This window comes from Pagrus major, chromosome 2 (assembly GCF_040436345.1).
Source record: "Pagrus major chromosome 2, Pma_NU_1.0".
Lineage (NCBI taxonomy): Eukaryota > Metazoa > Chordata > Actinopteri > Spariformes > Sparidae > Pagrus > Pagrus major.
Window position 1 is genome coordinate 16,239,137 of NC_133216.1, and position 72,089 is coordinate 16,311,225.

General features: G+C 41.0%; 4 protein-coding genes across 5 annotated transcripts in view; all 4 read left to right on the plus strand.

Annotated features, from left to right (window-relative positions):
• The first annotated feature begins 10,423 nt into the window (after positions 1–10,423).
• Positions 10,424–20,506, plus strand: nrgnb (neurogranin (protein kinase C substrate, RC3) b). Of its 2 annotated transcripts, none has more exons than XM_073490752.1 (6): positions 10,424–10,579; positions 10,673–10,752; positions 10,855–10,898; positions 11,707–13,426; positions 18,156–18,314; positions 19,714–20,506. In XM_073490752.1, exons 1-6 carry the CDS (start codon positions 10,426–10,428, stop codon positions 19,735–19,737), a joined length of 2,181 nt encoding a protein of 726 aa, XP_073346853.1. In that variant the 5' UTR covers positions 10,424–10,425; the 3' UTR covers positions 19,738–20,506. The 2 variants fall into 2 exon arrangements, with proteins under 2 accessions (XP_073346853.1, XP_073346863.1); XM_073490762.1 differs by having other exon boundaries at positions 18,159–18,314.
• Positions 20,507–24,210: 3,704 nt separating this feature from the next.
• On the plus strand, positions 24,211–32,392 carry hepacama (hepatic and glial cell adhesion molecule a). The gene is made up of 7 exons (XM_073493929.1): positions 24,211–24,313; positions 27,024–27,371; positions 27,679–27,960; positions 30,317–30,407; positions 30,661–30,728; positions 30,860–30,930; positions 32,027–32,392. Exons 1-7 carry the CDS (start codon positions 24,211–24,213, stop codon positions 32,390–32,392), a joined length of 1,329 nt encoding a protein of 442 aa, XP_073350030.1.
• Positions 32,393–37,461: 5,069 nt separating this feature from the next.
• On the plus strand, positions 37,462–47,267 carry pde9ac (phosphodiesterase 9ac). Its single transcript, XM_073489505.1, has 18 exons — positions 37,462–37,530; positions 39,451–39,521; positions 40,656–40,733; positions 40,939–40,982; positions 41,094–41,148; positions 41,389–41,459; positions 41,573–41,660; positions 41,749–41,830; positions 42,130–42,204; positions 42,294–42,380; positions 42,547–42,651; positions 42,782–42,864; positions 43,129–43,285; positions 44,330–44,443; positions 44,704–44,808; positions 44,959–45,087; positions 45,176–45,271; positions 47,217–47,267. Exons 1-18 carry the CDS (start codon positions 37,462–37,464, stop codon positions 47,265–47,267), a joined length of 1,560 nt encoding a protein of 519 aa, XP_073345606.1.
• Positions 47,268–65,915: 18,648 nt separating this feature from the next.
• oafa (OAF homolog a (Drosophila)) overlaps positions 65,916–72,089 on the plus strand; it is a 17,828-nt gene continuing 11,654 nt past the window's right edge. The window contains exon 1 of the mRNA XM_073480094.1: positions 65,916–66,646. Within this exon, the coding sequence (XP_073336195.1) occupies positions 66,413–66,646 (234 nt within the window). The 5' untranslated portion in view covers positions 65,916–66,412. The remainder of the gene's footprint in view (positions 66,647–72,089) is intronic.

Here is a 72,089-nt window from a genome sequence, read left to right on the forward strand (position 1 = left end):
CAAGATGCTGGAAGAACACTGATATTGCTTACATATTGAGAGCAAGAGATGAACTATTATAAATTTGAGTTTAGCAACTCATTTTGCTGACATTTACAGATGTACATACATGGTGAGTAATGTAAGACGATATGTGGGCTGAAAATGCTAATCTAAAAATAGGACAATCAGAAGGACGAGACTTATACGCTGGCTCTGGTTTCCACTGGTTCAGTCAGTTGACCAGTCACAGTGGACTGTGTTATAGATGGGGCCTTACAGAGTAGCTGCCAGCTCCACACACTCTGGGGTTGACAGTGGCTGAGTGGGGACAAAAATAGCCGGCAGGACAGGCAGAGCAGTCCTCCAGCCTTCGACCTCCTTTCAGGCGGCGAAATGTGGAGCTGGAAGACAGGACAGAGTGAATATACTAAATCATACTTATAACACCAGCTTTATCCTTCATGTTATTCTATATGGCACATTCATGCATCCTCCTCCTTATCATCATCCTCACATCTTCCCTCTGACATTCAGCACACAATTATGGCTTACGGTGGGCAGGGTGACGGTTTGGAGGTTCCCTGTTGACAGAATGAGCCTTCAGGACAAATCAGACAGTCTTCTCTGTGTCTGTTCCCCATTTGGATGCTGTAGGTGCCTGCAGGGCAGGGAAACTGGGTGCCATATGCAGTCCCTGGTGATGCAACATCGAAAAAGTTATATCCACATGAATGACTCATGATATCAGCTCTAGGAGAGAGAAAAAAAATCTTATCTCATGAAATCGATTTCACACGGAGAGCTGTGTTTAGGCCTGAACAGTTTGCAAAGAAAACATTTAAATACTTTAAAGATACTTTTGTATGTACGATTTTTGACATCTTAAAGCAACATTATGTAACTTTTAAAGTAATTCTGGAGAACGATAGCTGATTGTTGAGTCTTCTCCCAGATCATCATATACCAATGCTTTGAGTTAATGGTTTGTGTCCGCCAAAGACCAAATTCGGTATTTGACTTTGATTGGTATTTGATGGCCATGAGACTGGTGTACCCCGCCACTCGCCATATGTTAGCTTGGGTCGACTTCAGCCCCCTGCGACCCTGCAAAGGATAAGTGGGTTATGGCTGATGGATGGATGGATGGATGGATGGATGGATGGATGGATGGATGGACTGAAAGAGACTCAACAATCATTCATCTTTCTACAAAAAGATACATAGTGTTGCTTTAATTACAAGACTACATATTAATTTAGTTTGGAAACTAGCCACAGTATTTTAACATTCATGTCACACTCATGTACCTTCAGGACAGTAGTGTCCAGAGCTGCAACGACCTGACGGAGCTCCAGACCCAGCCAAACAGTACCAGCCCTGTGGGCACGGACGACACTCTCTTTCAGCTTCCAATCCACTTTGACCACTCCATGTCCCCACAGGACACTTGTACTGGGTGGGGAACATAGTTCCAGGTGGACAATAATGCCCTGCAAAGCAGGAGAGTGGTGGTCTCTGGATACCACCAGTTCCTGATAAAAGATAAAAGATGTAGGCATTAAGGTGGGAAAACAAGCCGCAAGCTAATGATTTTATTGGTGATGTTGACACAATCAAATATGACTATATGTTTAACCAGATACCTCATAGTGATCATTTATTCTAATCATTGTTCATTTTATTTCTCTACAGCAGTCAAGTAAGTACAAAAATGTGTATAATATACAATAATGCACCCTTTAAGTCTAGGAAAACACACATTGAAGCTATATCAATATGTTAACTCATATCAAAAAATATATATTATACTGATAAATCACCAGGCTCTATTTCACATGAACAACTTGAATAATTCTGTCTTATATTACGAAATGTCAAACAGAGTCTTTTGAAGGTTGACTAAATGTGTCTATGTGAGAAAGATAAATGTCACCTCGAAGACAGGCATATCGTGCGGGGCACTGCTGACACTGTGAGCGGTCAGTGAGGTCAGTACGATTGCTCAGTGTCCCCGGTGGGCAGGCATTGGTCGGCGCGTTGGGTTTGGAGGAACCAGGGGGACACACAAACCTGTTAAGATTCAGGCAGATTGGTCAAAATGTGAGATTAACTGGACAGGCAGGATTAAAACACAAGTTTACAGTATCAACAAAGCATGTGGCTGAGGAGAATCTGAAGAGGTCACTCACCCTTGCATGCAGTCCACATCGGGGGCTCTCAGAGCTACCTGTGTGCAGGCCTTCCCTGCATAGCACTCCCTGCAATCAGCCAACTCGTCCTGACCCTCTAAGGGGTTAAAGGAGCCTGGTGGACAAGGGACAGGGTCGCTTGTCCCCTCAGGACAGTAAAAACCTGCCGGGCATTTGAGACAGTCCTTCACACCTGGAGGGAACAGTTACAAATGAACGTATGTTTAGAATATTATTAGGTTTGTCTTTTAGATTCATTTTAATGCAATATATTGGAGTTTTATGATCCACCTGTGTTTTATAGTCCATGCTCATGTAGCACATAGTCAGGTTTCCTTTGACAGACAGTCATTTTTTTTTTCAGACTGCATGCACAGCTCCAGCTTACCATCGACGGTTGTTCTTTCTTGCTAAAAACCTGTCCTTGCCCTCTTGGCATCCATCTGTTGCAATTTCTCATCCATATATTCCAGTTCTTCATGGGAACAGCACTCATATCTTTATATAACCATTGCATTTTGCCATGATAGACTGCTATAGAGCCATAATACTTCAAGCTGAGCTGCGGAGGGACTGTGGGGCTGTTCACAAATAACAATTCCACTTAGAAATAAATGGCAAGCCTGAGCTGTATGCTTGGTATGCTGGGGAAAAAAAATCAATGACTGTGAATATGAAATATGACTGAATAAATGGGGAACATAAAAAAGTAATAATACGGCATATAAGCTCACTTATTGCTCCTTGATGAGGGGTGAAGGTGCCTCTAGGACAGATCACTTCTTCCAAGCCAGCAGGACAGTATCTCCCCCGAGCACAGGGCAAGCCAGGCCCAGATGAGCCTGACACACACACACACACACACACACACACACACATATGCATTACATAGAAAAATGAAAAAAGAGTGGGCACAGTGCAGTGACATTTCACCATAAAATCTATCTTCTGCTGTGACACACAGTATTGAATTCAGCGTATTAGTGCTAAGACTTACCTGCAGGACAGAAGCGTCCTTCTCTACATCTCTTACAGGCTGCCCTACTTGTCTGACCCAGTTGTTCCCCCGCTGTACCAGCAGGGCAAGGTGACCCATGAGGGGTGGCGGTGCCCTCCTCACAGTAATAGCCCTGTGGGCAAAGGAACTGGGAGGTGGGTCTCTGTGAGCTTCCTTCCAGACAGTAAAACCCTTGAGAGAAGAATTTATAGATAAGTTCAAAAAGACGTTTTTATTTCCACAGGATAAAGTATTTATAGTATAGACATCAGTAACATTAGCCTGTAACCGAGATAATGTAATGCGTATACAGTACATACTGATATGAATATAAATATTATAGTCTTTCGACATGAAACTGAAAGGAGGTTTTCAAAACTCTACCAGCAGGACAGATTGTGCAGTCTCTCAGCCTCTGCAGACCTTCCTTCGAGCCATAGGTCCCTGCAGGGCAGGGTACAGCTACACCTCCCACACAGTAATGACCTGAGGTGAACAAAAACATGTACAGATACACATTAGGCGTCTTACAGAAGGAAAGGCAATATAAATGGCAGTATGCAGTGATAAATACTAACCTATTGGACAGACCACACATGCTAACTCCTCCCTCGTGTCTCTGTATGTTCCTGGTCGACAGGTGATCATTTGACTGGACCTGTGGACCGGCTGGCTCCAGCGGGGGACCACAGCTCCCTCACACAGCAAAGACGTATCGTTACAGCTACGGCAGGAAGTCTGTCCTGGTGTGGAAGAGCGACCGGGAGGACAGGGGAGAGGCTGTGACATCCCACTGTCTGGACAGTAACTTCCTATGGCAGACAAAGGACACATTAACAGATTTACTTCAAGTCTTCTCACTTATCAAACACAATTGAGAGGAGATTAGATATGTTAATGGTCTTTTTTTACTGAACTACCTGCTGGACACTGAAGACACTTGATAGTACACACAGTGGAGTAGAAGCCCGGGAGGCAGTCATTACACACAGTGTGATCTACGTTGGGCTCCTGGCCAGGCCCACACTATGAGGCATATATAAGAGATGAACAAAGGAGCAAGGAGAAAAAGCATATGATTTAATTCCAATGTTTAGGCAGACTCAACCAGCAATTTATGTGTTTTTATGCATACTTTCATTTCCTTATGTAACCCTGTGATGTATAATGAAAAAAGGAATCACCTTGGCACCGTAATTACCTTGATTTTTCTCTCTCGGATACAACACATTTTGGAGGAAGGACATTGAAATAGTCTACTGTGACAGACCCTTTTCACGGCAGGAAAAGGGACTAATAACATTAATTATGTCTGCATTCTGTTTAGGTGAGCTCGCTCTAGGGCTCTGGTATCACTGACATGGCTTACTGGGACACTGGAACAGAGCTAAGTTTTTGGTCAAGCATGTGCTTTTCCTGCTTTTACAAATTATAATATATTTGTAGTAAAAAGGGTCCCTGGTTACCTTAAAAGGAAATCCAGAGGTGCAGACAGAATCTGCAGGGCAGGTCAGACACTGTAGGACCCCCTCAGGAGAATGTTGTCCTGGAGGGCACAAAGATAGGGTCCCATTGGCTGGATCACACGTGATTCCTGCAGGACACAGCCTGCAGTCCACTCTGTCCTCTGAATTGATCAGACCTGGAAAACAAGGCTGCAATGAACAGTAATGAGTAAAAAAAAAGACAGTAACATGACAACAATATTTTCTGCCACACAGCATCAAGCAGAATTGAGTAAAGCTTCTTCACGTTATGACTTGTCGGACACAGGTGTAACTAATCATTAATCGCTGCACTGTGATGCAATAATAGCTGGAGCAGTGTGCTAATTATTGTCATTAGTTCCACATGTGCTTTTTCTACTGTGGCAAGTCAAATGTTTGTTGTGACGAAGGTCTTGATCCTGATTCATTGCTAAAAAGACTATAAAGTCTTAAGTTCAGGAGCCACTGTGTTGTATATTGATTGTTTGTTACACACAGCTGTCTCTTACCTTGCAGTCACGGCTACTGCTTTTCCCGGTGTAGAGGTTAAATGTTCCTGCTGGACATCTATGAGGTGCAGAATCATTGCCAGGGCAACTATATAACAGAAATGCATCAGTTTAACATCTGTAACCAATTTTTATTTTTTTAAGTTTATATAAAATTCTTACATGCAATGTCCCAAAGAAAAAATCTATGTATTCAGTTCATAGTAAAAGTTTACAGATGAGTCATTTTGAAGATAGTTGATGACTTACAAATGACCGGACGGACACTCTAAACAAAGCTGGTGGGAGAAGTATTTTCCTCCTGGACACTGATCAACGCCTGTCTCTTCACTGCTGTCTGCACTCCCTTCAGATGATTCTTAAATTCATAGATTAACATCAGGTCAGTGTTTGACTGGTTGTGTCTTAAATAAGCTTAATTTGTTACATATACTGCATTAAAAAATATGTCTTTAAACAGTCCTTGGTCTTACCTGAGGCCAGTCCAGATTGTGTCAGCAGCAGAAATATCCAAGAAACTGAAAAACACAACAGTTTCCATCGCATTATTTTCCATGAGCACATCATCACTGAATCTCTAATCCAATCTACACTGCTCCTTTTTTGTGTAATTTCATTTAAGACTGTTTGGTCCGAGCCTACATGACTAATAGTTCAAAGGCATGAAAGTGAGAGGCCCTCAGTCACTGAAAGTGAAACATGAGCACGAAATGTGATTCCCATGTGATTGCTCTTGCTGACGACGGGGCGCAATGATGTTCTGTAACTGTACCTTCCACTTTTATAATGCATGAGCATGTGCTAAAGCTAACCTAGATATTGTCTCTGTTAGTGGATCGCTTCAATTATTGATGCTACCTGTGTAATTCATTTAAAGGTTATAGAGAGAATAAAATATGGGGATGATATGAAGAATCAGACAGATTTTTGGAAACAATCAAATTAATCCAGTGCTAACGCTGAATGCTTTGTCAGAAAAAATCCATTTTGTCTTCAAAGGGTGAGAATTTAAAAATAAATTATTCAGTTTTAGTTCAAATGAATGTCAGACACATCCTCTGTTCAAGCGGAGAGTGAGCTGCAACAATGCAGCTGCAGATATATGTGCAAACCACATCATCATGTACTATATCTTTTTTTCCAAGACAGCTTTGCAATATTAATACATAAGTAAACTGTTTGCAGGAAGTCAGGTGCAATGAGTGAAAAGTGGAAAAATTATTTTTACACACATACTCTGAAATCATTCGCATACCACTTCCTGTGCCCTAACCCTAGGGTTTGTGCAGATGTGTGGGTACTTCAGCATTTTTCTGCAGATGCAAACATCACTAGACTACGAAAGCACAAGACATTCGACTGCATGTTTTAAAGCAGCAGGAATCAGAAAACAGGGGACAACAATGATGATCTCAGTCCACTTCACATTGCTCATTTTTTGGGTGACACAAGGTAGAGTAAATATACTCTTGGAGTATATTACATGCACTCATCTATTAAGGCTGATGTAATATGATGTTTTTTCCATGAGGTAGATAATATTTTTCCTCTCTTTGCAGATTTTGTGAGCTGTGTTAATATGAAGGTGCCTTTTGATATCATGACTGTAGCATTAGGGGACTCTCTTACGTTGAACTGCACCTACAATTGCTCCACTGGATTTGTTCGTGGATTTTGGAGCAAAGCCTCGGAAATCTCTGGCTGTCGTGGGATAAACGGAAAAAAATGCACCTTTTGCACAGCGTCTCTTCATCTCTCAAATGTGACCACTGAAGATCTGAAGAACTACACCTGCTACACAGAAGCTACAGATGATGTTAAACTTCCAAAGAAAACCGAGCGTATTGTTTTCTTGCAACTTCCAGGTAGATAAATATCATTACATGAAAATAAATATAAGATATATCTTGTTTGTGGCAATCTTTATGGAGGCACCAAGTAAACAAATGTCGTGTAGCCGACAGTAGATTTCATTTCGATGTTTGTTGGCTGTTTTCAGGCCAAACACGTGCCCCAAACTGGACCGTTTCCCCAAAGACTGAAAATGGTGAGGACCATGTATGCTCAGAAAAATACAAAATATATATTCCACAATTGTAAATATACATTTCTTTTACACAGTACTTTTATTTATGCATACTGTGTTCTACATTTCTCAGCATCTCTTCCCGCTAAGCCAAAATATTCAAGTGGAGGTGAGATGGCACTTGAATTAAGCATAATATGTGAATATATTTCCAATGATTATCTAATTCTATGTGTGGAACTAAAATTTAAAAGTTGTCCATGCAATCCAACTTTATACTGTTGTGTCTGTGTTATCAGCAGAATTGACTGGAATTAAGGTTTTAGCAGCAGTCACCGTCGCTGTGGCCACGGTGCTCACAGCATTGGCTGTTTTTCTGTGTCTGAACCGAAACAAACAGAGCTGGAATTGTAAAGGTGATATTTCAATACAAACATAGACTTGTTGTTAAAATTGAGAATTTCTGAAAAAAATAATACACACTATCTCTGTATAATTGCGTTAATTATGTCATACATTCCAGGGGAGCCAGTTGTGTCCAGGTCAGCGTGAGTACAATTTAATTTAAAAACAACTATTTGGCTGAATCTGTGTTCAAACACCTTTAAAAATATATGACTTTGCAGAAATTATTTATAAGTTAATTTCTTTATCTACCACTGTTTCAGATCACCTCTGCCTCCTCATTCTGTCCACTCACCGGTGAACGGTAAACAGTTTAAAATATAAAATAAAATAGAGTGCAAGAATTTTAGCATCCGAATGCAGCCCTGCCATTCATACCTGTCATCTTCCCCAGGGCTACTGTCAACACAAAGTGACAGGGTGACTCTGAGGATTCCTACACCAGGTAAGATGATCTATGGATCAGCAGTCTCACCACTCTTGTTTCCAAAGTGACACAGCACCGCTGTCAACAATGCAAAGTCTGACAATTACTGATATATTGAATCATTTCTTTGGTTTAGATAACGAGAGCGACACCGAGGTTCCTTATGCTGACATAATGATCACCGTCCGCGGCATCAGCACACCAGAGCTCAGTCAGGTCGGCTATACTCCTGGGGATCAAAAAGAGGTGAGGGGCGAGACTTTTGGAGTTTTATGTATTTTATAAGCATGTAATTGTATAAATAAACAGTCAGTTGCCATATTATAAGGTATGTATGTCCTCTAGCACAGATTTAATAGTAGTATCAGTATACTCACTACAATGCACTACAAATCAACAGCACCATCCTAGAAATAACCATGAACTTGAATCAACACCTCTCTAAAACAGTCATAATCTTCATGCAGCGGCGGAGAGAGTACTGAAAATCTGTACGCAAGTACGAGTATAGTTACATTACTGAAATATTACTCAATTACAAGTAAAACTAGTGGTGTTGAAATAATTGTTAAGTAAAAAAGTACAAAGTATTCTTCTTAGACACTACTCAGAGTATTTATACTTTTTAACCACTGATTTTTGATGCATTATCAATATATCAGGCGTTCAATCCAAGGGGTGTCATGGTCACCTTTCCACATCTGGGCCTGCTGCACAGTTTTGTTTTTGTTGTCAATATGTCAGGGTTTTCACTGGCCTGTTTGTGATCAGATAGCTTCATTGGCTACAAAAATGCAGCTGAAAGGTTTGGATATTAATTCAAAATTGTCGTACTCTAATTGCTCTTCACATATATTTTATATAATTCACTTGTATCAGATACTCTATTGTATCTACATCTATTGCAAGTCTGTCCATCCTGGGAGAGGGATGCCTCCTCTGAGGCTCTTCCTGAGGTTTCTTCAATATGTTTTTCCCTTCTGAAGGGTTTTTTCTTTTCGAATATGGCAATTTTTTCCTCACTCTTATCGAGGCTCTAAGGACAGAGGATGTCGTTGACTGTACAGATTGTAAAGCTCACTGAGGCAGTGTGATTGTGATTTTGGGCGATGTAAATAAAACTGCTTTGATCTGATTTGATCAATATGACTTTAAAAGTGACTGAGAAGATAACACGGTGTAATGCATGCTTAAGTTTGAGTAAAATTGCAGACTTGAAAAAAAAAAACTTAAAAAAAGGACAAGTACCCAAAAAATGACTTAATTTCGGAAATCTGAATTGCCGTAATTAGTTATTTCCACCCCCAGTTAATGCAGAGGTGTTGGGTTAGACTGTCTTATTTATTTATTTTAAACTAAATGTATATTGTGTTTACATTTTTCCAAGTTAGCTTACCTTATTATTGTTGTTGTTGTTATTTTAATGTACACATCTGCAGACTGCATAATGAATATGTAAACCTATACCACATTGGGTAACACTTTTACAATCAAGGCACACATTGTTTTGTAGTAAAACAACTGGTTACCTAGAGTAAATGCGTTGCTGATGCTTTCAAACACACCACACAATGCAACCAGATTTATGTATTTTAACACACTAGGGGAGGGCCAGGTTTGCTAGTTATTTTTCACAGCTAATAATGTGTGTTTTGTTTCCCCCTCTGCTTCTCCTCCAGTGGTGGGGAGATGAATCCAGGTCTCATCTGCATGCCTCACGGTCAGCTGACAGGCTGCATGTCCCCCACCCCAGAGAGGTCAGCCGCAAGATGAGCACCAACTCTGAGTATGCAGTCATCACATATGCCTGACTGAGGTCGCTGCTGCTGGAGGAGGAGGAGGAGAACGCACGTCTGAATTTATGCTTTACACGCTAATACACCTTAACTGTATGTAATTGTAATGCTTTTTATACTTAGGCTACTTATCAAATATGTTCTGTGTTGTGTTTTGTGTTTATAACGAACCCTCATTATTACAAATAAAGCTTCTGTCTTGTGAGTTTTATGATGTTTGAGCCTTGTCAGTGTCCGTAGTTAGAACCGTTGCCTAGGAACAGCTATCAACAAGTGGCTAGCTAGCTAGCTGTAGCATTCAAAACTAAAGGTGGATACGAACTGCAATTAATTCAGGTAACAGTGTGACTAATAACTTGTGCTTTGATATTTTCTTAATCTTTGTGAACATACATATTAAGCAGTTTAATTGTTTTGAGACGACAACCTCGCTGCTTAACTACAAATGTTAAATTAACGTTAGCTTGTCTGTATAAAGTGCCCAGTGTTAGCTAGCGTTCCTCCACTTCTGTGCAACACATCGGGAAGAAAGTACAATACAAAGCAAAAAACTTCGACTTCTCCTGGTCAGATATCCCCCGCTGTCAGTGAAGATATCTAAAAAAAAATGTCAGTGCCTTTCTCCAACACTCACCTGCGGGTCCCGCGAGGTTTTGGTACCATCCTAGAGGGTCTGGCCCGAGAAGTCCTGCGAGACCAGCCTGAAGACATCCCTGAATATGCTGCACTGTACTTCGATGCTCTTCTCAAACAAAGAGAAGGTAACTGCGACTTTGTATGCTGTAAAGTGAGACTAAAGCCATTAAATGCTGTCAAGTAATATTAATGATTTTCTTTTCTAATTGTGCTTGTAGATAGTGGCATGGACCCTGCTGAGTGGGCTGCTAAACTGGAAGATAGATTCTACAACAACCATGCATTCAAGGCTACTGGGGTACTAAGTCAACCTTACTTTAGAGACCACTGCTCACCAGTTTTTTCAGTGTGTCTCTACTCATTTACCATGACACCTTTGTTGTTGTTTCCCCCCCAACAGGCTAGTCCTGAAAAAGAGCCTGCAGCAGAGGTGACCATTTCCAAGTGAGTCTCAACGTATGAACTATTAACAGCCAGGATGATGGACAAGAGGCAGAGAATAGTTCAGGGACAAGTGAAGAAGAAATGAGAATAAAATATTATTTGTTCTATATTACTAAAAGTTTTCAATATAGAGTCGTTGTGTGAGGTATTCTGTTGACGCCGTTGTTGTTTTTGGCCCTGATTAGGAAAATTAAGAAAAGTTTGAGCGCATAGCTGCAATTATCATACAGCACAGTCACTCAACAACTACAAATGCAGTGGGGCTTGGACAGACAGTACACGCATTGTCCCAACCTCATTGAAAGGGTCATTTTTAAAATCATTAGACCTTTTATTAAAAAATAAATCAATTGTATAGAGTTACAGGGACATTGCACATTAAGAACATTTCTGTAAAAATGCAGGTTTAGCCATCCTAGCTAATTTTCAAATGCAGTCCTTGGCCAGGTGTAATGGCAGCTACAATAGACACATTAAAATGACTTAAAGTGGAACAGCAATACTGTTCATTAGCAAAGCACATACAAAACACTTTAAAGCAAGCACAATGATACATAAAACAAAGTGTGACTAATTTACAGGAGCTCAGTGATGAAAGCACTTTCAAGTTTGCAGTGTCACGGGTGAGAAGAAAAGGCGAGACTGAAGAGCTACAGGAAGACAGTCACAGGTTTCAGATGAGTGCCATAAAGGCGTTATGACATTGTTTTGTTTGGCATCACTTAAGTCACAATAACCCCCTCAATTTTCCCATCGTCATAACAAATGTTTCTCATCTCAAGTTGTTCATTTTGATGTTCTGTTTTAGAGAAAAATCAAATGAGTCCCAAACTGGAGATGAATCGAGTCATTCAGCAGAAGCCTCAAATCTTTCCACCACACAACCTAATGTCTCTGAAGAGGTTGATTTAACTGAAAGCACAGGAGAAGAAGATGAAAAACATGATATTACAGAGGAACATGTTATTTCAACGGAAAAAGGACTTTCAGAAGAGGAATCAGTCAAAAGGCTCCGAGCTGCAGATGCACAGTCAGATGAACTGAGTGGGACAGAAGAGGAGGACGACCCGACAACATTGGATCAAGTTGGCAGGGCAGCTAGTGAAAAATATAGCAGCCCCACTGACTCGTCTTCGTTCGGAGGGATTTCAAACGTAGATGTGTGTGCTCAGGAGTTAAGAATGGGGGAAGATGAGGGAGGTGATAGACAAGAGACCGCAGCTGAAGATAAAGAGATCGTAGACTCGGAAGAAGAGGAAAAAACGGAAGCTGAAGAACCAGTGGAGGTCTATCCGTATTCTGGGCTAGCTGATGTAGATGTGTGTGCTGCAGAGCTTGTAGGAGCAGAGAGGACAGTGGAAGGAGCCACTGCTGAAGATAATACACTTGTTATTGAAGAGGAAAGCTCAAAACCCCAACCTGAAGAAACTGTTGTGCAAGACAATCAACAAGTAGCAGAAGACCAGGCAGAAAAAGCAAAGGAGGAGGAAGGAACAGAGACTGAGACTCCTTCTGGGGGAGCACATGAAAGTTTAACTCATATAGAGGGTGATTTAGACAGTAATGTAATACCAAAGGAGGATTCATTGGTTGAGATAAGCTTTGAAGATGTTCCAGAGGCTCAGCAGAATAAAGAAGTTGGGGAGAAACAGCCAGAGGTCTTAAACACTAATATATTGGAAATGCTACAGGAGGAAGAATCTGAGGAAGTGAGTGCAGCAGCAACAGACCAAAATATATCAGGTACACAAGACCATGATGAACCTGAAATGGTGGGAGCTGAAAAGGATCTTAACCCTGAAGGTGAGGAAATGAAAAGTCAACACGAGGCATCTGATATAGTGAAGGAGAAGGTGGACACCACTGACTCTAATTTAAATGATAGTAAGGATGATGAGAAGGGAGAAGGTGTTAAAACCATCGACTCGTCACATCAGCCCACCAGCGAGGCAGAAGCAGAGAGCCCGGAGCATGAAACTGATCTTAAAAATGAAGAAACCCAGAAGATAAGTGAAGACGAATTTCACCAGAATGAGTCGAACGACCCTGACGTTAAAGAAGAAGACACAACAGACACAAAGGGAGGAAACGAAGAGGAGGACATGCGTACAGAAGGCCACGGTGAGGTGGAGGACCAAGAGATAAATGATGGTGGTGCAGGAAATCACTTGTCAGAAGTAACCCAGACAAATATATCAACTGCTGCAATGGAGGCAGAGAGTGAAACTCTAGAGCAACTACCAGAGGAGAACGAGGAGAGTCAGAGAACACTTGTGGAGTCACAGCCAGAGGATGCAGAGGGAGAAAAACAGGTCACTTCAAAGGAGAGAACATCAGAAGCAGAGGGACTTGTGGAAGAGGGAAAGATTGATTCTGCAATACAAGAAAAGAGTGATGCAATGTGTGAAGAGAGCAGCATCAGCCACACTCAGAGTGCAGATCGGCTGGCTGATGACCACCAAGGAGAGGAAACTCAGCTTGGTTCTGAAGAGGACACCACCGAGCCTGAAGGCCACAGTGGTGACAAGGTAAAGGTTTATGCTTCCTCTCAAAATAGGCAATATATACCGTATTTCACACATTTGTGTACGCCTTAACATAGTAAATGAAAAATTTTACCCAAAAGTCACACTTGAGTTAAATGAAATAGAATTGTACTTAAAAGTCTTAAAGCATCAGATATTAAATATATCATGTATCAAAAGTAATTTTATGACAACAAATGTACTTAAAGGGGCACTATGTAGTTTTGGAGAAGAAATTCAAACTCAGATTTTTGATATTTACAATATTAATGAGGTAATAATACAAACTCAGAAATATTTTGGTCCCCAGAACACTGTTTAAAGCTAGAAAGGTGGCAGGGTCCGCCAAATACAAACAAAGTAAAACAGTATGAAACTGTTTTGCCCTATAAGGTCAGTTTGTTTATTCAGTTGATTCAGTAATGAATTGTTTATTTAGTTTGTTTAGGGATTAAAAAAAAACAACATATTTACATGTATGTGCTGTATTCTATGGGTCAACCAATTATCACCCTGGCCGATTATCGTACCCAATCTTCAGCATTTCTGACTATCGGAAACAGTGTGTTTCTGTTTATTTATTTATTTTTTATCCAATTGCCATAAAAATAAATATGAAAACTAGAATGGCACTCAGCAGAGCGCATGCCTCCACCAATGACCAACAGTCCCCTTTAATCCAATCAAGCCTAATCCAGTATCAAATAAAACATATTAAAATCTGCTTGATCTGGATTTTTATTTGGATCTGCATCAAATTATACTCAATCATAGATACCAGCCTCCTAAATGCACAGACCTATTTTTATATCAAGATCCATGCATTATTCCCTGAGTAAATAACGAAAATGTAGAAAACTTTCTCAATGTTAGAGAAAGTGAGGAAAAAAAAATCTGGATCTGTTCCTTTATTGGACCCAAACCAAAAGTTAATGAGGTCTATTCTGGGCCAAGAACCCATCCTCCATCCAAGTTTTGTGGAAATCCGTTGAGTGGGTTTTGTGTGAGCCTGCTGACCAACCAACCATCAAATGGAAACGGTTGAAAACATAACCTCCTTGGCAGAGGTAGTGGAGTAAAAGTATATTTCCTCCAAAATGTAGTGAAGTGGAAGTATAGAGCAGAAAATGTGCATACTGAATTATAGTAGAAGTACCTCAAAACTGTACAGCACTTGAGTAAATGTACTTAGTTACGTTCTATCACTGCATCTCGTCCACTTTTATCAACAGGCTGAGGATAAATGTTCCCTTTCAGACAGATGCGTCTTTAGCTTGGCTGCAGTCTGCTGCTCTGCTCCCTTTCCTGTCTCAGGTAGCCTATATAAATAAACCCCTTCAAGGACGAGTCTGATCAACAGTGGCCCTCACTTTTTTCCCCTCCTGGACTCTCTAGGGGTAGGTGATTGAAAATATCTCCAAAATAGTTCATTTCCTGGATGATGTATGGCACACGGTCACTCTGACAAACTTTGAATGTCACCTAGAGGGTCACAATCCAAATCTTCCTCTCTCAAATGTGCCGAGATTTCCGTCTGAGCGTTCACCCTAATAATCTGTGTCTTTGTTCATACGCTGGCATGTTCAAGTTGCTGTTTGAGGACTTCTCTCTGCCGCCTTGCTCATGAAACTGTAATACCGTGGCTTTGCCAGATCGACTCTCCTCGTGGGAGCCACCACAGCCCCCACAGATTGAAGCCTGATTCTGCCATCTATCATCATAAAAGACAGACTGAACAATTCGTCTTGTGAATTAGGCCTTTAACATTTTTACTGCTGTCACAGTTAGCCCCGTCTGATTCGTCTGGACCAACAGGGCTCCAAACACGCGGGGCGGGAGTGTAGGAAGGGGTACTAAGAATGTTACCATGGTAACCCCTCACCATCCTGCTCTCTCTTAGTGTCGTCATGGAATTAATAGGAGATGGTGATGCTGATAGTTGCTATGCACCATCTGTATTAGTAATCTACATTTAATAGCAGCCCCTGACTGACTGATTGAACAGTAAAACATCACTTTCTGTTTCTTCACATTTTGCCTGCTTGGAGGCAGAATTTTAGTAAATCTACCACAACTGTACAATACAGTATATAGGCCATCTTTTTGACAGTGACCTAGCTGCAGAAGCTCAGCAGACGTCTAGTTTTTATTTCAATTTTCCTGCTTTTAACTCACTGTTTACAAGTATCTACCACAATATTCCTATGCTCTAATCATCTTACGAAAGTAAACAATGTGTTAGACACACTAATGATCAGGCTAATATGAGCAGGCTTACTATATCATGATTGATTGCTGAAAATGTAATCACAGTGGCTATCATTCAGGGAATTAATTGATAAAACAAGTGAAACCAGGCGTGAGGCTAATTGAACGTACTGTTTGAATAGGTGGTGAGCGAAGCAGCAGGAAGAGCGTTAATGTCAGCGATATAACTCAGATAAATGGACGCTTTCTGTTTCTCTCCCTCTCCGTCTTGTCTCTGAGGCTGGCAGAGGAGTGTGGGCGGCCATACCAGCTGGGATCAGAGGGATGGAGAGGGCTGTTAGCTCACTCTGCCTCTAATAAATTTATAACACCTCCTAGTGTAAAACAGCCCAAGATGCTTACACAGTTTTATTTTCACGCAATTAGCGGAATTTGAAAGTCAGCAGTTTTTATTGTTTTGCGGCCATATGGCTTTACGTAGTATTTCTGTGTCGGTCATCTGTTATTCGTGTGAGTTTTGTTGTTTCTTTTTATTAGTAACACTGCAACTTGTGGATTTTTATGATGCTTGGTGCTATGGCAGTTACTTTAATTTACATCCAGACCGTGTAGCCCATCATTTTTACTTGTTTCAAACTTTAACTGGCACACTATACTCTCTATTCAGCCCTATTTAAGTTACTACCTAAGCGTTTCGGCGAAACTCAGTGACTGTCTGTTAAAGGTCTGCAGCAGTAATGTGAACACAGTAGGTCAGCAGCCTTAATGAGAGTGAAAAGATGGAACACATGCTGTCATGTTTGTAGGAGGTCTCTCTTTCCCTCCCTCCCTCTTTCTCTCTTCCCCCCTCTCCGACTGTATGTCTCTCTCTCCCTCTCTCTCCCTCTCTCCCTCACTCTGTGCGTGAGCGGGTGTTACTGAACATACAGTGATTGTTAGTAAGAGCCAGTGAGGCATCTGTATTATACCGGAGACTCATTTAAAGAGAGCTTTTGCTTGGGTCCACATAGAAACCAAGGCGCACAAGTCATACTAGGTCAGCCCACCTGAAGACTGAAGTCACCTCTGAGTGAGACATGGACTGTCACAATGTGAGTAGAAGCTTCAGATTAACTTTTTGAATAGATTTGGGTTTTTTTTTACTTGATCAGTGTAGTAGGTAAATGCAAATACAGTTTATTGAGTGAGACAGTTTGATAGTTTATATTGGTATTTACTAGTGTTTGGTTGTTGTCAAATTGCTTACTGGCATGTGTGTGTTATTGTGTTTGTCCTTTTACTAGAGTGAAATATATTCTGTTAATCATTAAGATAATTATGACTCACAATTGATAATTCTTTTTAGCCCCAAGGGCAACTAATTTAACACAGCTGTCAAGCTTTTTTCATCATAAATGGATAATATTGATTAAGATTTGCATCAGAATATTTCAAAAGAATTCATGTCAGATTAAGTCTAAGGACCCTAAGGCAATAAAAAACAGTGAGACCCCTGGGGAGGTGTGTAGCCAGCAAAAATTCAGTGCATCAGTCAATCATCTCTGCTGCTGCGAGAGAGCTGGATTTTTGGCTGCTCAGTGAGCAGTCAGACAGGGAGGCTAATGAATGCTGGCTGAACAGGTGGGTGGTCACACTCCTACACTGGAGGGGTTTCACTGGAGACATGATGCACTGATTCTCACCAAGGTAGTGGGATGACAGTGGGCTCGTTCTGTGGGCTGCCTTTGTATGAAACGTCAATCTGTTATCCATAAGCAAAGCACGGGGTGTAGCTGCTATGTGTTTCGCCACAGCATCTGAATTGGTGTTTACATAACTCGTCGACAGCCTTGGCGCTTTTCCACTGACACTTTATGACAAGCCAGAATTTCTCTTCCGCCCACCCCCAGTTTCCTTTGGGACAGTGGATGCTGTACTTTCAGGCACTGACTGAGCTGCTGGTGTTGACGACAGCAGCTTTTTTTTTTCGCTGGGTCATCCGTTTTCAACCCAGGGTGCAGAGCAAGAAGTTATTTTCCCCTAAACCTAACACATTTCTAACCATACCGTCATAAATGGATCATCAAACCTGTTTCTTACCAAGTTTACGCTGTCTAATGAACAATGATCTTATTATCATCGACCATAGTTCGGTTTGTCTGCTAAATATGCAGTTTCATGGCTTTTTCTAAAACCTTTTCCATGGTAGCAAGAGTAGACGGTGATAATTCATTAGAAACTAGGCTGACTCAGACATGTTTTTGCCAGCAGTGTATTATTCAGTAAGTGACAAGAGGAGATGGGGAGAGAAAAAGGAGGCAATGTGGGTTATTGACCTCCTGAGAGCCCTATTGAAGTCATGTAACAAGGGGAGCCACTCAGCAATAAGCACACATCATTTACTGTTTAAAAGATAGTGTTGTTGCACATAAAAATGTGCTGTCGCAATTTATTGAAGGTTAGATTCTCCCACCGATGTCATCCAGATGTGATCACGTAATATGCCACCGTTCTGTGATAAACTACCACTTTTTGGTCCTCTCAGCAGGAGGACTGCAGCCGGCCCCAGGAGGAGGAGGACATCATGGACATCCCCCTGGACGACCCAGAGGCCAACAGGGCTGCTGCCAAGATCCAGGCTGGCTTCCGTGGCCACATGACCCGTAAGAAGATGAAGCCGGAGGACAAAGCAGAAGGGGAGGAGGTGAGCAGCACTGGGGATGTGCTCAACGGCAGCCAGGGGGACACAGGTCAGTGGTGTAGAACCATGAGGGTAAGAGTAGGTCACATAATGCCGTTAAAGAGGGCATTATGGAAAAGAGGCTCCCATCAGAAGGTAACAAAAAGGTAAGTGATGGAGAGCATATACTTATGAGAAAGAAAATTTTAGGCATAAGGCAGTAAAATAAGTCATCATAGTTTGATGTTTTAAGGATGTCCTGCATGTTATTGGTTGAGCATTAGTCTTTGGTTTCCATTTTAAGATGTTAGAGGTAACATTGTGTGACTATTACCTTTTCTCAGAGTCAAACACTTGAGCATTACAGCGAACACAATCTGATTAACCATTTTACACACTAGGAAAAGAAACCATTTAAAAGCTATACATAATTGAATACACCTATTAGAGCCCCTTATGGGTTCTCCCAAGTGTGATTAATGCAACACATAACTGAGTGACTCATTTAATTACCCCATAGGGTCTCCAGCAACAGATGATTGAATCTTTCAATTATTTTTTTTTTTCCGTTACAGGAATTATAAATGAATCTGCTTGTAGATGTGCAGTTAAGTCGCTCAAGTTTTTTACCTGGAAAATGTCAAGATACTTTCTCACAGAGTGTGCCTGTTTTTATTCTACACAGCCGGGGGGGAGGAACCCGCTGTTTCAACACGAGCAAAGGTTGCATTTAGGTTTGATTTTACGCTCAACAAACCAAATTTAAACCTCTCTGAAAATGACGACGCATAAAGAAAACGAGTATGAAATCGTTTCATATTTTACTTGGAACACCACGTATTCTCATCAGATATCCACACAGGTAAAAATGTTAACCCTTCTCCTGTTAGACCAAGCAGCCTTTTCTTCGGGGATGAGGCTCACACAAGGGATGGTCGTCAATGATTCTCCCTAACCCAGTTGCTGGCTGCCTTGCATCCTCATGTAGGAGATGTATTTATAGCTCCAGGTGCATTAGGTACAATATGCTTCAGAGGGCCAGGCAGAATTAATGGACCTGTCGGGCTGGAACAGAGCATTACAAGCACCTCCCGTTGGGGGAGACCCCCTTTTCACAGTAGAATTGGGTTTTTGAGCTCATCTGCCAACTTCTCAGCACTGCAAAGTGCTTTAAAACTTAGAAATGAAATCGTAGAGACAGATGATATTTACATAATACAGCAAGTTTCACCTCCTTTGAAAATTAATTCTCCGTATCAAGTTTTCTTCAAATGTGTTTTTAAAATAGGTCCGCCCACATGTAACCTTGCAGTTTGTGACTATTCATTGGAGTCAGTTCACCTTGGCGACAGGAGAGTACACAGAAACTGTTCTTTCCAGGCTCTGCAGTGCTTAACTACGCCTTGCCTATTTCTGTTTTTAGAGACAGGAGGATCGGGGGCAGTAGAGAGAGACGACACATCTGTGCCAGAGCAGTGACGCCCCCCTGTCCTGACCTGGATGAAGAGAAAGAGGGGAAGAAGCAAGGTAGCGAGAGATGGCTGGCATAAGCCGGCTGGGCTGGCTTTCAGGCACACCTTTTTACCCCAGGAGTCATTTTCTTTTTCTCAACACAAATTAGCAGTAGAAAATGAACCGACAGTTTTGAGGGTGTGTTTTGTGAATTTTGTGAACTTTAACACTCCTTCTCTGCTCCTCCAGCAGTACGGATGTCTTTGACCCAGAATTTGCAACTCACTGCATGTACTTGTGAAACTTCTGGTAGTGTGCTAGTTTTTAGATGATGATCTGTGAATGTGAAAATGAATGTCCTCTAAATGCTAAACAGGGCTTATTTTGGATGGATCCGTTCATACCATCTGTGTATAAACCTTGTATGCATCAGCATTAGACTTTGCGTGATTAGTGGCTTCAATTATTTGTCGTTTTGCATTGTTTTCTGGTGTGCTTGTATCTTGACTATTATTTATCTATTTGACTTGCTTACAAAACGGATTAAAACATCAAAAACAAGAGAAGTAGCTATGTATGTTCTATTTATTCTAAGTTACATCATTCAGATTGCAATTGCCTTGATTATCTTTTTTGATCACATGATAAGTAAGTTTTCACATTTTCAAGCATTTTCTATAAATCTGATCTTCCAGAACAGTAAGCATGCAGTAACTACACTTCTTTTTTTTCCCAGATGCATTTGGTACAGCTTTACCTAAACAGACACTGGTTCAATATGTTCTGTTGTTGTGTTGGTGGGTTTGACTTGTTAAATCAGGTGTGTGAAATTCCTTTGTCAAAGCCTTCATGCTTTCAATTTAACTGAATAGTACATTGCTGAACTTTGCTGTAGAATCATGGCATTACACTAATAAATCCACCTCAAATATACGGTGAAATGTCTGTATTACACTTCATTAATTCAAGATCAAGTTTCAAACAGGACCTCTTATGTCATCTGTCACCTCCATCTTTCTTCTGAGTGCTAAAGTCGAGATTTTTGTACAGCATCACAGCAGCCAAAGCTGCTCATTTTTCTTTTGTCACTGCCACATAAGCGGGTCTGCTAATTGGAGGGAGCAGTTTCCATGAAGCTGCAACAGTGTTTTGTCTCCCGTGTGGCGCTCTTGCACAAGGAATCACATGAATAATTCATCACATGAAACCGCACTACTCATATTTACAACTACCAGTTACACTAGACAAATTAATTGGGTTTTTACCAATAATAGCTATTAGAGAGGGCAATTTAAATAATTACATACGCAGGATGAATTGAACTATCAAATGTTTTTTATCCTGTCAACAAGTGCATTGCCATAAACACGGACAACACTGACTGATGCATGTACCGGCCGGATATTTTGGGCCACCTTTATTGCAACAAGGCTGTTTAAGTCACAAAAGAACAGCGCAATTTTTGCTTCATTTGCCCAGGCAGTCTTGTTCGCTTTATGAGAAACAGGCTCGAGCATCTTCAGTCTCCCAATGCTCCCACTCAGCCCACCTACACACATCTGAGCCACACAGCACTCTGCACAAACTCAGACTGCACATGCATCACACACAGGAAAAACACAACCCATACTTCAGCATGCAGATCCCACTCAAGTCACTCACTGTCACATGCACAGACACACACACGCGGTTTGCTGGCTGTGTCACCAGCTGTAGAGATAGGACAACCAACACCAGCCTTAGTCTCTGTGGTTTTGCAGAGCCAGAGTGCATAGCACTTCCTTCTCAGGCTGACGTTCCTCCTCCGCCGCGCTCTCATAAATATCCTCCATGGGTTTTATAAGGACCTATTCTCTTTTCTCCTACTCAGTCCCAGAGGTGCCATGGCCACGTTCTCCTGTCTCTTTAATGACTGTGGGTGAACAATCAATAATCTGCACACCTCCAAACATAGCACAACACCCACTTGGTGCTGTAGATTGAATTCTGAGAGTGAGGGAAAAAGACATGTTTTCAGAAAAAAAACAAAAAAACATGAAACTCGAGCTGGATGGGGTCTTGATAAATCCTCGAGAGTGTCATGTCAGCACGTTTGCATCCTTGAACTTGCCACGGTGAAGCAGAGAATACTAACTCCGTCGATTTTACAACTTGTTAAAGTGGAACGTGGATTATTTTAGGAGTAGATCATATGAGAGATCTGCTTGGTTGGTTTGTTCTCTGCCTCAGACAGCTTGTCAGTGAGAGAAAAAAAATCTTTGTGGTCTCCTGGGTGATAATTAGAGATGAAAAAGCCAGGATGAACAGCAGGGGGCGCAATTATCTGCTTTCCAGTGGTTATGCCACTGGCCTGGCCATCTTAGGAGATGCAGTGCCCTTAATACTAAGTAGGTTACACAACTAAGCAGCAACGACAGGGTATAAATGAAAGGCACATCCGCATAAATAACATCTGATGGATTATTATACATTTTGTCACATCTGTATGTCTGAGTCACACAGGATGACATCAGTCTTGCTGTGGACTAAACGTGCCAACGCTTTCTGTCACCCAAACTGACTGAGACACACAGGCACCGTCTGTGCGCCTTCTCTCTTCCTCTACTGACTGCAAAGAGTCACCCCCTTGATTTAGAGTGTGTTAGAAGATGAGAAGAAGAGGGAGGTGCTGCTTTTACCGAGGGCAGAGGTGGAGGGGAGAGGTTCGGCTTTGATGGCCCACTACACAGGCGTCTGAGGCCTGGGAGAGCGGCGGTGGACAGCAGCTGTGTTCCCACATTCCTGCAGCTTTCTATCAACCGTGCTTCCTCCTCTGCATCAAACCCTCCCTTTGTTGTCAAACAAAACGCAGTTAAAAACAAACTCGAAAAGAAAAGACGGCTTTCTCAAAGTGGGAGAGATGACTTGTGATGCAACTGACTCATCAGTGCAAACAAGCTATTGCTTTAATCCCTAAAAGACGTGACTGATGTAACACATGGCATCATGTCTGATATAATGAAAAGTGACAGTACTGCTCGCAAGAAACATCTAAGAGTGCTTTAGATCTTTAAATGCTTAAAGGTGCACTACGTAGTTTTGGGAAAGAAATTCTAATCAGAAGAGAAAGATCTTCACCGACTGATTTTCTTTATGTCTGAACAAACTAAATAAACAAACTCTCTTTGTGCTCATGACTGAATAAACTTGATAAACAAACTGACCTTGAAGGACAACACAGTTTCATACTGTTTTACTCTGTTTATATTTGGTGGACCCTGCCACCTTTCTAGCTTCAAACAGTGTTCTGCGGACCTTATTTTCCTCTGAGAACAGCTTGTTCATTCAGTCACGTAAAAAAGTTTGTATTATTACCTCATTAATATTGTAAATATTAAAACTCTGAGTTTGAATTTCTTCTCCAAATCTACATAGTGTCACTTAAATGATTCAAACGTGTTTTATATTTTGACTTTTTGAAGTCAGACATGTTTTCTTTTAATGTCAGAATTCCTGTCTTTCCTTGAAGAGTGATTTCCTCTTGTTTTGCTCATATGATGCACTCCTTTTCTTTCACACTCATGTTAGATGTTTCAATAACAAAATTACAGTGAAAAATCCACAACTTGGCAGCTTTACCTCCTGATATCTCCATCAGTTCTGTACCTTAATGTAGCTTCTACACCACCTGGAGGACAAATAAGGTACAAACACTCTTTTTTTCATTTCTTTCCTTTATGTGTTGCTCATATTCGTATGTAGCTCTCAGGCAGGTAAGCTACCATGAATCATGCACCTGACAGCTCCTGTAGCAACTAGCAGCAAATGTGTTTGCGTCAACAGCAGGTTGGTTGGTTGCCCGGTGACAAATAGTGAGTTTATTGTGAGGCTCCAGTCCAGAGAGGAGTTTACACAATGTGACAAAAGTGGGCCAAAGAGGGGGGAAGTGAGTTGTTTTTTCAAACTCAGACATTTCAGAGCCTTTAAGTGGGCTCCTCTCAGAGCCACTGTTTTGGCTGAAGTACAGTGGATCTTCCCAGCAGGAATTCTTGCGAAGTAGCCCAACTCGATATTGAATTCAACTCTTTAACCATGTAAGAAGGGCAACACTTTATTTTATTTTTTTACAGGGAGACACTTTAAGATAAATAACCGCCAAAAAAAAGGCAAACACTATTTCTTTTGAGCTCCTCTCTGAAAGGGCAATGTGGAGTGGAAGAGAGGAGCTCATCTACACTATGTCTCTGTCTCACACAAACACACACACACACTGTACACACACACACACACACACACACACACACACACACAGTTGGCTGTTGTTGGCTGTGACTGGGGTGCTGTGAGGAGAGTGGGGCTCAGTGTGACCAGGCAGAGGCCAGTGTTGCAGGCAGTCAGGCAGTGGAGAGAGTGTTGAGCCGCAGAGACGTGCCCAGGGTGGATAAACCATGCTCACTGAGTGGGAGAAAGACTCTGCCCAGGACACAAGATGAAGGTGGAGAGGAAGACCTCCTCTACGGGCGACAGTTTTACAGACATTCCTCCACTACTGACGCTCTTTGGCCTCCTCCTCCTCCTCCTTCTCTTCGCAGGTAAGTCCAAACATTTGTCAGGGCTAAAAAAACCTCTCTGATGACGACAAAACAGGTGGATTTTTCTTTAATTGTGAGACAGTAATCATCCTTTCAATTGACGTCTTTGTACAGCGTTTTACAGTCTTTGCTTCACCTTCTTTCTTCATATTAATTCCGTCACTAAAACCCGGAACAAAACACAAGTTCTTACACTTTTTGAAGTTAATCCAGATTAAGTTAGTCGCAGATGTTTTTGTGTTCAACGGGCTGGCGGCACAATGGATTCGTTCATGGGTGGCGCTCTATATTGGGCCCCCATCTCCAGCTCAAAGGAGCCTGGAGTGGCCATTGTAGGTGTGTAAGGAGGGGATGTGTTAGGTTAAGTGTGGTGATATCAAGTTTTGTGGAGAGCAGGTGAAGAGGGCATGGTCTGCTTTTTTTTTTTTTTGTTCTGAGTGTGGGAAGCTTTAGATGAGTTCATTCAAGGGGTAAAAATGGTGTCAAAAGATTAGAATGTGGTGTTTTTGGTTTGAAAATATTTCATTTGAATGACCGTACCATGGGCCCAGTTTACCCAATGAGGCTGGTTTTGGTGGAATCACTGAATCCTGTGTCAATCTCCAACTTCACCAGTGACAAAGACTTTCTCTCTGCCTCTCTCACTCTTTTCGAGGGAGGAAACTCGTTCCAACAATCATGCCCTTTGTCTTATCGCCTTGGCAACCCCTGTCAGGCGCACCAAATGGTTACCACGGCAATGAGGCGATGCCCTGCTAACTGCCTCGCTGCAAAGAATAGTGAACAGTGCAGACTCTCTCTCTCTCTCCTCCCTCTCTCCTAGGTTGATCTTTTCTATCACTGAGGCCTAACAGTAGGATGCCCCTCAGAGGCATGCAGCCAATGTTTAGGCCTCCATGTGTCCGGCTACAGCTGAGTTATAGGAACCTCCACTGTGAACATAATAGCTTTGCTGTGTTTGGTTTCCCAGACAGGGTGCGTCTATAAAAGATGAAATGTGGCTCACGCTGTAATACCTTATCCCTGTATCCCTGCAGGGGGGGTGGGGGTAGGGCTAGAGGATAATTGAGGAACACAAATCAAAATTAGTGCATTACTTGTTCTCTATGAGGGGTCATGAGGAATTCCTAGGGTGTTTCTGAGAAACAGATTAGTGATCAAGACGTTATCATGGGGCCTGGGTAAAAGCAAGAGTGTGCATTTATTGAGTTTGTTCGCATGTGGGGATAAAGTAAGATGAGTAATTTTTCAATTTAGTTTTTAGTTTTAATGCAAAAATGCATCGAATTTCTATTCAATATAATCTCCAATAAAGGACTAACACCATGGACTAAGGCATAAAGGATGAAGGCCCTTAGTGACAGCATCAAGGTATAATAAATGATTGAATTTCAGCTTCTTATAATAAAATGATTCAGTCACACTTTATATTTGAAGTGCAATAAGTAAGAATTGGCAACCTGTCGAGTTATTACTCCAAACAAACAAAGGGAGCATATCAACAGAGTAACTGCTAACTGCTGCTAACTGTAGCTGTTGTTAGCTAATTAGCTGTAGCCGAGTGACTGGACAATGGAATCAAATTTTCGATATCAATTATTCTGAATTGTATTAAATGTTTTATCGTTTACATCAAAAATGTGTGCATTTTGGAGTTTTCCTAAAAAGTGATGATTAATAATGTTACTGTGTCTCATATAGTAGTTTCCAAAGTTTCTAGCAATGGTGAAAAACATGCTGGAAAAACAGCAAAGGCGTAACGAAAAAATAATACATTTTTCTATTTCAGTTACCACCAAAGTGAATTGAAAAGTACATACTTGCCTTTGACCTCAAAGGTGCGCAAAGTCTTCTTGTTACACGTTTGACACTTTAGGTCATTTACCATCTGAGCATTTTGTGGTGTTAATTACCAATTAAGAATGAAATTAGAGTTTACGTGTAACATTATGGATACATCAACATGTATTTCAATGTTTTAATTCGTTTGACTATTTTAAACCAACATGCTGAACGGGAGTTCACAAATTTCATTTGTTTGCTCCTCTGACATTGCTACACTGAATGATATTTCCTGCAGTGATTTAATATACTACACTATCATTTTGTTTTCTCAAGATCTCGAATTAATTATATCGTTATCTCGGGAAAACAAAGTTTCGTTATCTCGAGATCTCGAGAAAATTGTCCCGTTATCTCGGGAAAACGGCAGTTGTTATTTCGAGATAATAACTCGAGATCTCGAGAAAACAAATGAAATTAACTCGTTATCACGGGAAAACAGAGGAAATAAAATGTATGAATGCATGGCCCTTTAGGGCTTCCGTAAAATTCAATAAATGTAACAAGTCCAATATTTTTAATACATAATTCAACAGTAAGTCTCACAAATAGGAATATTCAAGTAATATGAACCTTAATATTATACTTTCACTGTAGCTGCGTAAATGTTTGTGCATAGGGCCATTGTATACATCCCCTCAATACTTGTTCCTGTAGGGAGAGTAGTAATTAGTGAAGCAGTAATTAGTGTGTTTTTGCATAAGCCCTCTATTGTTTTTCTCTGCTCACTGGCAGAGCATCAATGGTTGCAAAGTGACTGCCCTTTGTTTACTCAGTGTCCCCAGTCAACCTCTTACTATCCTTGTATCCTTCTCTATCTGCCCCTCAGTTCAAGATCTCACCTTTTGTCTCTATTCCCTCCCTCCAGGTGAGGTGTCAGGGGTGAATGTGACCAGCCAAACCGAGGTGGTGAGGGGCACGGTGGGCAAAGAGGCCCTCTTGTCGGTCAGCTACTCCAGCAGCAGCGCCGACAAGCCTGTGATCAAGTGGCAGATAAAGAGGGACAAAGAGAAACCCATCACCGTCGTGCAGTCCATAGGAACAGACATCATAGGGAACCTGAGGCCGGAGTACCGCAACCGCATCCTGGTGTTTGAGAATGGGTCTCTGCTGCTTCACAACCTGCAGCTGTCAGACGAAGGGGCGTACGAGGTGGAGATCTCCATCACTGATGACACCTTCACTGGAGAGCGCCACATTGAGCTCACTGTGGACGGTATGCAGGATTCCTTTTACAGAGCTGACGTCTCTCATATTTCAAAACATCTGAGCAATATGAGCAGGACTCGGAAGAGGAGTAAAGAGCTAAAAGAAAATCAATACAGGTTGAAAATACATGATCTCACCCTGGAGAGTGTAATAGTAATACTGGAGTTTTGTTTTTCAGATCACGATACAGAGTGATTCACAGTGTTGGTGGTGTTCTTTTTAAGACACTAACTGGGATTTCACTTATCATATATATAACTAGATTTCAACCAGCCTCTCATATCCCCCCTGTGTCTTCGTCCTGTCATTTTCAGTTCCTGTGTCCAAACCTTACATCCAGATGATGGCCTCGTCTGTGCTGGAGTACAGCGAGCACTTTAACCTCCACTGTTCCCACGATAACGGCACAAAGCCCATCTACGGCTGGCTGAAGGGAGGCAAGGTGCTGAGCAATGACTCACGACTGCTGCTCTCACATGACCAAAAGGTGCTGACCATCGCACGTGTCCTGATGTCAGATGATGACATTTACGCCTGCACGGTGGAGAACCCCATCAGCAGCATGAAGAGCATACCTGTCAAGCTCACTGTCTACAGTAGGTGGCATGTTACACCGGTAGGACCTCAAGTTATACATGTTTACATTCAGGATGAAGAGATGGTGGTAAAGTAACATCAGAGGTGGAAGAAGTATTCAGTGTACCTATAATTATGTTTTTATAACTGTATAATCACCTGAAACTAAAATGTTTGTGTTGTTATTTTTACTTGGAATGAGACATTTATTATTACTATTTATCTACAGAAGGGGCGGGGTCCTCTTCCATGGAGTGTGCCATGTTGCGCCGCCTTGTTTTACAGTAGGCCAGAACGGACTTACCAAACACTGGCTCTAGAGCGGGCCTTTTGCATTTTTGGCATTGTTGTTGGTGGAGTTTTCAGTTGTTTGCAATTTGCAACCTTGCCACTAGATGCTCCCTTTTGCTATCTGCATATCAATGTTTTTAAAATCCCTGTCACTATGGAAAACAACAAACAACCTGCGACCTAGCAACCTACACACTGAAAATCACAAGTTAATGCCAGGGCTCGCCTCCCCACGTGCAAAACAAGATCCTCCCCAGTGCTGTTTTGTGGGGGTACCATCGATGCTTCCTGGGTTTTAGCATCACCCAAGAAAACTGTGATTGGTGAAAAGAAGTACAGACAAGCTGGATTATTTTTTCCCCTATACCAAAATGAGATATGGTGCAGCAAGACCTTTCTCTAGCCACGCAGCTCTGTGGAGATGTGGGACTAAAGTAAACGAAACGCAACCATAGTTAAAAATACTTCTTTACAAGTAGAAAAATTGCCTTCAAGATTTTACCTCAGTAAAAGTACATAAGTATTACTTGCAAAATGTTCTTTGAGTATTAAATGGGATATTCATTAGCCTGTGCAGATTACGATACGATATGATGCCATACGATGCAATACGATACGATACAATACGATTCAATGCGATACGATACAATTTTACTGTCAGTTTACAGTAATATTCATTTTGTATAGTTAAAGCAGCCCCGTTTAGACATACAGTTACACATATGACACATAACCATAGACATACAGATCCAGCTTTTATTTAGCCACACTCGTTTTGGTTTAACAACAGGATAGACTGATGTATGAAATAACTCTTCTTTTCTTCCCTTTGGAGGGCTCTAATCGGTATTCTCCATTTAAAACATGCAAGGGGTTAGAAGAGATACTGTTGGCAAGTCTGAGCACGCAGGCTGGCCATTAATCTTAAATATGTATACATTTGGGGGTGATTCCATAATTTAGTTTTAAGTTTCACAGATAAGCTGAACTGCATGACACAACATGAATTTTAATTTATTGTTGTAGCTGGTTGAGGTGGATTTAATGTAAACTATTTTACACATCATTGTGATCATCATATTTTTTTTTAAGTCCCCTTTTTAATCTGGCAAAGTAAAAGTAAAGTAGTATAAAATAAAAAATACTCAAGTTCAGTACTTTAAGACTGTACTTAAGCACAGTACTTGAGTAAATGAATTGAATAACAGTTCAGCACTGGTTTCTAGTTCTAATAAATAACAACCAATATGAAAATGTATACTGTACATATCCTCAGAATCTAATTATGAAAACTGCTCATATTCAGCTCATTGTTAGACAGCCATCCAATTCAGTAGCTAGCAGAAGCAATTATCATCTCATGCTGACCCATACACAAGCATGCCTGCCTCTCTAACAATGTTGTTTACAACAAGTGCAAATCCAGGCTGAGTGCAGCAGAGTTGGCCCAGAGCGGCTGTTACTGGGCGCCAGTATAGAGCCGCATGTCATGGCTGGGAGAGAGAGAGGGAGAGGCCATCTAATCCAATGAATGGACAGTTATTTATGAGGACGGAGCAGAAAAAGAAGGCAGGTGGGGAGGACGCTTTGCCTCAGTGGACCTCAGTAATCCTCACTTCATTATTGCTGTACTGTGATGTGCTGCATGAGGAGACAGCTACAGGCCCCTCAAACTGCTCTCTATTCCCTCTGTATGCATCGCAGCATGGCACAAAGTCTCAAAGTGACTACCCTAATGTGCTACTTCACTGCACCTTATTCATGCCAGCACTCTCAAAAGACTTGGCAAAAGCCACGCAAAAAGAAGGAATCGAATGTTCTGCCTGCTCCGTGTCCTGGTCATGTTTTATTATAAGCTTACAGCTGGAAAGAAAAAAGGGATTTTCTAAATTTATTTCCTAGAAGACACACTTCAGCTAATCCTGCAAACTTTCCATTATCTACAAAGCAGGTCAAGTTAAATGTGAAGCAAAGGTACAAGTCATTGGTTCATTGTTATTGCGTGGCTGTTACTGACACAAACTTCTCCATCGTTCTTTCTTTCTTTCTTGTTCTCATCTACCCCTCTGTATCACTCTGGTTTAGGACGGAGCTCGCTATACATCATCCTGTCCACCGGTGGCATATTCCTCCTAATCACCCTGGTGACAGTGTGTGCCTGTTGGAAACCCTCCAAGTGAGAGCTACTCTTTCTTCCTGCACCTCTTTTGCCTCTCCTCTCTCTCCCCCTTCTCTTTCTTCCTCTCTCTCCACCTCTCTTGGCTTTGATAATGCACTTGAGGATGTGACTAGAATCTCAATAAGTAGGTCGACGGTGTCACCTGAACATTTAGTGAAAAAGTACGAACACAGTGACCTGTAGCTCATGTGAACAGTCATTTAACAGCACGGTTTGGATTTTCTACGCTGTTTATTTTTTCCCGCTGTAGAAAGAAGCATCGACCCGTCCCCCAAAGAGCTCCCATCTATGTGGAGCAGAGTGAAAACGGCCATGATGGTGAGCAACTGTTACCATCGATCATCTTTAGATGTGTACACACCTATATATATATTATTATCATATTGCAATTAGTCTTGAAACATGTAATTACAATACACAATATTAAAATGAATATCTATCTTTTGCAGTTGATGTTGTGCCCAAACCATCTACACTTGGTCGAAGGAGTCCCATGCCTCTTTATGTTCTCACTGAAGATGTAAGTCACTCTTTCATGACCTAAATTTCCATTTAGCATCTATATTACATTTAAACTGAATTTAATTCAAAAGGAGCCATTGACAGCTTTGCAATGAAACAAGACAAAGAGCCATTCTAGCCACTGCCATTGAAGCGTCTATGCTAACATGCTGATGTTTTAGCAGGTTTCATTTGTATCATGTTCACCATCTTAGTTTAGCATGTTGCTTACATTGCCTTATTAGCACAAAGCACAGCAGAAGATGATGAGATTATCATTATTATAACGTTCGCCAAGGAGGTTATGTTTTCGGTTCAGTTTTTTTGTTTGTTTGTTTGTTTGTTCGACAGCAGGACAACATAACTGACCCAATTTTCATGAAACTGAATGGGCCAAGGAAGAAGCCAGTAAATTTTGGAGCAGATCCAAATCACAGGGTGGATACACAAATTATTTTTTACGATAGGGCCTTTGGCATTGGCTGAATAAATGGAATACATCTTAAAATCCAGCAGATGGTAGTAAAGTTCAGTAGTGAAAAAACATAGTCAATTGTAGAAATACAATGACTCCATCATCATCCACATTTGCTGGTTCATGCACTCAGTGTGACAATGGTTCATGGGAGAACAGGTGCAGATTTGCATATCATAGAAGCATGGATCATTTGTCTTGCGCTCTCCAAGTGCCCTTCTAGTAAAATTGAAAATTTGACCTGATGATGTCCCTAAATTTAAAGTTAAACAATCATTGAAGTTGTGGCATTTCATCCTGAGGAGAGCATGAATGTCTGTACCAAATTTCACGACAGTGGTTAGTGAACCTCAAGGGTACTAGAGACAAAATCAGGGGCTCACCAAAGTCATTAGGATTCACCCTCTGGGAACCATGACTGTCTGGACAGTATCTAATGCCGATCCATCCATTAGTTGTTGAGATATTTTAGTCTGGAACAAAATGGTGGACCCACATTGCCATCCGTGAAGCCATTCTCCTACTGAGGCAAAAAACATTAGATTTTTTTTAATTATAAAATATGGCTCCATTAAGATGAAATCATTACAGCACCAAATTTGATGATGACTGCAACACGTGTATCACAATCTCATTTCAGGAGACTCTGGAGCGTTTGGAAGAATGTTCTGGCAATGCTGTCAGCCAATCAGAAATGAATATCCCTGCTACCTATGCTCCAGTCCTTCCCCCCTCCAACAACAGAACTGAGCGGCCTGTCTGGACTGCCCCACGCAGATACCCCCGCAGCCCCTCTCCACTGGCACAGCTTCTCGCACAACCCCTCCCAGGTCCTCCCCTACGCCCCATCCGCTCACCGGCTCACTCCCCTGGTTCGTCTCCACGCAGTTTCAGTCCGATAAGAAAAGCCCGTCCGCCAGTGGGAATCCCCACCAGCAGCCACCTGCCTGTAGAGGCGGAGTGTGCAGAGCCTTGTGATCAGACTCAGTGTCCATCACAGCAGTGACAGCTGCTTGGATGTATGTGTTCATTCTGTGATTGTAAAGTACATGTATAGATTGTTGGTCTTTGTTGCATCCTGCCACGGAGATAAAGGATTCGATGCACTAGGATAAGAGATGAGTTCACTTTCAGCTAACTGTGTCTTTATATTCCATTATTTATCATCTATTTCTCTATGCACAGTATTTCTGTAGTCTTTTGATGATATCCTGTCATGAGAAAATTATATCCTGTCGACCGGTAAAGAATTTACAGCTCTGGTATATATTTTGCTTCTTGACGAATTATAAATTCTACTGGGAACTTTTGATAAGTGCCTGTACATATTGTATGTAAGTTAATAGTTATGGATCAGGTTTTTCTTTTGGACAATTAAACCACAAAGTGTATTCTTATTCAACAGTAGGTCATCGTACAACCTAAGGTAATAAAAACAGTTTAAATATTTTGTTGTTTGTCATCAGTTTTGACACATTCTCCACCACAGTAAATTGTACTTGTACTCTGTTTTATTTGTACAGTATAAATACATTGTCTTGTTATTAGAGTTTCACACACGAGAGCAGTGTTATAAAAAATAAACACAAATCATGCTTGAGTAAAAGTAAAGACAATGTGTTAAAATATTACTTTGGTAAAAGTGAATGTCACCCATACAGATAGTACTTTAGTAAAAGTCTTAAAGTGTCTGATATTAAATGCACTTATGTACTTTATACTTCCACTCTACTACATTTTGGAGGCAAATATTCTTATTTTCTTCAACACCATATATATATGACAACTTTAGTCACTAGTTACTAAGCAGATTACCTGCTGCATCAGAGCCAAAGCACAGCACAGTGCATTTTTAAATAATTTGTTCATCAACAGTTGGATAGAAAAAAAGACAACAAAAAACGTACTCAAGTAATATTCGCATGGGTGACTTTGACTTAATATTTAGACACAGTATCTTCACTTTGACGCAAAGTATTACTTTGGGGTACATTTTACAACACTGATCAAAAGTAAAATAAAGTAAATCAAAAGTATACACATGTTAACAAGTATGTATATACTGTACTCAGCATTGGAATCACTGTTTTTCTTTTATCCAGTTGCTGATAAAATAAAATAATCTAAGGGTGCACTGCTTTGGGTCTAATGCAGCATGTAATCTGCAAAGTAACTAGTAACTAATGTTATGAAATAAATGTAGTGGAGTAAAAAGTACAATATTACCTTCAAAAAGTAGTGGAATGGAAGTAAGGGAAGAAATACGCAAGTAAAGTACAAGTACCTCCAAATTTTACTGAAGTACAGCACTCTAGTTAATGTACTTAGTTACATTTCATCACTACAAAAAAGTAATAGAGATGCTTACTTTCTTTTGTCTTTTTCAGAGCTGAATGTGATCAGCTTATGTGATTGTAATTCCTTTCTTGTCCATTAGGTGTCGCCCACATATCTCCTTAAATACTGTATTTCAATGCACACTTACCACAAGAAAGATTTACCTGTAAATACATTTCAACATTACCAATTTTCATTAGCTTTTTTAATCCATAAAGTGTAGCTTTGGATGTGTTACCGCTGTTTCCAAAAGATGGGAGCCATGAGCAACTGGTTAGCTAATGACAAGGTGCCTCTTAAGCTTCAAATACTTGACATTTGAAGGTCAGTGGGGATAAAGCTGAAAGAAGAATAATAAGTGTATAAATTGTGAGCAAATTAACGTCAAGAGAGATCCTTAAGTCAGCCATTTGTGGTCAAACTGTCGCTCCAGTTGGTTTTATAAGTACACTCTTCTTGATTATGGACAAATTGTTCCCGGAAATGATCAAATGGCTAATTTTCTTTTTACCTAATATTGGGTTTAGGCTACATGTTGTGTTTTTCCATTGCACATGCAAGGAGCATGGGATAAAAAGACCAAAAACATGAATGATTAAAGGATGTGCTGAACTGTATTCAGTTGTGAGGTACAAGCTTGTGAAAGACTCTCCTAATTCACACACACACACACACACACACACACACACACAGTGGCGTGGTCCGTCACTATTATCAGGATAATGTGTTCCCTTCTGAGGTCCAGCTGGACATCTTTTGTCATGAAAATCTGCATGATTTTATTGATTGCTTTTATCCTGCAATGTGTCTTCCGTTACTGAAGGTGTGATGAGTCTTGTGGTTACACAAGCAAATCAGATCCGCCTGTTTTGATCTGGGCTTTGTTCTGATTGAAACGTAATTTATTCCTCGGCACACAGACTCATGAATACGCATACAGCGTCATGGGCACACAAACACGCGCATAATCACTAGTGGCTTACAGTAAGTGGAAAATTAAATGTCCTCAGATAATGAAAGCAGGTCATTGTTATTGAGCTTGGAAATTGCTTTTAATCTATTTTGATCTCACATTTTTTATTAGTCACACAGTCTGTCCCCGTCGTATTCCACCTCTCCTGGCTTGGAAGCCGAGGCAGTAATTAGACACTGGGGAGCAGGATCACATCTGTGTGCATACAGTACATGTGTATGAGTCCATGTGTGGGGAGAAGGTGTCCTATCAGTTCAATGGAGATGATGTATGATGCTCTACATCGCTAATTAATTACCTCCTCCTCCTGCCTGGCCGAGCCTTCTCACTAATGTCCTTGTCACACCAGCCTGTTGATGTGAAATTCCCAGTAGAAGAGGGTGACTTTATTGTTGGGAAGCTCTTATCCAGCCTTTTGTCTCCACAGAGCAGGACCTGCAGTTCATAACAGGTAGTAAAGCCCTAGTAAATTTTGTGCTGCTTTATACATAAGCTCCACTACATTTCAGACGCAAATATTGTCCCTTCTATTCCACTACATTTATGTAAAAGCTATGGTTACTTGTTCCAATTATATTTAAATATATGATAAATACAAGTAGTGCAATACATTTAAGGCAATGGTTTCCAATCTTTTGGCTCATAACAAATGTTTTTCACCTATCCAGTAGTACTCGCCAAGACCTGTAAACACACTTTAATGTGTAAAATTGGTGAAGTTACCCTTTAAATAACCGTTTTAGGTACAATATTTTACAAAAAAGCAAAAATACAGAGAAAAGAGTGGTAGATTTGCAATTTCTAAATAGACATACTTAATGCCTGTCATAAAGGTGGATTCCCCATGAAATCAAGCATTATGAGGAAATGTTGATAACTTTAGCTTTAGCTCAACAAAGTTACCAAGCAACCACATCTGTTAGCGGTTTACAATGTTTACTTTGTTTCACATTAGTCATGTTACGGTTATCAATCTTGCACAGTAACATGTTGTGTCTTTTGTTCACTCGCTTTCAAAACAAATGCATGTGATAGGAGGATCATGATCTTTGTGACCAGAGCAGTGCTCATACCACTTTTGTCTACAGGGGCCGCCAGAATCGACAAAAATGAAAGTTCCTTATAGCAGCTTTAAGTAGACTACATTTTGAATGCAGGACTTGCAGTGGAGTAACATTAATGTATTGTCACCTTTTCTTTAAAGATCTAAATACTTCTTCCACCTCTCCTGATGCTCTTCCTGAGATGTCTCCCTTTCCCCTATCTGTGAAGTTTTCCTTATCCACAATAAATGACAAGACAGGCCTTTACCATTTTTTTTTAACATGGTCTGAATTATTATTCATTTCATCAAAACATGTGTTTTGATACATTTGTATGTATGTTGCTCAACTGTAAATTGTGTTAAAAAAAGAAAGCACTTCAGAATGTCCTGAAGTGCTCTGCTGAGTTCATCTGACCAAACCATCTGCTGGACCTGCTCTCAACAACGAAGTGGATAAGTGCGCACACACACACACATGAACACACTCACACATACAGAGAAAACAAACGCAAATACATATCTAATAATCATAGCACACATTCACATGTGTACATACATAAAGTAGCACTCAGTGGCAGACAGAAAGAACAAACAAACACTTGAAATTATGGTTAGAAGTGGAGTCCTTCTGATAAGATATAATTTTCCATGTATCATTGAGTGCTCTAATCAGTGTTTAGTTTGTGCACTGTGTGCCTTTTAGGGCCAATAACAACTGCTGTTTTCAACAGAACGCAGGTGTAATATAATAATCTACCTAGGTTTCTATCAGATATCTGTGTAGTTAACAATTTGTGTTCAGTATCTGATTAAGCCACAGTACTTGTATGCTTTTTTCCTCTATGAGATTCAGTGAATCAGACTATGTAGATAAGCAGTTTGTGGCGAGTGCAGGTAAAAGCCCTACACCACTTAAGACATGTCTGTTTTTTTTGTTTTTTTTTCCATAGTAACAGTCCCCTGGCAATCAGTAAGAGTGCCAGTTATATTCATAGTACTCCTCACCCCTCTGGCTCCCTCACACATCCCCTTCCTCACTTCTTTCTTCATCACTCACATCCTCTCTCACTCTCTCTCCCTCTCTCTCTCTCCTCCCCTGTAGCTCTCCCTTTGTGCGTTCGAGTGTGAGTCTGTCTGCATGTGAGTCGGCTGCATCCTCAGCACCTGAGACATTACCTCCGGTCTCCACAGGGGAAGCTGCACCGCTGACACTGTGAGTTAAACGGGTCTGCTGTTGCTTTGACTGCGATTTTATATGTTTTATTATGTTTAATGATTAATTGGAGGTGAATGTTTTACTGTTTGATTGGAGCGTGAAAAACTGTCCGTGTATCATGGATATAATACATGTAAATTGCCAGTTTATTTAGCATTTTTAAAAAGTGAGTGTTTTAGTTTCAAGGATAATGTTTTAGCATTTGTATTCCTGTATGTTTTATTTGTTTTTCTTACTTTTTAACTGGACATTAGCAACAGCAAATACTTGTATAAAAAATTATGCAATGTCAAATTTGCTGGCAGTTAAATTGAGCATACTCACCTGCATTGTATTTATCAGGCATTATCTGCATGAATATACTGAAAGAAATGTGTGTCTTCCCCATATTTGTTTCTTCAGTGACTCCTTGTGAAAAGACCCTGGTTGTTGGCTCGTCAGGTTTGCCAATCAGGACTCTAACCCAGAAACTCTGCAGGTGTAAGAGAGGAGAGGGAGGTCAACATGGGCTCCAGCTCCTCCTCCTATGCCCCCAAAACCATTTACCTGGATGTGGATGGGAAAGTGCAAAAGGTGGGTCCGAATCCAGTGGAAATGCTATTTTTCTTCGAACTTTAATATTGTTTACATTGTTAAATTCTGTGACTGAAAACTTAAGCTTCGTATAGAATATAGAATTTTTTCTTTTAATTTTTTTTTGCTAGTAAACAGTTTCATATAATGTAAATGGGATTAATAAAAGGAAACAGAAACAGATTTAATGGTTCAATGAAGCAAAAAATGATAACTTTACACTGTAAGTGTTGTTGGAATATTATGTCTGAAGTATAAACATATAGAAAATGGTATATTAGGTGTCTAACTGTAGAGAAAATCAATTGATTGTGCAGGCAGTACCATCCAAAATATGTTTAAATTAATCATAGTTCAGACTAATCCAGTAAAAATAAATGTAATGGTTAAATATATGATTGGATTATTGGATTAGAAGACATTTAGAGATATAAAGGGGCTCTATGTAAAAATTGTAGGAATTTCTATGTATTAATCACTTTTATATTGGTCATATGTGCGCAGATTGTAATGTGACGAGAAAAACACAAGACCCTCCCCGTCTCTCTGATTGCCTATACAAGCCTGTAGTTGATCTGTTTCAGTTGTTTAATGCTGCTGGATTGCAGATTTCTTTGTGATGGGCTCGGGTCAGATTTTCAGCGACAGTCCAAAGGATGTGACTTTATGGCTCATCTCAGTGCCTCTCTCCACTCTGCTAACAGAGAGCAACAGTAGCTAATGTTAGTTTAGAAATGGAGCTCGCTAACATAAACTAAAGACTGGCTTCCAGCAAAGAACGGCTCCACAGAGCCCCTTTAATGATTTGTTTAATGACAAAACCAACCATAATAAACTTTAACTATGGCAACCTTCTTGAGTCACTAGTAGGTATTCCCTGCAGACTAACCTCACCTGAGGAGGTGCTACAATTAAACCACGATGCAGTTTGCTTTACAGGTGTTACTGACAGAACCAAACACCTGTTGTTAACAGCTTGCACACCAGTAATTTCTGCTGCCTTACAGCCCTGGGGTATTCGAGTGAAAATATGGATTAAGATCAAGTTTCCAGAGGCAGAATTTAAGCTATTAATCAGTGGTGATTAAATTGAATAATAAAAAATACAAAATGTGGAGTGCAAATAAAATAAAATGCTGTCTTCTTTCAGCTTTTTAACTGTAACGACAGCAGAACAACAGCTTGGTCATCATTTTAACAGTCGTGACAAATGTTTCGAGGCTCGAGTTTCATGTTTCAGCGTTCCAGACATACTGAGATACAGATAAATGCAGCACTTGCTGATCTGGTGATGTAGAGTGCTTCAAGTACAGAGCTGGCGATGACACATGTCTTTTCAAGAGCCCCGAGCCCACGGCCTGACGCTGAATGTTTGTCTGCTACACCTGCTCCCTTCAAGATGTGAGATCACAGTTTTTGCACTCACACAGCAGCACTCTCTCTATACTTGTACTGTACTAAGTCTGATTGCATGACAGGCGTGGATAATGTTGCTTTCTTCAAGAGCTCCATAAACGCTCACACTCCAGCTGTCCTTTTCTTCCCCTCACTGCTCTCTCTGCTGACTTGACCTTATTCAACCATAAAACGAACCGACCCTTACTTTTCACTCCCATGTGACTCGGTTGTCTGGAAAACACATGAAATCTGATAACTTTCCGACCCCGTCAGAACAACTGAGGCCTTATATCAAAACCAGCAGCTGTTTGTGTGCAGGTGTGCCTTTGGAAACCACATAGACACAGATGGCACTGTGTTGGATTTGTTGGCCACAGAGGAGGTTACTCCTGAACATGTAGCATATTGATAATTGGTACCACTTCCATGTGAGCTTCTTCTCATATGCATATTGATACAAAACCAGAAACAGTCTTGTATTTGAATTAAGAAAACAATTAAAGATCTTTGTTTTCCTCACAGGTGGTGTTCAGTCGCCACTGCAGCCCATGTGACATCAAGGAGCTTCTGTGTTCCTCATCTAACATTCCCAGGTTTGTGGTTTTGTTAATTTGTTTGCTTTTTCATTGGTTTATTTATTTATCTTTATTAATTATTTATCTGTGTCACTGAATATAATTTCTGGACATTATGGCCCTTTTAATTTTTTATTTTATTGTTTATGTTTACAGGGAGAGCTCACAATTAAAAGTAATTGCACCAGAGTTAGCTAGTAACTAATTTGCATCTGTTGTCACTATAAAGAAGAAAGAACCATCACATAAAGCTGCACACAAACAGCACACAACATGGCAAGATTATCATGCAGCAAAACAGCTATTAACACACAACAAATACTTGCATGTAATAATAAAACAGACGCACATCAAAGCAGACAATTACAAAAGTGAAGGGGTTGTCGTCATGGTTCTTTGATGTTCATGGTTATCAAGGAAAATAAATCATTTATACACCATTCTTCCAGTCGGCACTCTTCTATTTCCCTTGTTCTGGAGACTTTATTTTGAAGATACGTTCTTGGCATATATGCAGCTTCATGCATAGCAAAAAAAAATCTAGCCAACTGTAGAAACAGGGATACTTTTTGTCACATTCATAGTTTAGTAGCCCCAGATGGTTTCTTGCATAGAACCATCAGAAAGGAGGCAACTAGTTTGGAAAAGGGCAGGCACTAGCCTATCACAGGCTAACTTTAAAGGTCCTATTTGTAAGAAAAGTAGATTTTTGAGTCTCATTCCCAACTCTGGGAACTGGGATTGTAGGACGGGTCGGCCACCATACCAATGCAGCAGTATTTGATGAGTTGGGAATGGGACTCAAAAATCATCTTTTCTTACAACTAGGACCTTCAAGCAATCAGATACACAGAAGAAAATCGCTTACACCAACTAGCCAGTTGAGAGAAGAGCAAAAACATCTTTTCCATCGAGTAAAGCTTTCAGTGCCGTTCTTTGCTCTACTTCCAATTAAAAAACTCTCCAGTTCTGATATGATTTATGCTATAGCAGCATCTTTACTAAAGGAGCTACCACTGTTGTTTTCAAACAGTCACTTCTCTCGCCTTTAGCTGCCGTTTTGGATGCTGAATGGTTCAACCACTGTGTGTTTACTTTCAAGATTAAAAAACTTCCACCTTTCTCACTTTTACTTCCGTCCTGTCATAACAGGAACACTGCCATCATGATGGTGGACCCAGAAGGCGCCTTGGTCTCCATAGATCCCACCATGCCCACCAACTCTCCAAAGTAACACACCAGTATTATTGGATTGTATTTGTATAGAAATCAAATTATTATTTCATTTCAGCTTTCTTTCAACCTTGTGCTCTTGTGTCGAAAAGCGACACAAGAGCTAATAAATTAACCTCTTTGAAATAAAAGCATTATAAAGAAATAGTAAGGCTGATGTTGAGAGTTAAAAATAATAACTGTTCTTCTGGTTTCCTCACAGCTCTCTGTACAAAGTTGTCCCTCTGTCCACTGGTCAGCTTGGAGGTAAGCTGTAAACATCTTTATTCTCCGTTACTAATGAGCTTGAAAGTACCAGACCTTGACAAGGCGAGCGCTGTTCACAATGATTTATCGGCAGTGTATCTGTGTCTGCAGAGAAGGAGGACATGTTTCAGAATGTGCTGTCCCAGGTGGCGGAGCAGTTCAGCAGGTAACACCTCAGTTGTTTATGTTATGTTATAGTTGAAGCCCATCCCTCCCCACCCTCCCACATACCTCACACACATACCCGACACCAGTGACTTTCAATGATAACACATGCTGCAACCCATAGAGGCAAGTTAAGTAAGACAATTCTTGTCTTATTTTGTCTTTATGACCACTGAACCATGTGAAATACACACAACTGTCTAATAATTTTCTATTCTTATCATTTGCCTTCCTCTCACAGAGCCTTTCGCATCAACGAGTTGAAGACTGAGGTCACCAACAGGCTAGCAATGCTGGAGAAGAGAGTGGAACGTAAGTGGTACATTTGACCAACAAACGACTGCCCTAAATAATGAAATACAGAAAATGCAAACACGTTCCTCAAGTGAAATCAAGCCGTGATATGCCTTGCCATCTTGTTTCAGTGGAAGGCTTGAAGGTGGTGGAGATTGAGAGGTGTAAAAATGATCTGAAGAAGCTACGAGATGAGATGACTTCAAGAGGTGGTGGCAGGTGAAATGAAGACCAACATTAGACATCTTGCAACAGGTGTCTACAACAATCAAATTTAATGTAAAATTTCCTTTCCTTTGAAATTCAGGGTAAACTGTCCGTGCAAATACAACTTCTCAGACGATGGGAAGAAGGTCACTCCTAGACGAGATGTCCCCAATTACCCAAAGGTATGTCCACTGGGACTGGTATCTTTACTACTATTAGACAGAGCAAACTTTAAATCGCTATACTGTCTTCATAAAGGTCCTAATTGTAAGAGTGTTGATTTTTGAGTCTCATTACGAACTCGTCAGATACTGACACTTTGGGATTGTAGGTGGATTGGCCCCTCTCCCAAAGCGTCAGTATTTTAAGAGATCAGAAACCCAAAGCATCAGTATTTGACAAGTTCGGAATGAGAATCAAAAATCAACTGTCTTACAAATTGGTAGTTCTGATGGCTTTGTTTTTTATTTGGTATATCCAGTACACACTGTCTCAGGAGACGATTGAAGCGCTCAAGAAGCCAACATTTGACGTCTGGCACTGGGAACACAATGAGGTTTGTTGTCTCTCCATAACTCACTTCCCATTCCACGTGATCCAGGTGACGCATGTCTGAACTTCTTTTCTCTTCCTTTGTGGCTGCAGATGCTGAGTTGTTTGGAGTATATGTACCATGACTTGGGACTGGTGAAAGAATTCAACATGAACCCCATCACACTCAAACGCTGGCTGGTAAAGACAGCACACATAGAGATATACTGTATCCTGCAGTGCACAATGCAGATCTCAAACAAGATTTTAACTAAAAAGCAGAAGTGTTGATTAGAGTCTAATCAGTGCTAGAAATTTTTGATTTAAGATTCTTCAGTCAGTGAATTGATAATTTTCTGTCTTCTAGTTGGCGATTCAGGAGAACTACCGTAACAACCCTTTCCACAACTTTCGCCACTGCTTCTGCGTTAGTCAGATGATGTACGGCATGATTCACCTCTGCAACCTGCAGGTATGATGCATGTTTGTGGCTATGGGATTAAACACTATTTCTTGCAACCATCTGCCTTTGAAATACCAACTTATACATTTCCAGTCTGGACATTTAGCATTAACACCTTTCATTTTACTCCATTGTCCAGGAGAAGCTGACTCTCACCGATATGGGAATTCTAATGACAGCTGCTGTGTGTCATGACCTGGACCACCCTGGCTACAACAACACGTAAGACTCACTATTCGGTCTGTCGAAGTGTTGACAGATAGAGCAATGCAGATGCCCATTGACCCCAGTGTGTTTTGACACCCTTGGCACAACACTGTTGTCAATGAACTGTGAAACTAGTTCAGCATGGAGAGAGTTCAGGTATGAAAACATGGTGATTCAGATTATAGTGTTGTCAGAGTTTAAGGGAAGGCGAGGACCTCTTATCACTGAAGCTTCATGGGAATACAGTCAATCAATTCACTCACCTGTGTCGTCTATCAGGTACCAAATCAATGCCCGCACAGAGCTGGCAGTGCGCTACAACGATATCTCCCCGCTGGAGAACCATCACTGTGCCGTGGCCTTCCAGATCCTCTCTCTTCCTGAGTGCAATATTTTTGCAAATGTGGATCTAGAGGCGTTCAAACAGATCCGACAGGTGAGATGTGGAATGTAAAGCTCTCGCTCATCTAGTTTTATCATAAAGGGACAGTTCACCCCAAAATCAAAAATACATATTTTTCCTGTCACCTGTACTGCTGTTTATCTATCTAGTCTAGTTGCAAAGTTTTGGTGATATCGACAGGAGAGGTGACTGCCTTCTCTCGAATATAAGACTAGACGCCAAAATTGAAAAATTCAACAGCAATGACTCTTTTCAGAAATCGTGACCCAGTCACTTCAGATAATCACGTAGGAACTATTTTCTTTCTGTATCATCACGCAGAAGGAAGTGTGCATCTACTCTTGGACAAGAAGCTTGTCATGGCAGTGCAGCATGTAAACATTTATGAAAATTGGGAACAGATGAACTGCCAAAGACTACAGGGAAAAATCAGACTAAGGTCACACTCACACTTGGCCCAGTTGCTCCGTACTGTGCCGAAGCATGATTGTCCCTCCTCCCCAGTCCCCCCGACGGCCTGCACCTCTTGTACATACGTGTCCACGTTGCGTACCCATGCTTGTGCTCGTGCATGAGCACACCTCTTCCAACCGTGCCTGGGCGAAGAAATTGTACGGTATGGTGCACTCACGCTAGTCAAACGAACTGGACTTTGGGGGTCAAACGTGCTTGGGCATAGTGCAGATTGCCTTGTGTGAGTGCGCCCTAAAATACAATAATTAACAAATAAAACATAGGTGTACACAGATATGGTATGCATGTGGTAGGAAGGAAAACAGTTCCTGTAAACTCCATGAAACTGCTCACAACAAGGTCTGTAGGTTGCCATCAGTGATCTATATTCAAGAGATGGTAGACATCTTAATGCTGGTAAACTTGACAACTCACACCAAAACAGTCTAGATGGATGAATAGCACTTCAGGTAAGGAAAGATATGTATTTTGATTTTGGGGGGAACTGTCCCTTTAATCCCACATGGTTTTGTCACATTTTTACATATCAATCAGAAGACTATTTGGTTTCACTTAAATGTCAGCATGCAAACATCTCAAGCAGTTTTGGTCTTTTATTTCCAGGCAATTATCACCCTCATCCTGGCCACTGACATGGCCCGACATGGCGAGATACTCGACTCCTTTAAACAAAAAGTGGACAACTTTGACTTCACCAATGAAGAGCATGTGACATGTGTATGTATACATTAAGTCTCGTAAGATCACGTTGCATCTCCACCTGACATCAGCTCCTTACTGTACTGCACATGTGAGATGTGACCTGAACACAAGCAGGCCTTTATCTGCTGAGCGGGCTGTAATCAGCAGGAGCCAAACAGACTGTATTAGTGTAATTGGGAATGCAGTCACGTAAATACAGTAGATGCATGATGAATAGGCTTCTTTATCCTGTGTGAGGGCCATGTATGTTTGTTCATATGTGTTTGTGTTTTTAGCTGAAGATGGTTTTGATCAAGTGCTGCGATATTTCCAACGAAGTGAGGCCAACTGAGGTAGCTGAGCCATGGGTGGACTGCCTCCTGGAGGAGTACTTCATGCAGGTGACTTCAACCAGAGCATTCACGTAACTCCAGAAATCCACTATCTAAATCCTACATGTCGACTCGGGTGAAGGGAAAAGTACCCATGCTACCCATGAGAGGTGAATTTTGCTATATTGAATAAAAAATATCCCCACGTGTGCTTCCCAGAGCGACAGGGAGAAGTCTGAGGGTCTTCCTGTGGCTCCCTTCATGGACAGAGACAAAGTCACCAAACCCACCGCTCAGATCGGATTCATCAAGTTTGTCCTCATCCCAATGTTTGAGACTGTCATGAAGGTAGGACAATGTGTGTAAGATGTGCTCCCTTATAAATACACCCTCATTAATTAACAACAATTAATGCTCTTACTGTGGTGTCCAACAGCTTTTCCCTCAGATTGAGGAGATCATGGTTCAACCGTTGAGAGACTCTCGTGACCACTATGAGGAGCTGAAACAGATCGATGACGCCATGACAGAGGTAGAACCTATTCTGCCCTATCTATCTATCTATCTATCTATCTATCTATCTATCTATCTATCTATCTATCTATCAACAATGTTGTATAACATAAAAATGGAGGCTTTTTGGGTCAGTAGCAAAGCTGGAGTCACTGTAATATGAACCAGATTGCTACTTTAAAAAAAAAAAAATTAAAGGAATAGTTCAACATTTTGGGAAATACGCTCATTTGCTGTCTTCGATGAAAAGATCAATGCCACTGTCATGTTTGCACCATAAATACATAAATACATACAGCAGCTATTTAGCTTAGCTGAGCACAACGACTGGTAACACAAGAAAACAGCTAGCCTTGCTCTGTCCAGCACCTCCAAAGCTCACTAATTAAAGGTGCACTATGTAGTTTTTGTGGAATACATTTTTATTAGTACAAAAAGATCTTCATTGACTTTAACAATCTTAATAAACAAACTCTTCATTTTCATGACTGAATAAACAAACCGACCTTAACAGCACAGTTTCATAATGTTTTACTTTGCTTATATGTGGTGGACCCTGCCACCTTTCTAGCTTCAAACAGTGTTCTGTGGACCTTTTTTTTCTCTGAGAACAACTTGTTTTTTTTAAAATCTGTACAAACAACGATATATTCAAGTCAAATCAAGTCAATTTTATGTTTATAGTACAGTGACCAGATGTCCTGGTTTGTCCGGGACTGTCCCAGATTCAAGCTGGGTGACCCAAGTCCAGACAAAAATCTTTTTAGAAATATCCCAGTCTTCAAAATTCCCCACCAAAATTGTCCAGTTTTTTTTCTATATATATATTTTTTTTAACCACAATTTTTCTTACAAAGACATTTATCATATCCTGTCCCACTCATTGTTAGCTAACCCAATATGTGTCAGTCAATCATTGTGTCGTTGTCAAGGCTTTTGCTAGCCGATGAGTCATCCTGCGACTCATTCTGACAGAACCTGTCAGTATGCTAACAGTTAGCTGTAATGCCAAAAATAAAGTCGGTCTTTTCTGAAGAGCTCCATGAGACTTCGCCCTTCCTTCGTAAGTAACAAAAAAGCTGCTTTCACGGTGTCCATGGTTTTGAGTGGTGCGCTCGACTGGTGTGCCAAGAAAACGCCTGTAGTGCCTGTATACATGAACATGTGGTACACTTAAGTGAATAGCACGAAAGTACAAATCAGACACTTGCCAAATGCTATACAATCTGTACAGCCTCTATCCTTCGATCCATAAGGCAACCAGCAGAGACCCCAGGAAGTTACGGGTCCCAGCCAAGGACTAGTCATGTACATAACTGCTGTAAAACTGACGTTGATGTTGATAATTCTTTGCCAGAAAGTGAAAAAGCGTATTTCCTAAAATGATAAGGTTGTGCTTGTGAATTCGGTAATGTAAAACTAAAGCAGCATAAACAATGTAAGGAATAAGTTTGAAATGAAATTCTTAATTTTTGTTTCCTGTGAAATTACACAGTGTCATCATGATATTATTGGTCTTTTTTTGTGGCAACAATCATATGGGGAAATTTTCATTTGGTGGCCTCAGGGGAAAAAAGGCTGAGAATAAGACTGGTTTGAGCCTGCACATACATGTAGTAATCACAAGCAAAAGTGACACTGCTGCGTGGTTGCAAACATGCCATTGTGCCTGTGGGGACTGATCTAATTAAATTTAGTTTGGAGCCTTGAAAGAACTTACAGTAACCCAAGTGGTCTGAGCGGTTAAAACAGTGGCAGTATTACAGGTTTCCTGCTGTGAGAAGGAGGCAAGTGGAAAACAAATCCAAGTCAATCAACAAGGTGTCATTTAAACTTTTCACCTGGAGTAACACTACAAATTATCAGTTGTGCAATTTGTTTCTCATGGGTGGGGTCACACGCATGCATGCACACGCCCATCAAAACCACTTGCTAACATGAAGGTGTGTCTTTTGTTCAATGAGGCACAGAAGAAAAAAACTGAAAATATGTCATTAGGCGGGAAGAAGAAGTAAGCTGTGCAGTGAGTGAGTGCAGTGATATCTGTGTAAGTAAAAGCAACGGACTCCTTGGTTGTGTTTTAGTGTTAGTGTCATGAGTGCGCTCTGTCTCTGCCTCTCTCTGGCCTCTCCACAGCAACTCTCCTCTACACTGAACTCTCTCTACAAAAGCCAGGCCTTTGTGAATGTGCAGCACTTTCATCACTTTGGATTCACCTTTTAAGTTAACACCAAGGAGTTCATATCAAGTTTCTCACGAAAAGGAAACCCAAAAGGGTAATCCTGTTTAGTAGGCTCAAGATAAATTGGTTCAACAAGAGAAATTCTTGGCAAGTGTAAAGGCCTCAGTTGTTTCAAAGTTAAACAGCTTACAAAGAAGAAAAATTCAACAGCTCATTCAAGAACCCCTTTAAAAAATCCTAAAGTTAAAGGTCCCATATTATGCTCACTTTCAGGTTTTATTCTGGGTGTCTGCCAGAAAATGTTTACATGCTTTAAAGAGGTCATATTATGCTTTTTGTTTTTTTTGCCTTTCCTTTATTGTGTTATTTAGCATTTTTGTGAATGTTAAAGGCATGCAAAGTAAAAAAGCCCAAAGACAACACCGAAGGGAGTTACTCTCTCCCACAGAAAACACTGCTCCTGCACTGCCTGAAATGCCTGGTTTGGAGTCAAGCCTTGTGTTCCTCACTAAGGAACAGGCGTTATAACATATACATATACATATATATATATATATATATATATATATATATATATATATATATATATATATATATATATATATATTTATATATATACATAAATATATATATATATATATATATACATATATATTATAAAATATATACACTACAGTCAGTCAGCAGACATACAGTTGCTACTGCTGTAGCGGTGTTATTTTAGATCACACTACCTTGCTCGGCATGACCCGCCCTACACTGCCTCTGACTGGCTACATCCTGCAAGTTAAGTAATGCACACGTGTAACTCTCAGCAAAGATTGAACAGAGGCGAGATGTCTCACTCCCCAGCTAAAATGGAGCGTTCAAGACACAGTGTGAAAAAGGTGCGTTAAAAGGTACCATATGAGAAAAATAATGTTTTTTGAAAATGAAAGTATGTAAACCTTTTCTACCAGGACCCCCAAAATAAAAGTATGAACCTGAAAATTAGCATAATATGACATCTTTAATATAAAAAAAACACATTATTTTTCTCTGTCCATTGCTCCAACACTTCTGTCACCCTCAAACTTAATAGCTTAAGGTTTTTGAACGTGTTTTCTCAAATTTTGAACTAATTATTCAAGCTAAGTTTTAAGGCAGCAATTAAATTTATATTTTTTTATGTTGAAACAGCCCAAAATTATTTACAGTGAGCTTTCCTGGTGTTTTTGCAACCACGGCAGTGCTGTGCAGATGTGACATCACAACCTTACAGAAGTCCTGACGGCTCATTTGAAGGCAATTTTCTGAATATATGTTGTTTGTATTTTCTGTGGATTGAGTGCTTTGTATGATTTCACAGTGTTTTTTACAGCACCTACACCTGTTTAATAATTAAAAAAGAAGATGGAAATCTCACTTGCTATAATATGGGACCTTTAATATTAGGACAGAAATAATTAATTAAAGCAAGCACAATTCGCAAGTACAAACATTCAAATTTTTTTATATTTTAGCTTTATTCCTTATATATGACTTAGTATGACATTATTCTGTGGTCATGGCTAAAAACAAAGTGCTGAAATTGTCGCTTGTTCGTTTCCCTCTTAAACTTCTGTTACCTTTTGTTTTTTACAGTGAAGAGATACAACATTTTCTGCACATGAACTATAACCTTTTCTCTGCCTATCAAGTTTTGACTTCCCAAATAGGGAAGCCAATCCTCACTCACAGCTCAATAGCCTTTATCTGTGGTTATGCTTTTGGTGGTCAGGCGTCATTTGTGCTGATCTAGGCACAGCTCTTAGTCAATGAATTGCGTTTTAAACCTAGTTTTAGTCTTTTCGTCCTTAACATGCCGCAGTTTCTCTGCCTGATCCAAGCCCTTACTTTCTTTCAGGAGCCTTCGTTTGTATTCAAATTGAAGAAAGACTTCAAAAAAAGTGACTGAGGCCTCAGTGAAGACGTTCTGCGCTGCATTCAGGAGATGACAGATGGAGAGAAAAGAGACTGCTCGGCTACATACTGAACTAAACTTAGGCATCATGGTGGCATGTCTTGAACTTTGACTTAGACTTTTGCACTGGATGTAACAGAGAGGGACCTGGTGAACTTATATATATATTTATGGTGTTTATGTTGTTCTCCCTACTTTTTTTTAAATATCCTAGTGCCGTGAGAGTATAAAGGACCAGTTTCTCCAAAAAACATACTAAAACGATTGATAACCATGCATTATAAAAAATGGCTGCAGAATAGATCTCATGGACAAAAGGTGCAGTAAAATATTTACCGCAAACTGCAAATGATTGTTTATTCTATCCCAATTTTTCCAGTAGAAACATAAAATGCACCAAACTGGGATGTTTTCACCTCACTGTAGCAATAAGATTTTGATTGATATGGTCCACTGGGTGTTTTCCAAAGAAGACTGCAGCTTTGCACCTTTATTTTTTTGTTCACACACAAAGATCAGTTTATTAATCCATCACAAGTCAACGTGTATTCTCTTACCTTCTACACCTTTTAACAAAAGAGAGCCAAGTAGTGGCATATATTGTCCAAGGTGTCACACAATTTGTTCTGTAAAAAGGATTTAATATCTCACAATACATGTAAAACAGTGATTTATATGTCTGTTCAGTCTTTATACATAAAGGTTATACAACACACATTTCAGTGTCTTCTTTCTTATAAGGGCAACTGTGTTTCCACATTAGGTCAACTCCAGTCCCTTTACGAAATATAATGGATTTTAAAGGAGACATGTAATGCTCATTTTCAGGTTCATAATTTAATTGTGGGTTACTACTAGCTTTAATGCTCAAAAAACACATCAGTTTTCTCATACTGTCCAGTGCTGCAGCACTGTATTCCCCCTCTGTCTGAAATGCTCTGTTTTAGCTCCTGTCTCTTTAAGGCCCCTCCTCCCAAAAACCCAGTCTGCATTGATTGGTTAGCTCACAGAAGCCTGAGCCAGCACTGCTCACCATGTCTCCGGGTGTGTTTTCAGAGTTAGTTTCACTTCTACTGTGAATATAGGCATACATTATGCAAATGTGTGACATGGTGAAGTAGTGTGATGTCACAAAGTCACAGAATATAAAGGCAGGGCTACTAAGAAGGCGTTTCAGGAGCAGTGTTTTCTGTAGGAGAAAGGAGCTCCTGTTAGTGCGGACGTGGGCTTTTTCACTTTGAAGACTTTTTATATGCACAAGAACCTAGAATAATACACTGAAGGAAAGGAAAAAACAAAAAAGCATAACAGGTCTCCTTTAAAACAACATATTGTGGCCGGGAGGAAAGTTAAAGATGCACTTATATGATCAGTTATAGTCAATGTGCCTGAAGAGGACCTTACAATGATCACACAGAGTGAAGCAAGTTCTCGTTGAGCTGAGTTGAAAACTGGCCTGCTGACGTCAGTAACCAAAGGATTCAATTATCTAATAACATAATAAATTATAATACAACTGGTGGGCATAAATAACCCCACATCCGAGCTCCTCCACATGACTTGTTACACATTACTGCAAATAAACATGAAAGATCCTTCCCAACCTTGGAAATAGTAGTTTCATGAAACAATAACACCTACAGTAGCTTTTTCCTGGATCTTTCAGCCGTATTGCATTTCATCTTCATCAGTTTGCTCAGTTGTCATGGAGATGGATCGGTTGCCATGCAAGCTCAGTCACTGTTATGACTTCATCCATTTTTACTTTCAGGGCTCCTCATCCTTTTTGAAAAACTCATAGCAGCTACTGAGCTTGCTTGTAAATGGATCCATCTTCATAAAATAAAGTGAGCTCTAGTCACTGATGAAGACCATGTGATACAAATCCAGAAAAAACGGCAATAGTGTTGCACAGAGACCATAACACATCACAGCAAGTGTCACAGCATTACTTTCTGATGCATCATCTGATGGGTTTTTTTCGCAGCAGTTATAGTGACAGATGACCGGTGGTTTTAACATTGTTGGAAACATTTGGGATAACATAATAACACAACTCATCTATACTCTGATATATAACTAAGGTCTATTCGTTTTGAGACAAAAATGTTACATATATCTTTAAAAACATAACAATGACACATAATTTAAAGCCTCACGTAAATAGGAGATGTGGCTGTATGGGTAAATTGGATGTAACACAACAACACAACATACTCAAAACTTTTCTCTTTTGACAACACAGACTGATGCTTAATTTGACTCCATGTTTAAGGCCGCATGACCTTTCCATCATAAATCGTTGTGCATACATTCCAGTCATGCATGCTTATCTGCCCATCATTTGATTGAAACTCATTTCATTGGCATATTTTAGACTCGAGGGCTTAAATACAGTCGACATGTGTTGAAATATGACTAGTTATGCAGTTGTGTACCACCCAAAGGTGCCACTTATCTCAACCTGTGCCACGCCTCTTTCACTCCACAGCTTCCCTTTGAGCCATATCAGATCTGGGTGTTTTTTTTCCTCCAGCTACTCCGTACTGTTTTTATTACTACGGGGATTTTTGTGATATGTTGCCAATTTCTCCAGAGCAAGTGTTGCCTCACCTGCTGGCCTCATATTACACACAGAATACCACCTACTCAGCTCTGATGAAATCACATTGATAATACAGAGTAAAGCACAGCATGCATCACAAAAGGCCCTACGCAGACTAAATCTCACTTTTTATTCACATGTCATTGTCTTTTGTTGTGCATACTACTGCAACCCTACTTATAAGTTGATGATCTCAAAGCAATAAAAAAACAGTAGACCACCAGTCTTATTGTTGCAGCCGAGAGAGAGAAAGTGAGTAAACACATCTTAGTACGAGTGTTGTTTGAATGAATGTAATTACCCATCACCTCCTCCACATAGCGTGACAGAGTGTATTGACATTAGCCTGCAGGAATGCTCTGATGAAACAACACACTGTCTTATCATAAAATGATCCCGGCGCTCTGCTGCATGGCCGATGATAAAAGCACTGCAACTCGTAAATTAAAGGAGCTTCTTTGCGACAGGCTGAGACAATGTGCCCTAATTTTAATATATATTAGTGCTTCTTGCTTGTTTATGAGAACTAAATGCAGAAGGTTTGTTGAGGTTCTTGGTTCTATCTTCTCTGTAAGTGAATAAGAACACGGTGCACGCATGGACGCTCATAACCTCTTCCCCTCTCCACATCAAAAGACGACGCTGCCTTGTGACTCAGTAGACTGTTAAATGTTTTCATGAGTGCAATGCTAATTAAAGTAACTGATAGCCGCAACCCTTTAGTCGCTCGCTTTGCCTTGAGGCTGGGAGTCACATCATGGTTAACTGCCACAAAACTTCAATGGGCCTGTTTCTCGACGTGAAAGTGAATACTGTACCTACTACAAAAGCAAAAGCTTGGTGGTGGTTAAACGAGCAAGTGGTTTTCACTGGGCTTGCACGATATCGAACGTTAGCATGCAAAGGAAGGTGTGGCACTTTTTCAGGGACATTTGATCCGGGATTTGGTACATGATCCATGCAAACATTAATTCAAGGTAGCAGTGGTGTCATTTAGTTACAGTGACATACGTGCATAGGTAGGTGATGACTTTTGACAGTCAGCAAAGTCGGGCCAGTTGCTAGTGGCACACAGTGACAGTGCACATTCTGCCTGGGGAGCTCCGAACAGTTCTTTGGTGTCCTTGCTAGTTAAAGTGGTAGTCCTGTGATTTGGTACAGCACTTCCATAATGCTGGGAGACTCACAAGAAACGTATAAAAGTAAATCAGTCAAAGTTTGAGCACAAGAGGCCGAAATAAGATGACTTTTATTCCCAGAGCCAAGATCGTTTGGAAGGCAGAGCCACAGAAAACACTATTCAACTGTTTTAATTGTTCAACTGGGTTATAGTTTTGTTTTAAATTATTCTGAAGGCATTCATCAAGATTGAAACCTACCACTTTGGGGCGATAAATTTAGAAATGTTCAAATCCAAAGTGGCTTTAATTGTCATTATTTCTTATATTCCCTTTATTTTCTCCTGTTGTCCAATGAGGGCTGTGTTAATTTACTTTCCGTTCTTCGTTTTCTTCAAGTTGGCACAGATTGAATTGAGAGTTATTAATGTTTTTCTTTATTTAATGAATTATTAATACTTACAATCCTTTTTAGATCTCTGCATCCTTATCAGAGGCTGTCAAAGGTTAGAAGCATCGTCATTCGCACTGATGCAAATTCTCTACACTGCACAGGTACCAAACACAGCTTCAACTGAGCTCTGAATCATGGATCACAGATCTCCACTGGTGGTCTAAAATCCTGATCCTGAGCTGGGGGGAAAGTTTTAAAACTTGAGAAAGAGAAATGTAATTTGATCCTCAAAGTTTTCCAGCAGCTTATCAGGTCAAGAGCTTGTGTGAAAGACGTATACAGGAATGTTGATCAGAATTGATAAAATATTCCGTTTGCAAAGCAGCACAGAGAGGAGAGAAACAGCACGAGCTGTTTGTTGTGTCTGCAGTGGTACTGCCCTCTAAATGTTTTTGCTGTGAGATGAGCCTGTTTTGACTTGACCGCAGTATAATCAGTCAGTCATATGTCAAAGGGAGTAGAGAGGAAAAGTGCTTAAATTGAAACCCTTTCTCTCATTTGTTATATAATCTCAAAGGCATCTTGGGACGATCTCTGAAAAGCTCTTTTGCTGTAACTTCATGCGAGTTTTGCAAAATCCTCATTAAATGAGATAGATTTACAGGTGTAGTTAAGACCTTTGGCGGCCACTGAGGAAAATGTAACTTTCTATTTCCTCCGTTCCTCCCATGTTTTCTCCTTTTCTCATTCACTGCTTTCCCAGGTCGGAACTCACCGTGGAGAATTCCTCCCAGCATGTGCTGAGGTAAAAGGGCACTGTGTGTGTGTGTGTGTGTGTGTGTGTGTGTGTGTGTGTGTGTGTGTGTGTGTGTGTGTGTGTGTGTGTGTGTGTGTGTGTGTGTGTGTGTGTGTGTGTGCAGCAGGAAGCCGTGGATGATCCATGGCCTAGTTTCATGGGAACCTGGGCAAAATACAAAACACATGTTGTGGAATAAATTCTAACTGCAGTACTACCTTTTTTACTACCTTACTGTCCATTAATCTGTTCTTCATAGAGTACTTCCAGCTTGTCTGACAGTTGTTTCACCAATCTAAACATGCTCACATGTTTAGAGTGTAGGATTCTCCGCCAAGTCTAAGTAAACACGTGCATTTATCTTCTGTCGCACCACGGATTAGACTGTGGCGTTGGTCAGGGCAATGAGTCAGCCGCACAAGCCTTTTTCCCTGCTGACCAGACAACAGCGAAGCCCAGACCTGTTTCATGTGAGCAAACACGCATCCAGACAAAGCCCCGCTTGTGGAAGAGGCAGTTAAATCATGAAGGATGTCCCATTCTCCCCTGACTCCCACATTCAAGAATGCCCGGCTCCTTGTGTGAGTGCTGGACTGTGAGGACACAAGCTAGATTTACTGAAGACAGTTACATCCCTGACAAGAATGGCAAGAAGTCAAAGGTCAGACGCGAGAGTTGACCCTAAATTCTGGTGCTGCATTTTTGTGTCAGTGACGACTTTGTGGCAGACGAAACAAAGAGTGGTGTTTGATGGTGTAAATCTGGGCACAAAAACAACTGTTTTTCTCTTCTTTCTCTTTTAAAAAAACACACCCACCATGGCAGTGACTGGCAAGTAACTGCATCTTGTAATGAACTCCCACCTCTCGCCTTTTCGGGAACATCCTTCTTAATGGTTCTGGTCTTAGTTGTGAGAATAACCCAATCCAAAAACTCACAAGTTGCTTTAACAGCTACATTTTTTACAAGGGAGGAAGACCTCACACATTCAGCCACAGGACTCTGAGACACCTGCACTACATCCTGATAAAACAGGTCTTAAACTTAATGGTTCTGTAAAGTGCTATCAGCAGAATATGACTCATTTAAGAGGGAAAGGGAAAAAAGAAATAGTCAATTCATTGTAATGCCATCAACAGCATCAACAGATTAAATGGAGGGATTACTCTAGAAAGATTTTTTTCAGGGGGCTCCCCTATATGCACATTTTGATATTTGGTAAATAAAGAAAATTACTTAAATGCCACATGATAATTATTACACTCATTACTTTAGTTAGGTATATATTTTAGGGTATCTGTTCATATTTACGTTTTCATACAATATAATAAAGATTTAGACTGTAGAGTCTTTCAGATTTTTATATTTTTGTAATATTTTAATGTTGATTAACCATGTAAAAAGTATGTTAAAAATGTATATAAAGTAGCTAGCTCTCTTCCCATCTGTCTGGCCCCCCTAGTGGCAATAAGGCCCTAGGCATGATAAATGGTACATGGTAATGGCACCACCGACAGCTGACGTGCAACACCCACGCTCCTCCATTTGTCAGAAAGTGTGTTACATCACCGTCCTCACCCTCCTTTTTCACATGCAGGTGAAATAAAAGGCACAAACCATATGAGGACACGAAATCACTGCCCATGCAGCACTTACATTGATCACACGCTCCACGGTGTGTTTGTAATTTGACTTACACATTTGTGTGCATCATCCATCATAATATCACATATCAACCTGACTCCCTACAGTTTGATCTCCAGGTCACAGCAGTTTGAACTATCAAAGGCAACATTGGCTTAAGTAAATATTGAAGTTATCTGATTTCCAAAGAGCTGTGTACACAGAGGCTGTCGCAGCTCGAGTATCCTTTTCCTGAATACCAGCATCGTTTAGTTGGTTTTCTCAGCTTTCTCAGCTGCCTCATGCAGGCTAGACCCCTATATTAGTTAGTTTTAGTGATGTGTGTTGTCAGAGAGTGGCTTTACAAAGCCTCCATGGTCTCTTCGTTTGTATTTGTCCTGAAATGTGTTCTTTTTTTCATCAGTATTACGCAAGAGGCTGAACTTTATACAGATTTTGTACTTTGTGGCTGCAAAGGTCATTTGTGCTTTGGCAACAAGATGGACATAACAAATGTCCGCCTAATTTAATTTCCTTTTGATCAAACTAGATTTCTTTTCTGCCTGTCACATACAGTATGTTTGCATGCTTATTTATCTTCTTGGAGAGAAATAAGAACAGATTGGAGCTCAGTGGTTTGAAGTGAATATTAGAGGCATGCAAACAACAAAAAATTGAGACATGGAAGGATATTTGTTTTCCACAAGTTGTCACAGCTGTTGTGAAACTGTGGGGCATATTTTCTTCCGCTTAAACTTTGCACAACAAAATACTGTAAAATGCTGCAGTCACAGTCCCTGTGGTTGTTTCTCCATGCTTAAACATTCTGTACACGTTGAAACAGCAGCAATTATCCTATATTTACTATTTAAAGTTAGTTTAATGAAACTCTGCACACATAAAAAGCAAAAGCATCACTGTCATAAAAGATAGGCTTAATGTTTGCCCTCATTTACAGTTTACAGCCTTCCAAAAACAGACATTTTACTGGTTCGCTGTTTTTCTGGGAAGAGGCAGTTAAATTAATAGTTCCCCCAGTGGACTAGAGCAACAGAGAACCAGACATAGATTCAGCAACATAGTCGGGTCCATAATTACAAATATGTTGTATAGTAATTAATAGTCTCATGGGGTGCTGATTGGCTGAGTTTTGTATTTTTGTTGATCTGATTCATTTGTTCCAGACACATATCCTCAGTATGTCAGGAGAGAAGCAGTGAGCCCAGTCTGGCAGCTGACAGTCGGAAAAGCTAATCCCAGTGCATGAAAGAGGCCTGATAATTCACTGAGGGAGAGGCCCGCATCAGTTTGTTTACAGCGTGATAATCTGAAGCGGGCATCTTGATTGTGTGCTGGCAGAACATCAGCGGCCATGCCGTGACTGCCGGGCCACACGGCAATTACACTGGCCTCTTATCTGTGTGAATAGCAGGCCTAATGACAGATGGACATATTGAGTATGGGTACAAAAAAAGGGCCGCCGACAGAAAGTGCCCTTAAAGTCTTCCCTCGGTAATCTCAGTCTGGAGTGGAATTGGGTTACGGTTTGCTTTAAGTGATGTTAATCACTATGAAAAGATTATTTTCTGAGCTTTCCATTTATATATTGGTGATTAAAAACTGCTCTTTGATATTGTTCCAGAATGTAGTCCGGTTACTGGATGGCTTGTTACACAGGTTAAAATTATAGCTTTGGGAATGCCTCTATTAGCTCGTCAGATACCGCCGATTTGGTCACTGACCCTAAACTCCAAACTATGATGCTTTCCTAACGCTATGAGAGCGGTGAGAGCTGAAGGCAACTGTCTTTATACACATAAACACAATCAGCAGTCAGATCTTCTTGTTTCTGTTGTTCTCTCTCAGTTTATGTCAAGCCCATGTTGTGTCACGTTGGCAGTCAGAGTTCCCTTTAAACTGTTGTTCACAAGAGACTCAGAGTCGCTCACAGCCCACGATGTGAGTTCAGCTCTGTTGGCTCAAACTGGCTGACTCTTTTTCTTCTCCACTATTTGGAAGAATTAATTTCCCTGAAGTTCAGGGGGAGTCAGCCAGTTCAGGGCCTGAACTGAGGTTCTCTTCACTGCTAACCACTCCTCAGGATGACCTGTGGCGGTTGTAGACAGCCATGTGTCTCCTTAAATGTTAATGAAGCCACCTGTTCTCTCCAGAGAGCAAGGAGCTTCACCGTGAGGCAGAAGATAGCTCTACAACTAATCTTGAAAATGCTTTTTGCAGAAGACCTTGAGCAAGAAAGTGATACTGACTCAGTATGTGTGTAATATTGGAATGATTATTGTATTGGATGTCAGCCTTTACTTCTGGACAACGTCTGCAAATCATGTACACGTTGAACTCTACTGTTCTTCCGTTCCTGTTTCTTTATGTCTTGTTGGGTTGAGGCATAAAAACCACCAGGTTAGTGTTAGGAAAAGATCATGTCTTGGCTTAAAATACCTGGTTTTGTCACCACAAATATGACTGGAGAATGTCTCGTCGACCGCTAAAATTACCCGATTTTGTTGATGTAACCATCCGCCAACCCCGTCTCCACCTGATAAAGGAAGTCAGCTCATATACATGCAACATTATATGAAACGGACTGTAGAAATCTTGATATGATACAAATGAAACCTACAAATCCAACATCAATGACGACATTTTATTCTGGCGACTGGGCTGGGATATCAGACACCTGAGCAAACGATGACATACACTTGTTTATGACTTGTGGTAGCTCTCAAGGATGGTCACACTGTAAACCCAGTCACTGTCATACTGTAACCGATATTATAATAATAGACGCACTGCAGATTATTGTAACTACAGCTAGAGTCAGTGTAGCTGGTGTTTAGTAGAGCAGCATGTGGACAGAGTAAAATATGAGCAGGTCTTATCGGTATAAAAGGAGGTTTAACTGCTGTGTAAATCGTGTCTAGTGTTTCACCTCTGAGTGACTCCAAACAACCTTATTAAATAACCCCCCACAGAGAATTAGCAGTAATTTCTGCTTTAACCCAGTGAGTCTGATTAATTAAATACCGAGTAGATCTTCTCTGTATCCTGAACAGATGTTTTCTGAGTCATGTGCTTCCTCAGACTTTAATCAACTCCATCTGATGAAGGCAGACTTGCTGGAGATTCTTGGCCCAGTATCGTCTACCTTGAAGCTCCTCGTATTCCCACCAACAATAGACTCAGACTGTAGCTTTAGTTTCTATTAAGGGCTCTTGGAGATGGATGTATTTATGTTTATGAAAAGGTTTGCAAGATGTTTACACACAGGCTGCATAAAAGCTTGCGATCTAAAATTACTATGCGTGCCTACGGTGGATGCTCAAAGTATTTGTAAATGACTTTTCTAGAAAGAACGAGAGAGGTAGCTCCACCTCAGCTATTAGATCATAACAGGTCTGTCCTCCCATAATGGGGAAAGATAAATGATACGTTCCTACGCATGTGTTTAAAGTGGGATTGTCTTTCATCTCCTGCTGGGTCTCTGCCAGGAAAGATTCTCACTGTGGGGTTTCATGCTCCCAGCTATAAGCCCAAACATGTTTATTTGTTTTTACAATTCAAAAGAGCCCTCCTCTATCTCCTACTCTTTCTTTCCCCCTCTCTCTCTGTCATTAACTTTATGGGAATTTCCATGGAATTCTTTTGTAATGTAAGTGATTGTGTGGGACAAGGGAGTCATATGTGGGGGTGTGATGCTTTCCTTGGAGAGGCAGGGGTTAAACGATCCCTCCTCTGTTATTTCACCATGTTTTTCCTTTGAACTCTGCCCCCACTAGCGATGACACGGAAACATCTGGATGCCACTCTCGCAGTGAGTAACAGTTAATGATGTACAATCACTAAACAGCATCCAAAGATTTGTGTACTTTGGATTATGTAAGCAATGATCATCAAACAATAAAGCAAATGAGCTCGCTGGCAGACTCTCTTCTCTTCTCTTCTCTTCTCTTCTCTTCTCTTCTCTTCTCTTCTCTTCTCTTCTTCATGTTTTTATTCTCATGTGCTTGACTAAGGACTACCAAGTGTCCAGTCTCCAGTGGTGTGATCATGTCCTTACCTTAAGCAAAAGTGCCAATATAAATATATTTAATCACATGTAAGTCCTGCACTGAAAATGTGACTTCATGTAAGTATATGGCTGTTTTATTTATTCGAAAAATTGCATTGCCAAGAATGGCAACAACACAGATACAATATTTCATTTAAAGGTCATACTTGTAAGCTAGTTGATTGTTGAGTCCCACTCCCCGCGTTGGGAAGCGATTCTTCCGACTTTGGTGTGTTCATGTGCGTCAAGTCGAAAATGTGCGAGCAACATGGACGCCAAAAAGAAGTTGTTTTGCATTTTATCGCTCAGAGTGATTAACAGTTGCAGCCTAACATACCATATTACAGATTATATGTGAGCCAGTGGTAAATGCAATACATGACTCAGATTAAAGTTTTTCACCGGCAACCCAATGTTTACTTTCCCCCGCCATGTTTCAGCATCATATGATATCAACTCTGCAAATGGTGTATCAAAACTTTTGGAGGTGTTGGTCTGACTAGAAAGGTCGTTCACGTAGATATTCCCAGTCAGAAGAAACTTTTTTTTCCTGATTATTCCGAGACCACATGAATGCGCAGTCATTCCCAAGTCGTCAAATATTGACGCTTTGGGTTGGTAGGTCGGGCCAAACCTGGTGAAGTACAAGTACAACGTGGTAGTACTTAGTTGAGTACAAGCGCCTCTGATTTGTTCTTACAGTACTTGAGTAAATTCCACCACTGACTTACTTTTCATATACTATTAGGACTGTGAGTATTCCCTCTGTATTTTCTTCTAAAGCTTGTTTGGTTCCCCCTTGGTAAAAAATTTGCTCTCTATATATATAACTTGCTCTGCCTTTCCTGTAGTTTCTTGAGTCCCCATCATCATCCAACTTTTCTCTTCCTTACCCTACTTTTCCTCCATGCGTGCCTGTGCTCCAAAAGGGTTACTCTGGCCCCAGAGCCCCACATGTGTAAGGGGATATCTCCTCAGTCGGCCTACAGCGGAGAGCTCACAGCGCCACAGCGCTGCTCCGACACACTGTAGGAAAAGCAGTTAGAGGGAAGAAAAGAAGGGGAGCGAAGATATGAAAATATCATCAGAGCAGTGGAGAGCAGCTTGATTTCAGCTCCTGCAATCCTTATATAAATACTGTACACATTCTCAAACAGTGCGCACGCACACACACACACACACACACACACACACACACACACACACATATACACACAACAACACTTCTGGCATCTGTCTGGAGGAGGGATCAACTAGATCAACCACAGAGCTTGGCTCTCCCCCACTGGCTGTCCTCGTTCTGCAGCCCTGCAGAGGTGAAACATCATCTGCTTGCTGGTTTTGGAGGCTTTCTGATTTCCTCTGAATACTCTGTTCAAGCAAACCATTACTGATGAAAATATTACGCCTTTTCAGGGAGTATTAAGGGTATTACAGCTTGGCTGCATGTGATGGCGATCAACCCACAGTGCAAATATTGTCTTTCTGTATCTGGAGTTTTCATTCCCGACTATGAAAACAACTTCTTCCACTTGGGGAATATACTCTTAATCCACCTTATTGCATTCTTTTAAAGTATGGCAAACATGATGAGATGCAGAAGAGTCATGCTTACGGTTCAATTCACTGGCAAGAATTGCTGTTTTGGTGGAAAGCTTCCATCTGGGTGGCACAAATCCCCTGTCAAATGCAACTGTTTTAAGCTAACCTTGTGCAAGTCCATGCACGTGCGCACACATAAACACACACACGACTGGAATGCAGTATTAGCATCCAGGCTGTAGTCAGAGCCGAATACCTCTCAAATAAGCACAGTTGCCCCTCATCAAAGGGTGGAAATACTTCGCATTTCTAACGGTAAAAGTGGGAGTGCATGTGTGAGTGTTTGGAGCAGCCGAGGACTATTTGACAAATGAACTAAAATCCAACATTGCTGTTTTTAATGAATATGCTGCTATCTAGTTCTAGAAGGTTCACTGAGTTTATCGTGATTCATCTGGGGTCTTTAAGAAGACATAAATGGATATCAGTCAAATGTGAAACACACACTAAAGACTCTTTATCTACAACTTTATGTGATTGCTCTTTTAGGATGTCAATGAATCACAACTGGTTGCGTTATCTCACAACTGCAGGAGGATGTCAAGATTACCTACGTCGAGATAAGGAATCTCCCGCAGCTGTTTGTCATTTGAGTGAAAAAGCAAACACATAGAGAGAGTCTGACCTGACAAGGCTGTGGCGTCTATTTCACAGGTTTTGCCTTCAGGAATGCAAACAGCTTCCCTCCATTTCATGTGGGGAATCAAGGAAATCAAATAAACAATGAAAGGAATATGATTTCTATTATCGCTTGACTTCAAGCAGATGTCATGCAAATATAATTCTCAGGGTGTTTGTATGATTTGGCCTCTTTTTAACAATAGACTGACTAAACTGATTTTACTCCTCTCAGGCCCTGTGTTTTATAAAAGCCTGGTGAGGTAAGGCCCTGACATGGTTAACCATACACTGCTCATTGTGCCCCTGATTGCTGCAGGGCAGCACAATTGCTAGTTAATCATAAACACCCTCTGCACACTGTAGCTTGTGTCTTTCTTTGCTATTTGCCTGAGTCACTGCAGGCAAACAGCCTCGTGGAGCTACTGCACTTTGGACCGCTGTGTTCGTGCGGGTGTAGCTCGGAAATTCAGAGCGGATCAATAACGACGAAGTTCCAAATTTGCGAGATGGATTTAAATGTATTCTGAAAGACGGACTGAATGACGTCCCATCACCCAAGCTTCAGCCTGCAGCTATTTCAATACTCCAACTAAGATGTAGCCTGAGAATACTTGAGGACTAAACTCACATCACAATGGGGTGTGTTTGCCTGACCTCCAGTCTATCAGGGTCCGGGGCCCAGTTTGGTTTGCAGGGCCAAGCTAACAGTGTTTGCTCTGCTTTATAGCCTCTCTGTTTGTTTTCCCCTTCACTGGAGCGACCGCTTCTTGGTCTCAGCAGCACTCAAGCCTTGCCGCATTTGGGGTCACCGGCCCACCCAGAATGCAGCGCGTCAGCCCGTAGAGATAACACAACTGCTCAGGTGGTTTATTGCAGGGATGTCACCCTCCCTTTTTGCAACACACACAGCGGTAATCTCCCGTTTACTGTGGCTCTGAGATCTTCCTCTTCTTTTTGTTTGGCAGCTCTCACTTCAGGTCTGTCAAGCTTCCCCTTCAGGACATCATAAAATGAAGCAACGTTCGTCAGGAGAATAAAGGAGTCACTGTAGGTGTACCTTCAGCTGGAACCTGTTAATCAACCATATGTGTCATCAAAGGTAGTCATTACCTGATTTATCTCAGAAGGCAAGTGAATTCATAAAGAAAGAAAAGGGCGTCAGAGATTAGGTAGATACGGCAGATAAACAACAAATATGAGCTCACGGAACCTTTGTTCTTTAAACTTACAATTCACTTACATAACATTAATATAACATCCTGCGTCTTTGTTTTCCTCTCTCGACTGTAGGCGTTAGACTGATTTTCACAGTAACAGTCTTGGTTTCACACATCTGTGATGCAAAGAAGAGACAATAATGTCTGATAAGCCAAAAGGATGCTTTAGAAGAATGTATCTATCATAACACATTTATGACATAAATGCACTGCAGTTCTCATATTTATCATGATTTCGAAAGAGTTGAAAACTTAAAGGGACATTTCACCCCAAATCAAACCAAGTTTAGGAGATATTGTCTGTAGAGATGCCTTCTCTTGAAAAATGATGGAATTAGATGGCACCCAGCTCGTCGTGATCAAATCACCAAAGAATGTCTCTTTCCATAAATCATGACCCGCTTACTCAAGATAATCCACAGACCTTGTTATGAGCAGTTTCATATAGGAAGTATTCTCTTTCTGTGGAGAAGGAAGTGTGCATCTTCTCATGGACAAGAGGATTGTGCTCGTGACAGCAGGAAATGTAAAACATTAAAAGCGTCCTCCTCTAATGTGCTGTTACATTAGTTAGCCTAGCTTAGCTAGCCTCTCGTCCACGAGTAGATGCACACTTTCTTTCTTTGTGGCGTTTCAGAAAGAAAATAGTTCCTATGTAATACTGCTGATAACAAGGTCCGTGGATTATCTAGAGTAGCTGGTTCATGATTTATGGAAAGAGACACTGCTGTGACGTTTTTCAAGCAAATTTTTTGGCGCTTTTTTGAGCACCACAAGCTGAGTGTCATCTGTCCCATTACATTCAGGAGGAGGCATCTTTACAACAATTTTTAGACCAAATATAGTGTGTATATGTGGTGTTTATTAAACTAGGGTAAACCTGTTAAACAAGGGCAGAAAAACAGGGAACAGTAGAAAGCAGCAGACCATATACCTCAGCAGACTACTTTCAGAGGATGTTAAAGCTTGTTTTAAAAAGTCTTTATTAATAACATCTTCAGTCGGTCTTTCAAACTCAGTGCTGACTGGACAATGTTTGAGTGCTGCTTGAACGGAGAAGTATCAGCATGTCAGCAACTTCGCCCGACAAGGGAGGAATATTATCGAGTCCACCCAAGTGTTGTGTTTCCATCATCGCTGATCGGAGCTGGAGCTGATAATCACCAGTGACGCTGGAGTGTTTTTAATCCAGTGTCTAAGGCAGATATCTCCAAAACTTGGCACCCGACACCAAAACAATCTGGATAAGCAAAAACATATCTAAAACATGTCAATTCAAGGTCTTTTCCAACGTTGAAAAGATGTCCAGTGGAGAGCCAGAATGAAAGATTTTTAGACGTCTTTTCAACGTTCACTTTTGATGTCCAAGTATCATCCTTACAGGATCCAAAATTAAAATTTTTACAATGTCATTTTAGACACCTTTTCAACTTCAGTAACAGACGTCTAAAGAACTTCTCATGGTTCAAAATGTAAGTTTATGTGATGGCTCAATTTTACTTCATGCAGCAAAAAGTACAGGGAGGACTTGAACCTCTGGTCTTAGACTCCTGCCTGAGGCATGAGCTTTAGCAGGAGAGCTATTCATCCACTTTATTAAACATCATGTTTTGATCATCTGACCTGCATCAGGAAGTCTAATATTCTAAGGTTGGATGCTGGTAAAGTACCTACCTTGTGCAGGCTACCGAGGTTTAGGCTCAGGGTTCAAATCTAAACTTGAACTTTGAACCACAAGAAGTTCTTTAGATGTCTGTGACTGAAGTTGAAAAGAAAAAACTTAACTTAAAGTGACTACGAGGAACTTTTAAGTGTTAATGAAACAGTCTCGTAACTCCTCTGATGATTATAAATGACCTGAAAGAGTAAACGAGCCCATCAGCGAAAAGACTAAAGCTATTTTTATATGCTTATTATTAGGGCCTGTGCTCGGGTCTGATCGCATATAAAATCACATATAAATACATGACCTCACTGCGATCCATCCTGCGCTCTCTCTGTCACTCGTCCTAGCAAAGATCTTCACAACAGCAAGCGCTGGCGCCGCTAGAACAGTTCCTCGTAGTCACCTTAAATAGACGTCTATAAAAGACGTCGAAAAACTTTGAATAGACGCCTTTTGGATATGTATTTGCTTGGTGGGTACATGTAAGAGGAAAAATATGTACTTTTGATTTTGGGGTGAGCCGTCCCTTTAAGAAAACACCTACTTTGAGATGAGTGAGAGGCTAAGTGTTTTCCAAAGGTGTCTTTTGTTTATTAGTATTTATTAATTAATTTATTTATTTATTTATCCCACATGAACCAGAGCAAACATCCACAAAGCAGTGATTTACAAATCCCAACAACACCTTTGTTATAATTGTTGGGGGGTATTATTAGTTCAGCCTGCTTGCTGGAGTGCAGGAGGATCACATGAGGGCCTGCAGGGGGATGGGCAGAGTGTTCAGAGGGTGGTGTGGCTTTAAGAGTTTACTACCATCACTGCACACACACTCACACACACACAACAGAAAGTTTGGAGCAGCGGTGGGATACCGACGGATAGGAAGTGACGGGACTGTATGAAGTGTAGAGAGAGAAAGAGAGAGAGAGAGAGAGAGAAGAAGACGGGAATATCAACACAAAGCAGAATGAGAAGCAACGTGCGATCATCGGACTGAAATGCGCATGATCTTCATGATCAGCAGCGCCGGACTCTCAATGGAAGTGAACTAGAAGAAGAAGAAGAAGTAGGAGAAGTTAGTGAACAGCAGAGATTTCAGTGCGGGGGATTGTCGTCTGATTTCCATGACCGTGTTTGTAATTCTGGTGGAAAGTGCTGCTGGCACACAGGAGACCATATGGGACTGCGAAGCTGGACTTTGAATATGAGGGAGAAGACTTTACGCAGAAACCCCAGAGGAAGCAGTGAGGGGCTATGAGCGCAGATTGGTGGATTTCGCCTCGAGTTTTTCCTCCGTCGGCTTCAGTTTCGCGTCTTCTTCTTCGGGGATGTTTGCGAGTCGCATCTCTGCGGCTTCAGCTCGGACTCTGACCCGGCTCTGCGCCGCACTGGTGCTGGTGGTCGCCGTGGGACTGGGCTCGGAGCTGCGGGTCCGGGTCCGGCTCTCTGACGGACTGGTGACCGAGGAGGTGTTGGAGGCGGACAGCGAGAAAGACGCGATATCGCTGGAGTTCAAGCAGGGAGATGGGACACTCATCACTTTTGTGGCGGACTTCAAACAGGTGAGAGGTGGCGGTGGTGGTCCTGTTTACCTCTGGAGGGGACGCTTCTCTCCACTCAGACCCACCTGACCACATGAGATTCGGAAGATGCTGTAAAACTTTACGTTTAACCAGGATGTGTCCCACTTTTTGGCCCCCAGTGCCCCTTGATTAAGATTAAGTATTAAATAATTTGTTATAAGCCATTCTTTGGTTTTCAAGATTCCCTGTTTTACTTTTCAACCTCCTGGAGATCTGTCAGACTTCACTTTGGGAGCCACTGATTTAATCATTTAACCTTACCTAATAACCAAACAAGGGTGTGTTTATGTTTCACATCACCAGAAACACCCCCTCTACCAAATCCAAGTCCTGTCCATAGGAGTCCTTCACACTGGGGAGGTTGGAGACATGTCCCTACCACTTTACTGAAATGACCAATTTTCTCCCCATCACTTTTAAAGGTGCACTATGTCGTTTTGGGGAATCAGAAGAGAAAGATCTTCATTGACTGTTTGTTATGCCTAAACAAACTCTGTTTGTTTTCATGATTGAATAAACAAGCTGACCTTAAAGGACAACACACTTTCATACTGTTTTGCTTTGTTTATGTGTGGCGGACCCTGCCACCGGCACCTTTCTAGCTTCAAACTGTGTTCTGGGGACCTTATTTTCCTCTGAGAACAGCTTGTTTATTCAGTTATGGAAAAAAATAAATATTTCTAAGTTTTGAGTTATTACCTTAAAATTCTGAGGTTGAATTTCTTCTCCAGAACTGCATAGTGCCCCTTTTTAAAAAGCAGCTTGCATCCAGAAAAAGTTGACTATCAAATTAGATTAGATGAGTTTTGATGTGCCATTATGCAATTGTTTTCCTGCCGTAATTATCTACTTTGACCTCCTACGATCCCATCATTACGTCGCTTAAAACATATATGTTTAAGGACTATTTATAAATGGGTTTGTTTCCATCTGAGCCCTCATGTCCCTACCACCCATAGTCCTGTTCCTAGGGTTGAGGTCAAGACGAGTAAATGTAAATGTCCGCTTGTTTTCCTTTACCTAATACCTTTTTTTCCCCTGTGTTTTCTCTTTTGATTATCTCATGAGATTTGCCCCAAATCTGTATTCCATTAAGTCTGACATCCAGTAGCCACAGTGGCCTCTTTCGTTGCCTGAAGGCGAGGATGCAGGCTCCCAAAATCTGAACTTTAAAGGAAAACATCCCAAAAGCCTAAACCTCCCTGGAGCAGACACTATAACTCACACATAAACTTAAGTAGAACTTTTTTCATTCATCTTTTTCCATCTCAGCGGGAGTTTCACAGAGGTCAAGACAGCTGCTGCTCCTTAGATGTGGATGTCCACACACCCCGATGGCCTTAAAACCCCCCGCTGCCCAGAGCTGATCATCAGCAGCCATATTTAGCATTCCTCTAAAAGGAGCCAAGCAGATCAAGTGTCCCTTCCTGACTGGCTCTACGTTCATGGTTTTTTGGAAAGATGATGCTGTGTCTACTCGGAGACACATAAATGTCAGTCCTGGAAGGAAAACTACAACTGCTGCGTGTAAGAGGGGTCGGAGGAGGAGTGTGGTGGACTCACAGAGGCGCACAGAGCAAAGGCATGTGTCTGTGATGGTTGCTGTCACACAGAAGCTGACAGGCTGGCGAGATGTGAAGGGGGAGATTTACCAGGATTAAGTGGGCATGTCTGACCTTTTTGATCTGCACGTCTGGTTCACTAACCAAAACAGCTAATTTAGAGTTGAAAGAGAAGAGGCCGTCACCCCCAATCATCGGTGACAAACCAATATAAAGAGACGTACACTGATCTGTGAGCGCCGAGCCTTTGCTTCGTTGTGCAGGCGCCCCGTGTCGCTGTGTCCCTTCAGTTGCGCCCGGTCCACACACGCACATATGGTTTTGCTTATTTGAATAAAGCCAACAGAACCTCTCAGATCACTTTACTTTTCCGCTGCCTGATTTATCTGCTACAGTTGTAGGTTGGCCTCCTCGCCCCTCCTTCCTCTCTTTCTCCGTCTGTCCCCCTCTCTGTCTCTCGCCGGCTCCTTCATGCCTGCCCTCTCCTCGCTGCTCCTGCATGTGGTTTTCATTCAGCTCTTGTGCAGTATCTCCAAGATTTATGGAAAGTTGGATGAGCTGTCACTTGCAGCTGCCATGAATATACAGTCCAGATGAACGCATGTGGGAAGAAGAGTGTTTTAACAGGGCTGTTAAACACTGGAGATTTATAATGAACAACACAGCCAGAGGTGGATATTTAATATTCGGATTAAAGAAGAATTAATGAGTTGATCAAGCATTTAGCCTTTTCTGTCCAAGTGATTATGTTTGATTCATCCAGGATTGTTTAAAAACAAAAAAGCATCAGATCTTTGTCATGACTCTATAAATAATCATCAGACAGCAGCTCTTTTCTGCTTTGTGAATACGTGGCAAAGATGAGATGGGTAAATGTTATAGCCATTAGACAGTGGCGGCCGAGTGCTCCGCTGCATGCGGGAAGGAAGTTTAGTCAACCTTATCCAAGCAATGAATCACTGTGAGAATCAACCGAACTGTGATTTCAGGAGGTTTGCTCAGCAGACATATGGAAAAGATGATGCGGGTTAGCTCGCTCATGACACCTCTGCGTCGTGTCGAGTAAACCTCAACATGTAGATAACATCGTCTATTAAGTTCAAACCACAGATGAACTACGACGTTATTATTTTTCATGAAAGACAGGCAGCATGGGAGGGAGTCGACCTGTTTATCTTGCGTTTGTAGGTTGCTGAACTCATTCATAACCTTTCAAAGTGAAGTAGAGGGGTTTTATGTTCGTGATCTCATCCGTTTCATTCCGATCTGGTATCACTGTGAAGTATTTACAGCTGAATCTGCTCTAAATGTTGTAAAATTGCAGCAGTGTGTCTGCAGTTATATCCTGATGACATGCTCAGTGTCAACGTTCAATTATACAACATCAAACATGTCTGACGGGCTGTCTCCGCCTCGAATAGACAGTTCCCTCCTCGGTCATGTGTTAGTGGCAGATATGGCTTTTATCTTTCAGCAAACAGTACAATAATTTATGGTCTAAGAGCTTGAGCTGGACATAAACCATGTCTAGGAGATTAATCCGAGGGAAATGTCTTACATATTTGAGAGGCTGTTTTGGGTCTTTCCAGATGTAGAAACTTTGTCAGAAAGCTAATCAGTTTGTACTCCATATGTCTTGCTTTCATGTCCAACCAGCGATCAATGCAGGAATGTGAGTGACTTCACTTCACAGGCCTCTCTGCTGAGGTCACATATGAAGAAGGTTTCATATCTGGGATGCAGCGGTGCACATCCATGTAGGTCTATAGTTACATAATGCACCTTGGCTCTATGACAAACCATCTTTAATGTTTATAATCTGTTTTGATTTATTTAAAGAAAATTTCCAAACATTTGGCCCCACTAATGCAAAATAAAATGAAAAAGCATGTTTAGATTTGGAAAGTTTTTTCAGATCATGTTCTAACCAAAAATAGAGGAAATGGTGAAAAAATGCTTAAACATTGTCTTTAAGGGTACATAACCCTCTTAAATCATTAGCTTTATAACTGAAGTTAACAAAACAAGCCTCATTATGGCCATCCATAATAAAGGGGTTCAACCAGGTGCTGGAAATCCTTGAAAACGTTTTTTTAAGATTCAAAAAGTGCTTGGATTTTGGATGTAGTGCTTGAAACTGCTTGAAATTATAGCTGCGTTAGTTTCATAATAAGTTGTTTTACATTGGGTCAGCGAGGTTATATAGGAAGCCTTGTAACTTACAGACAGGTGACACATTTTTAAACATGAAACTTGAATTTGTCACCCTTCTGTTGAAGTCTATCAGGAAACATCTGATATAATGTGTTGAAGTAAAGTAATCATTATGAGTATATACATAAATTAGGGTTGTTCTGATACCGATACAACCTGAAATGCTGGAATTGGTATCTGTTCGTACACAAGTGTATGCGCCGATACAATACTACATAATCTTTTTATTAGAACTGGGACTTCCAAGCAGCGCTCTGTACACATGTATGCAACTCAAAGGATTCAGTTCAACCAAAAGTGAAAAATGCAGTCATTATCTACTCACCTCCATGCTGATGGAAGTCTGGTGAAGTTTTGAAGTGTCGTAGATAACGACTGAATTTAAATTTTTGGGTGAACTGTTCCTTTAGCAATTTTTTTACTGTACAAGTAGCCAATATCCATAAACAGCAAGCGACTTGTGTGGCTTTAAGTACACCCATCACATAATTTCTACACAGGGTCAGTAGTATAAAGCAAACAAAATGTATCGGATTGATGGAAAAGCTTGAAAATGCACCTTGAAAATGCTTGAAAAGGGCTTGAATTGGACTATGGAAAAGGTGTAGGAACCCCGTTAATACAACATCAAGCCATTTTCAAACTCATCCACTGTGGAGAGTATTTTTCTGTTTGACCCACATCAGTGTAGACGTGTCCTGAGTGACCCCATGCTGTGCTGATGGGGTCAAGGCAGCACCAGATGTTGGAGACCACTTAACACTCAAACTGTCTCTCACTATCATGTTAAATGGGTCTGGATTTCGTAAACAATGGCACCATGGTGAGAATGAGTTGTGTCATTATTAGCTCCTCATTTCATTTCAGCCTTATAAACTGGATTGTGTTTCAGCCGGGGGCCGTTTCAGCCTCAGGTCGGTTCACTCTAGTGTATATTCTGATTGTCTTCAAAGCACACAGGCTTTATGGAAACGCCCATCAGTAAGCTCACTGTAAGAATGAATCGGAGATTATTCACACACCCTCGTGTGCTGTGTCAAATACAGAGAGTTGGGGGTTGGGAGGTTGGTTGGCCTTTTTCTTTATAGTATCTGTGATCCATTTTGGCAGATTTCTAGTTTTCCCACAGCCGTCACATACTGGGTCATCCATCAAAATTGTTCAAATGGATTTGGACTGAGGTCTTTATTAGCTATTAGGCAAACTGGCTCCTGTGTGGGAGGCTTGCTGGCAACCTAATTTGTTCTTCTTTTTTGTTTGTGGGAAACGCCGGTGTTTGCCAAATGAAGCAACTGCCGGTTGTTTTGTACTGTACATCGGTGGCAAGTCAGTGCAGTGCCATCACCGCATTATATGACCTGCTTTTTTTTTTCTCTTTTGGCTGCCACACCTTGCCTCTCACTCAACCCTGAAACACCATCCCACTTTGTCACTTGCACAAACTTGTAAAGACTTTGTTTTTTTACAGGTGAGTGTCACCCTTTCTGGGAAAACGTTGTTGTTTCAGAATCTTTGTGGGGGCGCATGAGGTTTCCTGTTTTGGGAAGGAGCTCAGCGAGTCATGTGCGAGTCACCAACACTAATAAATGTAATAAATTGTCCCCATACGGATTGGAAATAAACCAGTTTTTCCTCATTAATCTCAA

Bases quoted from the DNA above. Each gene is read 5' to 3' on its own strand.
- nrgnb (XM_073490752.1), top strand. From the start codon at position 10,426: ATGTCAGTGCCTTTCTCCAACACTCACCTGCGGGTCCCGCGAGGTTTT. The intron at 10,753-10,854 runs GTACTAAGTCAA...CCCCCCCAACAG, and splicing joins ATGCATTCAAGGCTACTGGG to GCTAGTCCTGAAAAAGAGCC. The intron at 18,315-19,713 runs GTGAGCAGCACT...TTCTGTTTTTAG, and splicing joins ACAAAGCAGAAGGGGAGGAG to AGACAGGAGGATCGGGGGCA.
- hepacama (XM_073493929.1), top strand. From the start codon at position 24,211: ATGAAGGTGGAGAGGAAGACCTCCTCTACGGGCGACAGTTTTACAGAC. The intron at 30,408-30,660 runs GTGAGAGCTACT...TTCCCGCTGTAG, and splicing joins GCCTGTTGGAAACCCTCCAA to AAAGAAGCATCGACCCGTCC. The intron at 30,729-30,859 runs GTGAGCAACTGT...TATCTTTTGCAG, and splicing joins GAGTGAAAACGGCCATGATG to TTGATGTTGTGCCCAAACCA.
- pde9ac (XM_073489505.1), top strand. From the start codon at position 37,462: ATGGGCTCCAGCTCCTCCTCCTATGCCCCCAAAACCATTTACCTGGAT. The intron at 41,149-41,388 runs GTAACACCTCAG...TTCCTCTCACAG, and splicing joins GTGGCGGAGCAGTTCAGCAG to AGCCTTTCGCATCAACGAGT. The intron at 42,381-42,546 runs GTAAAGACAGCA...TCTGTCTTCTAG, and splicing joins TCACACTCAAACGCTGGCTG to TTGGCGATTCAGGAGAACTA.